The sequence below is a fragment of the Diceros bicornis genome, chromosome 34 (assembly GCF_020826845.1).
Source record: "Diceros bicornis minor isolate mBicDic1 chromosome 34, mDicBic1.mat.cur, whole genome shotgun sequence".
Taxonomy (NCBI): Eukaryota; Metazoa; Chordata; class Mammalia; order Perissodactyla; family Rhinocerotidae; genus Diceros; species Diceros bicornis.
In genome coordinates, this window is record NC_080773.1 from 32,029,965 (window position 1) to 32,098,604 (window position 68,640).

Genomic DNA, 68,640 nt, shown 5'->3' on the forward strand with positions numbered 1-68,640 from the left:
TATGAAGTAGAAGATATAGTTATTCTAGTCATGTTTAATTTGACAGAAAATTATGTAATGATCTAAAATTTAGATGTTTTCTAAAGAATCAAATTAAGATCCATCAAAACAATAACTGTCTCCCAAGTCTTGGCTATTGTGAATAACGCTGCAATGAACACAGGGGTGCATGTACCTTTACAAATTGGTGTTTTCAAGTTCTTTGGATAAATACCCAGCAGTGGAATAGCTGGATCGTATGGTAGTTCTATCCTTGATTTTTTGAGGAATCCCCATACTGTTTTCCATAATGGCTGCATCAGTTTGCATTCCCACAAGCAGTGTATGAGAGTTCCCTTCTCTCCACATCCTCTCCAACACATGTTGTTTCCTGTCTTGTACACCTGAAATTTTTACAATGTTATAAACCAATGTTACTGCAATAAACAAAAAATAAAAAAAAAAAACAATAACTGTCTACATACTATAAATGAATTGTATATTATGTGAGTCATATATCAACAAAAATTATCAATAAAAAAGAAATGTCTATTTTTATAATATTTTACTTGTTTACTTTAATAATTAACAAGTTATTAAATTACAAGTGATTTAACTGGAATTAAAATTTGGAAAATGTGAGAATCTTGGTAAAGTAAAAATTAGTTAACAGAAATAGATGCTAAAAATGTCAAAAACATTTCTGGAAGGATACACAATAATCAATAACAGTGTAACACTGTTTGATAGAGGAGGGGGAGAAAAGAGGCAGAGTGAGAAAAGAACACAAATTTAATGTTTATGCACATATATATGTTTAAAATTTTCTTACAATAAAATGGTTTATGATGACAAATTTTAAAAAATTAGCAAATTTATAGTAGATATTGATCAACAGATTCAAATAAGAGAAAGATGGAAATGGCCCTGGAAATCATAGAGGAATCATAAAAATAAACATAAAGTATCCTGAAATAAGTCAGTTGAGCAGAAAGGAAAACAACATTTTGGTACATCATGGAGACAGGAAAATATCTGTGAATCTGGACCAGCTGTGGTTATGGGTCCCACGTGCTCTTTAAGAACTGCAGTCATTCATGGAAAAATAAAGACTTTTCTCCTTTATTTTATCAAAGTGATTTCTGTGGAAGCACAAGTCAGGACTGAATGAGGCACATCTTATTTCCTGGAACAGTGACAGGAAAACCCCCACCCCATAGCTCCTCTCTCTGGGAGCTCAGCAGTCAGAATAAACCCAACTTTCACTCCTTGAGGACTGAGTGGGGCGACAGCTTTAGAAATCCCAATGGATTTGCGGCAGGTGCAGAGGTTCTGGGAACATGAAGGCACTTCTAAATCTGGTTACACATCAGAGTTCCATTGAGACCTCAACACATGTATAGTCCCTGATTATGCCTGCTCCCTAAGCCTTGAAATCTCTCAGGACTTTTTTTATTTAAAGGAAATTTCTATGTCTCTAAATGAAAGTATGGCTCTCTTCTTCACACTGATCCCAGAAATTTTCTATAAACATGAAATTACAGATGCAAGAAAGTGCATCCTGCTCCCCAGGACCCATAAGAAAGGAGATGTAGGTGTCAGGTTTTGCACTGATCACCTAAAGTTTTCAGAGACATCCTGCCATAGCCAAACCAAAACACAACATACTGCTACAGATTTATAAAAAAGACTATGTAGTAGTTTCCACCAGACAACAGGTGTAAGCAGGAGCCGATAGCTAAACATGCTCTCACCTTTCTCATGAGCTGGAGAGTGAAGACCGTCAGGGTGGGTGCATTTACTAAGGGAGAGGATTTCTAGACAGGGAGAGGGGCTCTGACAGAGGAGGTGGACAAGAGGTGACAGGAAGCACTGGGACACAACTGTTGGAGTGACTCTAGGTCTCAGGAACCCCCATAAAATATCCCTGCTTCATTATTTTTTCTCTGTTCAGTTTTGACCGGGGTGGGGGGAATTGTATATTCCACCTTATTTTTTATGAAGTTTCTGGAGAAACATTCTATTTCTCTAAGAATATGGCTCTTCATCTAGAAAGCGATCCACTTCCCAAATGCTATTTCTTGCTGGAGCAATAGCTTCCACGTTCACAGTCTGAACAGGTGTGGAAAGAAGGCATCTTATCTCTGAGATAAAGGTCTGGGACACCACGAGGTCATCTCCTTGCTGGGAAGTGATTATCATTCATCTGGAAGTGCAGTGACAGTGTCTGCCTGGGGATTCACGACGATCTCAGAAAAACATTTGTGAAATGTTCAAATTACTGAAAGCTATTAGTAGTGATTAATCAACTGATAAAGAGAAAGAGAGAGAGAGGCCAAGCAGGCCCTGAAGGTACAAGTAAGTTACATGAAGAAGTGGCCCAAATGCACATGGTCCCACTCCTGCTCCCCTACCCCTCTCTCCCAGCCTGCACCTATGGCCTCATGAGGAGTTGCTTATGATCAGTTTACAGAGGAAGAGAAGACTTGAGGCTGGTTTAACAAGAGTCCTGCACAATATGCAGGCACCATGTGAAAGTGGACAGCTGCAGCACTATAGTCCTCTCGGGGACACCCTTGAGGGTGAGTGGTGAAGGAAAATCCTCCCAGTGGGCAGAACTTGGAGCAGTGCACAAGGTTGTTCACTTTGCTTGGAAGGAGACAGATGTGAGATTATATACCAATTCATGGGTTGTGGCCAATGGTTTGGCTGGATGATCAGGGACTTGGAAGGAACATGATTGGAAAGTTGGTGACAAGGTGGTCTGGGGAAGAAGCATGTGGCTAAACCTCTCTGAACAGGCAAAAAAAAATGACCACATTTGTGTCCCATGTGGGTGCTCACCAAAAGGTGACCTTGGCAGAGGAGGATTTTGATAATCAGGTGGATAAGATGACCCACTCTGCAGATACCAGTCAGCCTCTTCCCCAGCCACCCTTGTCCACCAGTGGCCATGGTGGCAGGGATGGAGGTCATGCATGGGCACAGCAAAGTGCACTTCCACTCATCAAGGCTGACCTGGCTATAGTTGTTGCTGAGTGTTCAATCTGTAGCAGCAGAGGCCAACACTGAATCGCTTCTCGGACTTTTGGCTAAGATCCAGTGCCGACACAAACACTGAGTCCTTATATGACACCATTCCCGGGGTGGTCAGCCAGCTACCTGGTGGCAGGTTGATTACGTTGGACTACTTCCATCACAGAAGAGTCCTTACTGCAATTGACACTTACTCTGGATACAAATTTGCCTTCTCTGCACACAATACTTCTGCCAAAACTACCATCTGTGGACTTACAGAATGCCTTATCTGCCACGACGGCATCTCACACAGCACTGCTTCTGACCAAGGAACTCACTTCACAGCAAATAAAATGTGGCAATGGGCCAATGCTCATGGAATTTACTGGTCTTACCACGTTCCCCACCATCCTAAAGCAACTGGCTCAACAAAATGGTGAAAAGTCCTTTTGAAGACTCAGTTACAGTGCCAGCAGGGCTGGGGAAGGTTCTCCAGGATGGTATATATGCTCTGAATCAGCATCTAATATATGGTGCTGTTTCTCCCATAGCCAGTATTCAAGGATCCAGGAATCAAGGGCTAGAAAGGGTAGTGGCACCACTCGCTGTTACCCCTAGTGATTTACTAGCAAAATTTTTGCTTCCTGTCCCCATGACCTTATGCTCTGCTGACCTAGAGGTCTTAGTACAAAAGGAGGAATGCTTCCACCAGGAGACAAAATAATGATTCTATTGAACTGGAAGTTAACACTACCAAATGGACACTTTGGGTTCCTCATGCCTCTGAATAAACAGTCAAAGAAGGGAGTTACTGTGCTGGTGGGGGTGACAGATCCTGACTACCAAGGGGACTACTACACAGTAGAGGTAAGGAAGAGTATGTCTTGAATGAAGGATACCCCTTGCAGTGTCTCTTTGTATTACCATGTCCTATGATTAAAGTCAATGGAAAATTACAACAACCCAACCCAGGCAGGGCTAATAATGGCCCAGACCCTTCAAGAATGAGGATTTGAATCACCACACCAGGTAAACAACCACAACCAGCTGAGGTGCTTGCTGAAGGCAAAGAGAATACAGAACAGGTAGTGGAAGAACGTAGTTATAAATATCAGCTATGACCATGTGATCAGTTGCAGAAATGGGGACTGTAATTGCCATGAGTATTTCCTCTTTAGTTTGCTATGAATATGTTTATATATACGTAAACATATATGTTTATGTTTATCCCCTTATCATATAACATAAGATGTATTGACTTTATATCATAGTATTTAAGTTACAGGATATTGAGGAGAAAAGTAAACATCACCCAAGGACTTTGCATCCTCTTCTGGGGAAAGGATTAGTACATTTTCTGTTGTACACAGGATAATTGTGTCATGTTAGATGAAACTGTGACCTTGTTATTGTCTTTATTTGGAGATTAAGAATGGTTTAAGGCGGCGCATATGGGTGCCAAGTTGGCAAGAGGTGGACTAGTAAAGGTTAATTTTATGTATCAACTTGGCTGGGCCATGGTCAGATATGTGGTCAAATATTATTCCATATGTTTCTGTGAGGGTGTTTTTGATGATATTAACATTTAAATCAGGGGACTTTGAGTAAAGCAGATTGCCCTCCATAATATGGGTGGGCCTCATCCAACCAGTTGAAGGCCTGGATAGAACAAAGACTCATCTCCCCTGAGCAGGAGGAAATTCTGTCAGCAAATGCTTTTGGACTTGAACTGTAGCATTGACATTCCTGAGTCTCCAGCCTGCCAGCCCACCCTTCAGATTTTGGATGTGGCAGCCTCCATAATTGTGTGAGTCAATTCCATAAAATAAATCTGTGTATACACATATATATATACACACAGACACACACATCCTACTAGTTCTGTTTCTGTAACAAACCCTGACTAATACAATGGGTACAGGGTTTCCTTTTGGGGTGATGAAAATATCTTGGAACTAGATAGAGGTGATGGTTGCACAAGATTGTGAATATACCAAATGCCACTGAATCGTACACTTTTAAATGGTTAATGGTTAACTTTTTGTTATGTGAACTTTACTGCAATAGGAAAAAAGGTAAAGATGTAATGTTTGTAAAGCAGGCAGCACAGCCCTGACATTTTATGAGTACATTCCTATTGAACTCATAATATACACTCATAGTGTATCCAGAAAAGACAACATTATGACCCAGCCAGGTCAGGGTGCTTCCATTTTTGCTTCCTCTTTGCCTCAGTGTAGAGTAGAAAAGAAACTGTGTTTGACAGAATCTCTATGACAGCATTCTATCCTCACCTATATGTGGAGCTTCCCTGCCTCCTGCACAATTCTGGTTCCTTCCCTGGGTGTCCCCAAAAACCCAGACTTCTTTGTAGACCCCTTCCCTATTTCACCCATCAGGACTCAACCCCAGGAGGGTGGGTTCTGTGGTTGCTGTCCACAGTGCTGATTGGGATTTCGCCATTTGATCTAGTTTCAGCACCACGGTCAGAGTCTACGAGGGTGACACCACTTTCAGCAATTTCTGATATCTCAATTTGGCGAGTTTGCATCAGCTGAGGTCCATCTTTAGTCCCCCTAAATAGTCTCTACACAGGAGTCTAATAAAAGATATTCAGTCAGAGCATCAGGGTAAACTGGAAAAATACAAGAAGATGGCAGTCATTGACATTAGTTCACACTCTCCTCGCAATCCACGCATCCCAAATACGGATAAAATTCAGAAGTTCAGGATGTTGGCCCCACTTCCAGCATTGAAAACCACTGGAACAGCCTAGGATGTCATATAATGTTAGTTCTCCTCTACCTGCTTCAGAATGTCTCTTGCCAGACCAGGTTCAGGATGCTAGCTATTGGGTATGGCCAAAAGATACCAGACTTGGGGTCACATCAAACTGGTTTCAAAACCTAGATCTGCATCTTGCTAGCTCTGTGTCTTTGGGAACATCATTTCATTTCTCTGAGGCTCACTTTGCTTTTCTGTGAAATGGCAATAATAATAGTGTCTGTTTCATAGGAATGTTTGGAGGATTGATGGTCGCAGATGATTATATTCTGCCTCTCATAGGGGGCAAGCTAAGAGGGCAGGATCTGGAGGCAGGCAGCCTGGGATTTGATCATAGCTCTGCCTCTTATTAACTATGCAACTTAGTGAAAGGCATCCACATTCCTCTCTTTTGTCATCTATAGAATGAGGATAATGCTAGGACCTACTGCATAGGGTTTGGGTAAGAAACTGAATATTTTCATCATGTGATGTGTGGAGTGAGGTGCCTGACCTACAGCTAGCATTCATTCAAAAACGTGAGCTGTTATTACCATCATCATCATGATCCTAATCATTATGTGCCTAGACACAGCCTGATAAGCTGCCTGTGTTCAGGACTGATAGCTGTTTTTACGAATTATTGTTAGGATTGCGGTGAGAGTCCTTGGACAGCTGACACAGGTGAAGAAACCGAAGCTAAGAGTTGAAAAGTGACTTGCCTGGGGGGCAAGAGCTGGCTGGACTGGGACTCAGGACCAAGCCTGCCTGACACTGATGCAACGGCTCTTGCCACAACCCCACCTGCCTACATTTAGCATCAAGGCAGGAAGGACCCTGGGAATCCCCTCCGCCCCCAGAAGGAAGAAAAAGGCTCGAGGTACTTTGGCCAGGATTTAACAGCAACTTTCTCTTGGTCCTTCCCTACTTCCTCAGCTTTGACAACAGCACCAAGATGCTCCTTTCCTTCACAGAACCTGCAATTGGCTCCCAGGAAGTTTTCCTGGTGGGCTTAGAGGGCAGAGGAGGAGGGAACTGCAGATGGCCTGAGCTGCAGAGGAATGGGGCACTGGGAGACGGCTCAGCTGGAAGAGGAAGGAGCTCCAGAGACAGAGCTCATCTGTCCTTGGAGGCAGGCAGAGTGGCTTCAGTCCACTCCAGGGCACGACGCGACAGCTTCTCCTGAGGCTCCCTCTGTTGGCGTGGTCCTTACTCCTCTTCTGCGTCCCTCTACATCTCTCTGTGTGTGTGTCTCTCTCTCCCTCCCGCTCTCTTTCTCTCTTTCTGTGTCACACTCTGTGTCTCTCTATTTCTGTCTCTCTTCCTGTCTCTCTGTGCGTTTCTCTCTCCCTCTCCTCTCTGTCTCTCTGTCCCTCTGTCTTGTTCCATCTCTCTCTCTGTCTCTCCTCCTCTCTCTGTCTCTGTCTCTACCTCTATCTCTGTGTATGTGTACCTCTCTGTCTCTCTCTCTCTCCTCCCTGTATTGCTGTGTCTTTGCCTCTGTCTTCCTCCCTGGGTTTCTTCTCTCTGTTTCTCCTTCTCTGTTTAGGTCTCTATCCCTCTGTCTGGTGCTCCGCCTCTGTGTCTGTCCTGACCTCTGTCTCTGTCTCTGAGTTTCTGCCCCTCTCATTGTTAGGGCTCTTGGTCTCTAGGTCTCCCTGTCCTCAGAGCCTCTCATCATCCTCTCTGTTTTTTTGTTTGGGTGTTTGTATTCCTGTACCCCCTCCCATTTCTCTATTACTCTTCCTCTCTCTCGGTGCTGTGTGTCTCTCTTCATTTCTGTCCCTCTCTCTTTCTGTGTTTGTGTTGTGTGGGTGTGTCATTGTGTGCCTCAGCCTTTCTGGGGCCTTTGCTCATCTCTCTGAGTGTAGATCTCTATCTCTCTTTCTCGCTGTGTGTGTCTCTGTCTTTCTTTACGTCACTCTTTCCCTGTCCCTACCCTCTTGGGGTCTCTCCCTTCTCCCTCTGAATCTAGATAAAGCTCTTCCAAAGTCCTTTTGGTTGTTGGAAATTCTTCCTGATGACAAAACCCTAACCTGGGTCACCCCACCTGTCGGCCTCTCCTCTGCTCGCACCCCTGAGCTGCAGGAGAGCCCACAGCCCCCTGCATTTGTCACTGCAGGCTATGGCCTCTGACTCTCTGTGGCCATTGGTGGAGGCCCTGCCATGTTGACTCAGTTTCCTTATCTGCTCAGTGGGCATAAGACAGCACCTGCCTCATAGGCAGATGTGAGGACTAAAAGAGAAGTGCTTAGAAGAGGGGTTCGCACACTGCAGGTGCTCAATAGATGTTGTCCTGTAGTTCTCGTGGGGCTCAGATCCAGGCCAGCTTTCCCTTCCTTCCCAGTGTAGCTGAATGAAAGCCTCCCTCCCTACCCCAGCCTCCTCCTCACTGAGACCCAGGTCAGTGGGGGTGACCAGGCCAGTGGGGGAGACGAGGCCAGTGGAGGAGAACCTCACAAGTGCCCACCCCACCTGTACACTAGCTCAGGCTTCAGTCACCCCTCCACCCTTCCTCCTGCTCCTTCAAGAGGCAGCTTCCCCTGCCCTGGGCTAAACTCTCCCTGAGTGCTTTAGACCTGGGCTGCCCAAGACTGGACCACTGGCCACTCATGGCTATTTCCATTTCAATCAATTAAAATTAAGTAAAATTAAAATTTCATTTCCTCAGCCCTAGACAAACTTAAAGCACTCGACAGCCACATGTGGCTAGCATGTTGAACAGTGCAGATAACGGGACATTCCTATCATTCCAGAAAGTTCTGTTGAACAGATCCCTTTCTTCCTTGCTCCTGGGGGTCCTCTCCATCACAGACCATACCCTCTCCTATATCTTTCATCTCTCTGTCTCTCAGGGTCAGCCAAAGTTCAAATCCTGCCTGCATAACCTAATAGCTACATTAGCTAAGTTACCTAAAAATTAAAATAAATAAAATAAAATAAACTTCTTTATGACTCAGTTTCCCCATCTGTAAAATGAAGATAATAATATCAAACCCCCCACAGAGTTATTACAAGGATTAAATGAAGTTGCATACAGAAAGAGCTTAACACAGCTCCTAGAAGATTCTAAGCACTCAATAAATGTTAGCTATTATTATTGTTGTTGTTGCTGTATACTTTCTTCAAAATGCTGAAATAAGCCCAAGTCTCCTTTTAAAATTTGTATGTAGTAACAATGAATGATTCCCAAAACAAACTGTTAAGTGGGAAAAAATGAGGTAGCCCAAAATCACCGAGTAGGAGTTCATCAGTGTATTTAAAATGTGTTTTCTTCGAGTGCCATCTAGATGAGCAGTTCTCATGGAGGGGCAATACCCCCTACAGGAGACATTCGGAAACGTTGGTTGTCCAAACTGCAGGGGGTGGGGTGCTACTGACCTCTAGTGGGTGGAGCCCAGGGATACTGTTCAACATCCTACAGTAAACAGGACGGTCTCCACGACGAAGAATGATCTGTCCCAAGTGTCAACAGCACCAAGGTGGAAAAACACTGGTCTATGTGTTTTTAAGAGCCCAGCCCGGTTGGGAGGTGCATACCCCAAACTAATTTCAGGGGATGCACAAGATGGAGATTGGATTGGAGGAGGTCATCGAAACTTGATTAGTTAAGGTTCTTTTCTCTCTCTCTCTTTACCAGGAGGATGTATTCCTCTATCCTCTATGTAACAAAAATTACTTTTCCAAAAAAGAAACAAAATAGTAGCAAATGTATCCAAACCAACCAAAGAAACAAACCTCTTTCTCTGACCCCCACTTCTCCCTCTGGATATGTTCTCTCTCTCTCCTTCCCTTCACAGCCCACTCCCCAGTTCTCTGCTGATCTCTTTGCACTCCCTCACCTCCTCACTCTCCCTCCTCCCTCATCACAATCTGGCTTCCACCCACCCACCCCCTGCGGCAGCTCTCACTCAGGCCACAGTGGCCTCTGGGTGGTTACTAAATCCAGTGAATCTTTTTATCATACTTGACCTGCTTTTGAGACTGCAGGGAGGGGCCTATGCGTCCTCCCAGGGCTGCTGGAACCTCTCTCTCTCCTCTTCCCTTTCTCTGAGGCCAGGACCTTGTCCGAGGTTCTTTCCCTCTTGTTGTTTCTAGAATGTTGCCATTCTCGGATGCTTTGTCCCAGGCCTCTGTTCTCCCTGCACTTCAATCCAGAACCGGCTACATACTTTGTGGGGCATATTGCAAATGAAAATGGGGGGGGTCACTTGTTCAAAATTATTAATAATTTCAAGATGGTCACAGCAGATCATTAAACCACGCATGGGGCCCTTCTGAACACGGAGCCCCCAGTGACTGCAGAGGTCACTCCCCACGAAGCTGGCCCTCCTTCCATCTCTCCCGGGCATAGTGTCCATCTCCCGCATGCCTGCTCCTCCTCCCGGGTTCTCTACCTTGGTGGTGGCCCCACTGTCCCCCAGGACCTGCCCTCAGAGGGTGTTTGGGGTAGACAGAATGCATCTCTAAAGATGTCCAGGCATGAATCTCTGAAACCCGTGAATATGTTGTATCACACAGCAAAGGACTTTGCAGATGTAAATAAAGTTATGGACCTTAAGGCAGGGCGATTATCCTGGCCTGATGGTTGATTCTACGTGTTGACTAGACCAGGCTATAGCAGCCGGTTATTCAACCAAACACAAATCCAAGTGTTGCTGTGGAGGCATTTTGTGGATGTGGTTAACACTTACAATCAGTTGACTCTAAATAAAGGAGATTACCCTGCAGAATGTGGCTGGGCCGCATCCAATCAGCTGAAAGGCCTGAAGAGCAAAATGGGGGTTTAACTGAGGAAGAAGAAATTCTGCCTCAAGACTGCAGCAGACTGAGAGTTTCCAGTATGCCCCAGGGACTTGGGGCTTACCAGCCCCTGGCATGCAAAATCCAATGCCTTGATATACATATGTGTGTGTGTATATATATATATATGGATATTAATACATATCCATATATTTGGTAATGGATATGTATTAATATACATTAATTATATATTAAATATATATAAATATATTAATGGATATGTATATATATGGATATGTATTACTTGATAATCAGTAAAAGTAAATATTTTATATATGTAATATCTTACACATAAAGATATATATCTTAACTATATAGATATCTTAATTATATATATGTGGATATTGTGTGTGTGTATAAGTATGTATGTATATACAGTACGCATATATATATATATCTCCTACTGGTTCTGTTTCCCTGGAGAACGTTGAGTCACCTGTACCGTCCAGGTGGGTCCAATCTAATTCTATGAGCGCTAAAAGCAGAGAACCTTCTCCAGCTGGAGGCAGGAGAGAGATGGAGCAGACCCACAAATCAGGGAGCCTTGAAGACTAAGAGGGACTCAACCCACCCGTGCCAGCAGACAGCCACATGGAAAGCACAAGAATGATGCAGGCAGCCTCTCGGAACACACCAGCCCCCAGCTGACAGCCAGCAAGAGCCAGGGACCTCAGTCCTAGGGCCACGAGGAACCGAATTCAGCCAACACCCTGAATGAGCTTGGAAGAGGATTGTTCCAAGTAAGGGGCGTGGCCCTGCTGACACCTTGATTTCAGCCTTGAGGGATCCTAAGGACCCACAGGGACTCTGACCTACAGAAACTGTAAAATAGTAAATGCGGGTGGCTGTAAAGCACGTGGATCGTGGTGATTCCTTACGGCAGCAACGGAAAACTAATACCATCGTCCTTGGCTCCTCTGTCTCCTGCAACCCCTTCTCTTTCAGTTCCCAAGTCCAAGTGAGCCTGCCTCCCTTTTGGTCTGTACCTTCTTCTCCATCCTTGTGGCTCCCTCCCCGGGGTCCCTGCACTTAGCCTCACCTCCAGGTCAGGGCTGGGACTACCGGGAGGGAAAAAAATGAAGGGAACACCAAAGATTCAGTCACTAAGATCAACAACATTGTAATTCAACAAATGAATAAAGGCAACAAAAAATAAATAACACACCCATGATGAACAAAATATCAGAATTTTAAATGAAGACAGAATCAGTGTGACTGATTTTTTTATTTTGCCTCAGGCTCCAGTAAAGCTCACAACAACCCTGGATCCTGTCTTTATTGGAAGTTTTGGAGGTTTTGTCCATTATAGATTTTCTGCATTTTTAAAATATTGCATTAAAATATTATTTATCTTAAACAAAATATAGTGTGTCCATATAATGCAATATTATTCATCCATAAAAGAATGAGGCACTGATACACGCTATAATGTGGATGAACCTGGAAGACATTATGCCACGTGAGAGAAGGAGACACAAAAGACCACATATCACATGATTCCACGTATATGACATGTCTAGGACAGGCAAATCCATAGACCCAGAAAGTAGATTAATGGTTGCCAGGGGCTGGGGGATGGGGGAGAATGGGGAGTGGCTGGTAAAGGGTATGGGATTTCCTTTTGAGGGGATAAAAATGTTTTGGAACCAGACAGACGTGATGGTTGCACAACATTGTGAATATACGAAGTGCCACTTTGAACTGGTTAATTTTACTTATGTGAATTTAACATCAACAAAAATATTTAATAAAAATGTGCCATTTAAATATTGGTTACTGAGTTTGGGGTGATCACAGGCCCCCACCTTAAATTCTGCTCTGGATGTGAGTCCCAGCCTTGCTCAGGTCCATCCCCCACAGGGAGCCCATCCCCCACGTGGATCCCAGGAGGAACTCTCTACCACCTGGATCTGGCCCTGTTATTCCTGCTCCTTACCCCGCCCCAGTGTGGTGCCCCACAGCCTCCAGGACAAAGTCTAAGCTTCTAATGGCTTTTGAGCTGATCTTTCCCAGCAAACGGAACTCTATCCGACGCCTTAGTGCCCTCTGCTCCACCTGGCCTCCCCTGCCCTGAATAGTCGTCACCCTCTCCTCAGCCCTATAAACTCCCACTCCTCCTTTGAGACTCCTTAAAAGATTTTCAGCTGCATTTCCTTGTTATCTGCTGAACTCTCTCCTCTCCAGCCCCACAACCCCAGCCCCAGCCCACCACTGAGCCAGCCTCCTCCTGGGCCTCTACCTCTCCACCCACCCACCTCCACTGAGCTGGCCTCCTCCCTGGGACTCTGCTCTCCTCCATGTCAGGGCCTCCCTCACACTGGCCCCTGAGGGATCTTCCTAATACCCAAATCTGACCCTCTAGTCACCAATAGGCACAGGCGCTCAGAGTGATGTAATGGCCTTTCTAAGGATGAGCAGCTTCAGGCGGGGACATTCGTCCAGGGATCTCTCCAAAGCAGGGTCGAGCAGCCCCTCCAGGCCACCTCCATCCTTCTGCTGGTCTTCTGCCTGGCGTTGTCCGTTTCCCTGTTTCTCTCCCTCTCTCTCCACACACATACTCCCCAACAGCTGCAATCTGGAAGAAATTACTCTTCTGAACAGCCAGACTTCCCCAGTTTCAGGAAATTCCAAGCTGGGCAGGGGGAGGGGCCGGGCTGGGGGCGCGCCCTGTCCATCCCCCACCCTCTGCGCGTCCTCGGTGCACATCCAGTCTCGGCCTCCTCCGCCCCCACACTCAGCCCAGAGGGGCCTCCCCTTTCCGCCGCCGCTCTCTAGTCCTTTAAATCCTAGAGGCAAACTTTTGGGGGATAAGGAAGGCTGGGAGGGGCCTGCGCCTTAACCCTCTCTGCCCCGGGCTGACGGACTGAGCCGGGCTGGGCGGTGACTCTGCGCCGGTTTGGGTTCCTACCATGGCCCCTGAAAGGGGCTGACGCTTCAGTTCCCGGTGCAGGTAAAGAAGGGACCCCCAAGCCAGGGGTGGGACCTGGACTCCCGCGTCTGAGGGAGGAGGGGCTGGAGGCCTAGACCACCCCCGGAGTCTGAGCGAGGAGGGGCTGGGGGCCTGGACTCCTGGGTCTGAGGGAGGAGGGGCTGGGGGCTGGGGGCCTGGAGCCCTGGGTCTGAGGGAGGAGGAGCTGGGGGCCTGGAGCCCTGGGTCTGAGGGAGGAGGGGCTGGGGGCCTGGACTCCTGGGTCTGAGGGAGGAGGGGCTGGGGGCTGGGGGCCTGGAGCCCTGGGTCTGAGGGAGGGGGTGCTGGGGGCCTAGACTTCTGGGGCTGTGGGAGGAGGGGCTGAGGGTCTGGACTCCTGGTCTGAGGGAGGAGGGGCTGGGAGCCTGGACCCCTGGGTCTGAGGAGTAAGAAAGCTGGGAGCCTGGACTCCGGGAACCTAGGAGAGGAGAGGAGAGGAGGAGGAGGCCTGAGGAGGTGGCACTGTGGACCCGGACGCCTGGGTCCTGGATCCCCCCTGCAAGTTCCGCATGACGCTTCCTTTGCCAGGTGAGATCCCGCCCGGAGGAAGAAGGAAGAAGGCGCGGGCCTGGGACTAGGAGGCGGAGGCGGGCTCCGAACCAAGGAGAGGGGGGTCCCAGCCTGAGCCGGAGCTTGAGAGCGCGCCTGCCCCGCTCAGCGAGGACCGCGAGGTAAGGGGCAGTGGCGGGCCGGGGTTGCCGGCCAGGTCCGGAGGGAAGCAGGACAGACGGCCAGCGGGACGGCGGCCGCTGAAGTCCGGGCCGCAGCCACGTGGCCTCAGGAAGCGCGCGCCGGAGCTCCTAGGGGCCGGGGGTCTCCCACTCGCGGGTCCCCCGGCCCTGCCTCGGCTCCACCCGCCTCGCAGCCTCTCCCAAAGGGCTGAGAACCAGTCGGGCCGGATCTGGAGAGGGTTGTTATTTCCGTCCTGGCGGGGTTGGGCCCGGGACAGGACAGAGGTGAACCAGCTGCGCCCCCCAGCCCTGCAGCTGGAGAGGCGGCCCTGCGGGGACTGGAGAGAGGGGGCGGCTGGAGGCGGGAGAAGGGCGCCCCTCCGGAGGCGCGGGGTCGGGGCGTCTGGGGACCCACCTCGCGCCCGCACTCTCTGCCTGTTTCACGTTTGTCGCAAACAACAGCCCCTCTGTGCGCAGCCTTGGCCGTGTGACGGGCTTTTTCCGAGCATGACCTCATTGCCTCGAGCACACAACTCTGCTAGAGAGAGTTTAGAGCCTTCTATTGAAGAGGCCACCGAGGCTCCGAGAAGAGCAGTGACTTGCCCCGAAGGTCTCAGAGCTAGCAGGGGAAAAGTGGCATTCAAAAACGAGTTCTTCATTCCGGGGGGCGCCCGGTGGTGTAGTGGTTAAGTTCGCCCGCTCTGCTTGGCTTCGCAGGTTCGGATCCTGGGCGCGGACCTACGCACAGCTCATCAGCCACGCTGTGGCAGTCGTCCCGCATATAAAGTAGAGGAAGATGGGCATGGATGTTAGCCCAGGGCCAATCTTCCTCAGCAAAAAGAGGAGGATTGGCAACAGATGTTAGCTCAGGGCTAACCTTCCTCACCAAAAAAACACAAACAAATAAAAACCAAAAAACTATTTCTGTCATTCTTGTCCAGAATGGAAAAAAAAAAAAAAGAGAGAGAGAGAAGAAGAACAAATGTTCAAGGGTATCCCTGGCCTTCATATCAGATCAAAACATTATTTTTTCCATGGGGATGCACACTGGCCCACCCTATCCTATGAGGGGGCTATGAGCAATTGAATATCATCCTTAGAGTCTGGAGTTTATCTGCCTGGGGTCCAAATCTGGCTCCAACATTTGCTACTCTGTGACCCGGGGCAAGTTACTTCACCTCTCTGTGCCTCAGCCACCGAATCTGTAAAATGGATGTTATAATAATGGTCTCTCCCTCATTGGGTGGTTCTGAGGATTAAATGAGTTCGTTCATCTCTGAAGCACGTAGGCGCTGTCTGGCCCGGAATAAGTGCTTGGGAAGTGAAGCATCGTGAGTCTACTTGACGAGGACTCCTAGCCAACAGGCATTCTGATGCCCGTTTGTCAGTGGAGTAAACCGAGGTTTCAGGTTGAGGAAGTTAGTTCAGGGTCCCACAGAAAGGAAAAGGCAGCCCAGGTGTGTTTGATGTCAGAAAGCCAAATCTAAAGATCGCCTGGCAGGGCGATAGGGGGACGGGATGAGGGGGAAGCTGGGGGGTGGGCAGGCAAAGGAGTCGGTGGCTGGGAGCCGCCCAGGGAGGGGTCACTTCACAGGGCAGCAGGCAGTGGAAGCGGTGACTCTGGCTCTGGAGTCCCACAGAGCTGGCTTTGTGACCTTGGGCAGGTCATGTAACCCCTCTGTCTGTTTCCTTGTCTGGGACGGGGGTGAATGATCCAAGGGACTCCACTGAGCATGTGCTGTGTGTGGGGTACTCTGCCAAGACCTGCATGGGCAACATCTCGCCAGTTCTTGCAAAGAGACCATCAAGTATTGTATGAGTATCATTCCGTTTTCCAGGACACGAGGTCAGAAAGGCTAAGTAACTTGCCCAAAGCTGTACAGCAATGAGCACAGCCAGACCCAAACCTGGGCAGTTGGCTGTCTGAGTTCTGCTCTTTTCACCCATAACTCACTGCAGAGTAATAATGGGCACTGTTAGTAAGAGGGGATTTTTTTAATTTTAAACTGCGGATTGAGATTCATTAATGAGTGGAGGTCAGCGTTTAAAAAGAAAAATAAAATAGATTGGCATTGAAAATATCCAAGTGCCTAGCATGTTACAAGAGTAAATCTTGTTTCACGAAATTTAATGTTTCCCTTATGTGGGGGGCAGGAGGAGAAGGAGTGGAGATAGTGTGCCAGATTGCAATAAAAATATGTTTATTCATCTAGGTTGAGGTCAGAAGTTTGAGAAGCACTGCAGAGGTGGTTAATCAAGACTGGTTTTCCCAGAGAAACAAATGTGAAGAGTGTGTGTGTGTGTGTGTGTGTGTGTGTGTGTATGTATATGTGTGTGTGTGTTTGGGTAGGGTAGAGGGCAGCGCCCGGAACACATCCATCTACAATTATTTTAAATTCTTTTGGCTTTGATTTCTCTCCACATGACTGATATTTCCCAGGGTGCTAGTTACTAAGAGAACAATGCTGGCTGCTGTGCCTTCCTCATAGGAGTTTATCAAATCTAAATTCTGTTCCACAGTTATTGTTTGGGGACACGTCTCCCTCCCCCCGCCCCCAACACTAGCACTACCAGTTGGCTGGCCCTATGACAAACGTGGTTTACTTTGGTTGAGTTTTCCTATATGCCATGAAAGGAAAGGAGTGTTATTTTATCCATTTTACAGATACGAGACAGACATACAGAGATCACATAATTTATCCCAATTCAGACAGCTGGCAAAGGGTGGGGCTTCAATTCGAATAGAAAGATCTTTCATTATAGTGACAGTGACTGTAGTTATTACAAAACGCCAAGGTCACCACAGTCCCTCCCAGAAGTTCCATAAAAACACCCAAGTTCCAGGATATGGGCAAAGGTTGGCCGGCGTTTCTATTGACCATCGAATCCCCAGGGCAGCCATGTGACAATAGTGTACCTGGCTTACGGTTCACAAGCTGCCAGCTTCCAATTTATGCCATTCTCGCTGTTTTTTAACATAGGGAAATTTTATTATTATTATTATCATCTTACAAAGAGTGAGACATTATCTCTTAAAATCAGATAATTCAAATTATAAAATGCCGTGCAAGTATACAGATTCCCAGGCCCACCCTAAACCTCCCGAATTAGAATCTCCTGGCAGGATGACTTTTGTGTGCCCTAGGCAAAGCTTTCAGGGGGGTGTGTGTACATAGATTTATATATTTATATTTTACAGCTGTGTTGATATAAAGACAAATATAATCCACACATTCTAAAATAAAACATTTTCTTTCTTTTTTTTTTTTTTTGGTGAGGAAGATCAGCCCTGAGCTAACATCCGATGCTAATCCTCCTCTTTTTGCTGAGGCAGACTGGCCCAGGGCTAACATCCGTGCCCATCTTCCTCTACTTTATATGGGACACTGCCAAAGCATGGCTTTACAAGCGGTGCATCAGTGTGGGCCCCGGATCCGAACCTGGGAACCCCAGGCCACCTAGGCAGAGCGCCTGCAGTTAACCGTTGCACCACCGGGCCAGCCCCCTAAAATAAAACATTTTCACTTCTTCGTGTGTAGTGGGCCCCAGGCACTGTGCCTGGGGCACCTAATGGACAAAGTCAGCCCTGTCTTCAGGGACCAGGCCTGGGAATCTCCATCTTTGAGGAGCTGGAGTTTTCTGTCAAGTTTGGGAAGCACTCAGAAGGGCTGGTGAAGCGTGTTGTTCCTTGCCTGGCCTATAGGAAGCTCAAATGATAGTTGTTAGTGGAATCAGCATAGCGTGGTGGTCAAGGGCAGACCTAAATTTGAGCCTGAGATTTGAATCAAGCAGCTGTGACCTAAGGCCTCTGGGAGCCTCAGTTTCCCCTCTTGTAAAATGGGAGTAACACCCCCCACCATCATCCTGTCCTTATGGAGAGCTGGGGACAAGGCAGGCGTCGGGCGCCCCCTCAGGGGTGGAGGCAGCGCTGACCCGCCCCTACCCCGCAGATGCCGGTGCTGAAGCAGCTGGGCCCGGTGCAACCCAAGAAGCGGCCAGAGCGCGGCGCCCTGTCCATCTCCGCGCCGCTCGGCGACTTCCGGCACACGCTGCATGTGGGGCGCGGCGGCGATGCCTTCGGGGACACGTCGTTCCTGAGCCGCCACGGCGGAGGGCCGCCCCCCGAGCCCCGGGCGCCGCCCGCGGGGGCCCCGCGCTGCGCGCCGCCGCCCGCCGTGCCGCAGCCCCCGCCGCCCGCCCTGCGCGCGCCCGCGCCCGCCGACCCGCTGCTGTCCTTCCACCTGGATTTGGGCCCCTCCATGCTGGACGCGGTGCTGGGCGTCATGGACGCGGAGCGCCCGGGGGCCGCGGCCGCCAAGCCCGACGCAGACCCCGGCTCTGGGGTGCGGCACCCCAGGGCCCGCTGCAGCCCCAGCGCGGACCTCGAGCTGGACGACGTCATCGGCCTTTAGGCACCCTTCTTTATACATAAACGGCCAAGGTCTGTGCCCCAGTTCTGTCTGTTCACTTTGCACATGGGAAGGGGGCATGGGGAGGGGGCTGATGCGGTCCTGGCGCCTTTAAGAGCCAGATCTGTCACCTGGACTCCTGGTCCCTGCGGTAACTGCACTAGCCAGGTGGAGGGCGGATAATGAGCCTGGAGTGGAGGGATGCGGCCCCTTTAAGAGAGCGCGGGGGTGTGGCTAGGAGGTGCCCTTCCCGGGGGCGGGGTGTCCACGTGGCCGCTCCCACAGCCTCATTCATTCATCAATGTTGACCCGAGCTCCTGGGTCCAGTGGACTCCGCTCCGGCGGAGCGGGCGCGCTGGAAGGTGGCCGGGAAGAGGCGTGGTCTCCGTGGAGGAGGGCCCCTTGTCTCCCAAAGATGTGAGCGCGGCAGCAGCGTCTCAAGTCTGAGCTACGAAGTTCAGTCCGAACATGCAGGCGCCCGGGCGCCCGCGGAGGGTGCGACCAAACTAGAGCCCAGAGGGGCGTGGCGGCGCATGCAAATCATTGGGCAAGGGGCGGAGCCAGGCCCGCTAAGGCCCGGAAGCTGGACTGCGTATGCAAACTCCTAAGCAGGGGGTGGAGCCAGGCTCCTTATGGGCCCAGAGGAGGCGGGACTGCACGTGCAAATCGTTAGGACTGGGGATGGGACGACAATGTAAATCGCTTGGCCGCGGAGGGGGCGGTTTCAGGTTCTCCGAGGGCGGAGTGGGGCCCCACTCGGAGCGTCGCCGAGCATGTAAATCAGTTGCCGTGGGGCGGGGTCAGGTTCTCTAAAGCGCGGGAGTGGCGGGGCCACACCGGTGAAGCCCATGGACTGGGGGAGGGGCCAGGCTCTCGTGCCAGAGCTGCGGGTCCGCACCGGTAGAGCACTTGGACTGGGGGCGGGGCCACGCATGTAGATCACTTGGCCGGGGGCGGGGCCCGGCTCGCTAATGTACCAGAGCGGCGGGGCCGCACCGGTAAATCACCTGGACTGGTGGCGGGCCCACGCATGTAAATCGCTTGCCCGCAGAGGGGGCAGGGTCAGACTCTCCGAGGACACCGCGGAGGGCGGTCCCACTGGGGACCGGACCGGAGTCCTCCCGAGCGCGGGCGCGGTCCCGGGCCGGGGCGTGGCCGGAGCGCCCGCCGGTGAAGTCATAGCGGTGCCCGCGCCCGTCCCGGCAGAGCTGTCCCGGGGCGCGTCAGCCGCATCCCGGCTCCCATGGCGGCAGCCGGAGAGCCGGAGTCGCCCCTGGAGGCCCCCGCCGCGGAGCCCGCGCCGCCGCCGGCCTGCCGCTTCTTCCTGGAGGGCCGTTGCCGCTTTGGCGCCCGCTGCCGCCAGCCCCACCCCGGGGCGCCGGCGCGGCCCAGCGGGCAGGCGGAGGCCGAGGCCGGCGCCAAGAAGCCGCCGCTGCGCACAGCCGCGGCCGTCATCCAGCGCATCCTCTGGGACCCGCGCCTCGACCCGGCCGACTTCTCGGTGGGCTACGTCGACCGCTTTCTGGGCGTGCGCGAGGAGCCCTTCAGCGCCTTCTGCTGGGACGAGCCGCTGGCGGCGCTCGGGCCGGGCGTGCTGGCCGTGCCGCAGCACCGGGTGCGCTACTTCCGCTTCCGCGGCCGCGTCGTGTGGGACCGCGCCTCGCGCACCGACCACGTCTTCGGCTCGGGCTCGGCGGCGGGCCGTGGGCCCACCATCCTGGATGTGCTCGACAGCGGGGACGCGCCAGACAGCGGGCACGCACCCGACGGCCGGGACGCGCGGGAGACCGGGGACGTGCAGGGGACTGGAGAAGCGCACACCGGTGAGGACAAGGCTGAGGACGCACACTGGACTGGGGACGCGCAGGACGGCCTAACTGCGGGCCCCGTTGGCGCCCCAGGGGGAGAGCACAGAGAGCGGGACTGGATGGGACTCGAGGCCACCTTTGCTCGGGATAGCGGCGGCTCAGAGGCCCAGTGCCTGGCGGTTGCCTGGCCATCTGGGAAGGCCCGGGAGCGGGAGCTGGGCGGGGCTGGAGGCCAGGCTTCCCCGTGGACAAGGCAAAAAAGGCGTCTGAAACCAGCCACTGCCGTCCCCAGGACCTCGGAGCCTCAAGTCATGGCAGCCCCAGGGCGGACCCCAGACGGCTTCCCTGAGAAGGCAGCACAGTGGGGTATCGGGGCCTGGCCCCTACACAGTGGAGACGACACCGTGACCAGACCTGAAACCCCTCGCCAGCCCCGGCCCACGCATTTTGTGGCCCTGATGGTGACGGAGCCTGGGCTGCAGGCAGGAATGGCCAAGGCCCAGGAAGAGCTGGTCCAAGCCGCGCCATCATGTGCTGCTTTCATGGTACCGGTGCAGGCCCTACATCTGACACTGGCCCTGCTGCGGCTGGCGGGCCCCGGGGAAGCAGAGGCCGCGGTCTGTGCTCTAAGACGCGTGCTCTCGGCCCCAGGGCTTCAGGCACCCCCTCGGATAAGCTTTACACGCCTGGTGCTCCTGGGCCACCATGTGCTCTGTGCCCCACCCTCCCCTTCCCTAGAAAGTATGGCCCAAGGGCTGGGCCACAGGCTGGAGGCAGAAGGGCTCAGAGTGCTACAGCCCCCTGGAGGGCTGCACCCCCACCTCACCCTGGCCAAGGTGCCCCAGGGTTCCCACATCTGCCTTCCTGGGCCTGGGTTCAGCCCCGGGCAGGAGATGGGGAGCCAGCCCCTGGGGAAAGTCTGGCTGTGCCGCATGGGGAGGGCAGGGGGCACCTACCAGCCCCTGGCTGAGATCCCCCTGGGGTGACAGTCCCTGACCTCTGGGACAGGCAAATTGGATCTCAACCCCAAAAGAAATCAGGGCCAGAACCCGAACAACCAGAGGAGAAGATCCAGTCCAAGCAGGAGGGATGACGCGCCTTCTCTCTCTCTCTCTTTAATTTTGGTTTCTCAAGCTTCCAAGTGGTGCTCAGTGCTCCAAGGAAAAAACGAAGGAAGGAAAGGGGGGGGAGAGGAAGGGGAGGGGAGGCAGAGGAGGCACATCTGGAAGAAAAGCAGCGTGACAGTCCAGCTGTTTGCAAACTCATTGCACATCCTCCAGTTACATGGCAGAAGAGGGAGGGAGGACCGAAAAGAAAAGGGGAGGAAGAAGAAAAAGTAACTTAAATAAACACACACAAAAAGAAAAGAGAAGGAAACATGACGTGAGCTGGTGATCCATGAAGGCGGGAGGGGTAACTGGTTTACCTGTGCTGAACCAAGGGAGGGGTGGGAGCAGAAGGGAGGAAAGGGAAAAAAAAACTAGAAGAAACACTGGGGTGGAGGAAGGAGGGGACACGGAGACAACTTAATACAACTGCAGACGAGGCGGCCCGGCCGGCAGGTCCCGCGATGGCCTCCGGAGTCCTCAGTGGGAGTGGCGGCGGATCTGGTCGAGGCGTGGCGTCGGCATTTCGGGGGCGGGGGCCAAGGGCAGGGCACAGTCTACGCGGCTCCCCTTGCCCCAAACACTGAGGCCCCGAAGGGCTGAACAAGAGTCTGTGGTGAGGCGGACGGCGGCGGGCAGGTGTGCTGGTGCCCCTGCCGTGGCGGGCGCGGGCGGAGCAGCCTGTCTTCTTCCCCTGGCCCCCCGACATGGGACGGGCCAGGATGCCAGGTCGTACCGGAGTACAAGCTCGAGAGAGAGAGAGAAAAAACACTGAGACAGCATTAGTGGAGGTGCCAGGTGGACACAGACCAGCCTACAGACCATGCCCCCAACCCTCTGCCGTCCCACCCAACTCCCCCAATCCCATTTCTCTGAGGCAAAAAATAAAAATGTAGAAAAAATCTCTGTACAGACTCCCCGGTGGGAAAACGGGGGCAGGGATGCTGGCTCTTCCTGGAGCCCACTCCCCGCGAATTAATTTACAACCCAAGTCCATGGCTCAAAAGCAAAATCGGCACAGGCGGCGCTGGGGGGCCGCGGCCCCGCCCCCTGCCCCCCGCCCCGTCGGCTGGTGCTCAGAAGGCTGACAGCTGCGCCAGGCTGAGGCGGCAGTCGATGCTGGTGTTGTCCGGGCCCGTGTAGGCCAGGCCCAGGGGCTCTAGGAAGGCCCGGCAGGCGGCCTCGCCCTCGAAGGCCAGCTCGGCCTGCAGGTAGGAGACTGGCAGCGCAGGGCGGAAGCTACGGAGACAAGAGGAGAACGTGATGAGGCGGGCGGCGGGCAGGGGAGGGCCCCACGTGCAGGGAGTGGGTGCCCCCCCCTCCGGCACCCAAAGGGTTTCCTCAGCACGTTACCTGCTGACCTCTCACCCCACCCCCCAGCCTCCCCACCTCAGGGGCTTGGGGGGGCCCGGGGTGGGGGCTGGTGGCCCCAACCCCGGTTGTGCCCCCCCGCACCCTCACTTACCTGTGCAGGGGACCGGGAAAGAGAGGGGATGGGAGGGAAGGGCCCAGCTGGCTCCTCCACTGCTCGAGGGCCTAAGCAGTCCCTCAGAAGAGGGCCCGCTGTGGCCAAGGGGCAGGGTCCAGGTAGAGGGAGTGACCCAAAGGCATGGGCACTGGAGGGGAATGGGACAGCAGGGGCGACTACTTCTCTGGGGCACCCACCTCTCACTGCTTCCCCTACCCTGGGTCAAAGTGCCTCAGGAACACCCCAGGCACAGCGTCAGCCAGCACGGATTACGTACTTAAGACAATAATTTCTGGTTGCTATTAAGAGACTTCTGAGCCCTTGACATGTGCCAGGAAAGGGCTGTTCTAAATGCTGTCACATTATCTCACTGAATTCCCCCTGTAAGCTGTCACTCCACCCTTTATAGACAAACACTGAGGAAACTGCAGCTAGCTCCAAACACATGGCCACTTGGCCAGCGTCACCTAGGGAGAGAGTGGCAGAAAGCACTGGAACCAGTCCTGCCTCAAGCCCTAGCTTTGTCTTGGCCCTAGAGCTCCATGGGGACCCAGGAGAGCCTGTTGCCCTCACATCTGAGCTGGCCTCCCGGTTGCCCTGTAGGTACTTGGCTCTGGAAGGAGGGACATGTCTGCCAAGGAGAGGCAGTGCCACCCTCAGGGGTGGGAAGGCCTGGGAGCATGAGGCCAACGACCGGCCAGGGCCCCTCCCACAGGCACATTCATGGCTGGGTCCCCGACCAAGGGCACGCATGTAAACAAACCAGGAATAAGAACTCGCCCAGCTACAGCCCCAGAATGGCAGGGAAGCTTGGAAGCTGCCCTGACGAGGCCTGTCTGGCCACAGAGGGTGGACTTAGCGGCAGCCGGGGCTGCTTTCAGGCGCACCACTGCCTCATCGCTCCCAGGTCAGGAACCAGGCCCTGTGCGTCCTGCTTCCTCCATGCTTCTGCCCCACATCCTCTTCTATTTCCATGGCCCCTGCCCTGGCTCGGCCTCTTTCTTAAGTCTTCTTGACCCAAACTGGATCCTAGAGTGCATCTCCTAACCTTCAGGTTGACTGTCCTTCCCCAGCTCCAAACCATCCCCATGGCTCCCAACCTCGGACCTACCAACCTCTGACCAGGGGTTCTCAACCCCGGAAGGACTAACACTAGGGGCTGGATGATGCTCTGGTGTGGGGCATTCTGTGTACAACAGGATGTTTAGGAGCATCCCTGGTCTCAACCTACTCAACAAGTAGCATCCCCTGGTTGTGACAATAAAAGTGATCTCCTGATATTGCCCTACATTCCCCAGGGGCTTCTCACTCCCCTGAGGACCCAAGCATCAGCCCCCCCCAAGACACACACACACAGTGGGCACATGGGACATCTGGTGGACAGAGGACATGCTCTTTTTAAGTACCCCCCCCCCCCCGTCTGGCTGGCCCCTGTGTCACGCCTGTTTCCCTAAACATTTTCTGCACTCTCGAAGGAGCTCAAGTGGAACAGGGCCCTGTCCTGTTAGACTAGAAGCTGCCAAGAGCAGGGCCATCCTACTAGTTTGTCTCTACAGAGCAGGAGCTCAGTGACAGGAGAGCCGCAAACGAAAGGCAGGGACCTCAAGGCAGGAAGCCAAGAGCCCAGAGCAAGGAGAAAACAAACTAGAGACCAGGGTGACTTGAGCAGGAGGAAGAGAGCAGAGGGACAGAGAGTGACCCCCAGAGCAGTGAGGTAGAGAACGGCCCAGAACAGGGTGGGCTGTGTGAAGGGAAGGAAGGGGGAGTGGAGGAGGGCGGAGAGTGGAAAGATGAGACGGGGAGAGAGGACCAGGACGCGAGGGAGGGCGCCCAGAGGAGATGGGGGGATGGGAGCTGGAGGCCTGATGGCCAGGAGCACGTGGGCGGTGAGGGGAGGGCGGCGGTGGCAGGGCCGGCAGCGCAGAGAGCCGGGGGAGAGCTCAGCTTCACATACGTTTTGATCATCGCCTTGAGGGCAGCCTTGCGCTCCCGGTCTGCGAATTTGTCCACGAGGTAGCCAGACATGCAGGGCGCGTGGCAGTAGAGCCGGAAGAAGCGGTGGTAGTTGCCCAGAGCCCAGGCTGCCCTGAGCGCCAAGGCGTGGGCCACACAGGGGTCTGTCTTCAGTTCCCTCGTCAGGTATGCCAGTTCCGTGGTGATATCTGGGGTCCAAGACAAAACGGGGTCAGCAGGGCCCAACCGTGGGGCCTGGGCCGCCTCTCCCGTGGCGCGGGCCTCACCTCCGGAGTTCTTGGTGAAGATGTAGTACAGGATCCGGTAGGCCGTGAACTCACCCACGTTGCCGGGCAGGTTCTCAGCGTACAGCGACTTGAGCTGCGTCTGGCACTGGTTAAACTCCTCGTGGTCACCCTGGAGGGCAGGGCATGGGGGAGGGAGGAGCAGGGTGAGCTGGGAGAGGGGCCTGGGAGGAGCCTGGGAGGGCCTCGTCAGCCCACTCACCTTCTCCAAGGCGATGCGGGCATGCGTCTCGTACACCTCCACTGTGAACTCGGTGCGCACGCCTTGCACCTGGGGCAGCAGGCAGAGAGAAGTTAGGCCAGGCAGGGCGGGACCCGCCAAGGCCAGGCCTCCCAGCACCCGCCTCACCGTCAGATCTTGCCGGATGGACTTCATCTGCTCGCAGGCGAAGGCGTAGTCCTGTTTCTCCTTCCAGTGGGACTTGACCATGCACAATGACTTCTTCAAAACCTGGGAAAGGAGCTGAATTAGTGCTCGGTGTGACAGGCAGGGAGAACAAGGACACACAAAGACCTGCTACAGTTCCGCTAACTTGCTGTTTTAAAACGAGGGCTACAACACCAAACACACTTGGTCACTCGCTACTAATGTTAGAAAGAACCCAAACACCCAGCCAGATGAAATGCTAGAGTGAAATGCTCCCAGGCCTCGGTTTCAGCATCAGCACACGGCATGCGTGTCCCTGGGATGCCATGTTCACCTTGTTTCTACCGTGGGCCTCCATGGAGCAGGTGGGACACAGTCACCCCACTGTCTCACAGGGCACTGCCTGGGAAGGGGGCTTCTCGCTCCCCATCTCCTAAGTAGAGATAGAGACAGAGGCTCCGAGGCCAAGCAAGTGTCCCAACAAGGCCACACGCCCTGGACTCAGGGCTCCGAAGCACAGGCTGTCTTCAGAGTGCCCACCAGCCCCACTGTCCCCAGGGGCTGCAGGGCCCTGCCTGCCACACCACCCCCTCCTGGGTAGTCTCTGCCATCCTCCCTGTGTTGGCACCTGGGGCTCGGGCACTTACGGCCACGGGGCGCACGGTGGATGGGTCGGGGGCACAGGTGAGGCGCAAGTAGTGCTTGGTGATGTCGGGGCAGGTGCCCACGATCTGCAGCTCCTGCCAGTCAGGGTCAGCCCCGCTGCTCTCTAGACTGCCCATCTGCAGCACCAGGGGCTCGAGGCGCAGGCGACGGGAGTGTCCATGCTGGAAGCGGGCCGCCCGCTTCTGCTTCTTCAGCTCTCGCTCAGGGTCCTCACACTCCAGCGCCGCCATCTTCTTGCGGCTGCGCTTGGTGGGAGCTAGATCGTGCCTGGGAAGGGACGGGGGGACGGGGAGGGAGGCAAGCAGTCAGCTCTGTGCCTCTCCAAGGCCCCCCCTCCCAGTCACCTGCCCCAAGTCTCACCTCTTCCCACGCTGCGCCCTGCCTCGGCCCCGATCCATGTGGGCCCCCCGACCTCCGCGACCCTTGGGGGGCGGGTTCCTGCGACCCACAGGATGACACTCATTCCCTGAGTAGGAACTGTCGGAGTCCGAGTGGGAGTCACTGCGCAGAAGCAGTGGGAAGGTGAGGCCTGAAGCGGCGCCCCCCGGCCAGGCCCACCCTCCACCCCGGAGCCTGCGCACCTGCGGCGGAAGTGGCGGGTCGGGGACCGGGAGGAAGAGCGGGAGCGAGAGTCCGTGCTGGAGGAGGAGCTGTTGTCCTTCATGAAGACATTGCGGTTGCCAAATTTGGCGAAGCTGCTGCCCCGGGCTCGGCCAGCACCCCCAGCCCCTGGTGTCCCTCGCTGGGACTGGGCACCCCCGCCCCGTGTCGCTGAGCCTGCCCCCCTGGGAGGGTGAAGGCTGCTAGGGGCCTCCCACCGCTTCTTCTTGGGGCTCTCAGCCACAGGCTCCCGAGTCAGCCTGAGGATATAGCAGGGCAGGGCATCACCAACCTGGCGCCCCCACCGCCCCCAACATCTGCCAGCCCGCCCCAGGGACACACGAGCTCAGGCCGGAAGGGCACTTACCCAGGCGACTCAGCTAATACGGTGCAGAAATGGGAAGCAAACCCAGGGTTTCCTGTGTCTACAGGCTGCTCTTAGCCACTGAGTAACACACAGCTGCCAGCCTCCACGGCCCTCACCCCACCCCAGGGTTCCAACCCTTGGCAAGTCCTGGCCTCCTGCCCCCAGGGCCCAACTCTCCTGCTCACTTCTCTCAAGCCCCCGGGCACGCGAGGACGCAGGTCACCACTCCAGCACCCTGGCACCCCCCTGCGCAGAGTGGCCCTCGCCCCGCAGGCCCCGCCCGCACTCACCCCGGCAGGGGCTCCCGGCTCCAGTCGATGGTGTAGGCCGAGCCGTCCTGGAGCCGCGCCTGCAGCACTTCCTTGAGCAGCTTCTCCGTGCGGTCCTTGTCCTCCTCCGACTCGCAGGCTGTGAAGCAGCGCTCCACGTACTCCTTCATGTCCTGCGGCCAGTCGTCGGGCTTCCCGGACAGGCCCCCCCTGGAGGCAGAGGCAGAGACTCAGCTGGGGAGCAGCCCACACCCCAGCCAAGATGTCGCCACGACCGCTCACTGCGCTGACACACGTGCCACACACGACCCAAGTGCTTTCTTTGCCCTCTCATTCCACGCCCCCAGTACCCCAGGGGAAGAGACCCCTCTCCGTTGTGGAGGAGCAGACTGACGCTCAGGGCGCAGAACCGGCTCGTGAACTGTACACAGATGCTGAGTACAGGGGCTGGGGGCCGGGGCAAGGGCACGGCCATCACCTGTGGTTCTGGGCTTTCTCCGGGTTGGGCTGGGGGCCGAAGCTGCTGTGCTGGCCCTCCGTGGCGGAGGTGAAGCTCTGGCTGGTGACAGCAAAGGGCCGCTTCTGAATGTTGAACTTGAGACCACCAGTGCCCGGGGCTGCTGTGAGGACAGAAGAGCTGGGGTTAGGCCATCCTGGGCCCACCTGGGGCTGCCCTACCCCCAAGAATGGGAGACGCCGAGCTCCAGAGCAGCAGCAGCACCCAAAGCCTTGGGCTGATCACACACCCAGAAATAAGGCCCAGCGGCCCCATGTGCCTCATGTCCCCGAGTTCTGTGAGGTCCCACCCCCACACCCTCTCTTCTCTCCGCAGTCCAACGCCAACTTACGCTTCATGCGGTTCCAGAGCTGTTGGCCCTTCTTGGGCTTAGCAGCCTCAGCGTAGGTGTGCGGCCCGTAGGCCTGGCCCGAGGCGGGCCCTGCCTGGCTGTGCTGGGTGGCTGGGGCTGTCCCAGGCTGCGGGCCACTGTTCAGAGTATGAGCCCCATGCGGGGGGTTGGAGGGCTGAGGGGGCTGGGCTGCTGGCAGCTGCTGAGAGGGGGCCTGGTAGGACATGCTTTCATCCATGCCGGGGACCGGGGGCTGTCGGAGGAAGCGGGCACTGAGGGCGAGAGCACAGTCCTCCGTGCTCACACTCTACTCTCATAGTGCTAACATACTCAGCTCTCAACTCAGGTGACCCTGAGGTGCAGTGTCACCCTCAGCCCTCAGAGTGACCCTGTGGAGTATGGACTTTTATTAACCACTCTTCACAGCTGAGAAGACTCAGGCTCAGACACTGAGATGCTTGCCCACGGCCCCCAGCTGCTAAGTGGCAGCAGCCAACATTTAAACACTGGAGTCCGCCTCCTAGTGAGAGCCACCCCGCCAGCACACCCACGCCAGTGGTCACTGTCTGAGCACGTATCACGTGCCAGTCAAGATACACACGCCGTCAAACACAATCACAGGAGCCTTATAATAAAGCGATTACCCTTCTCGCTTGACAGAGCCCGCTGAAACCCAGAGGTCACACAGAGCTGGGATTCAAACCCAGACCTGCCTCCCCTGCACTAGCTCCACCACGCCTCCAAGCTTCACGTGAAATGCAAGCCCAGACTGTGTGTGTGCGCGCGTGTGTACATACGTGTGCATGCGAGCTAGAGGAAATACAAAGACAGGCTGCCACACTACAAATCGTTCCCCACCGTCACCCCAACACCTCAGCCCCTGGCCTTGCCCAAGCCGTAAACCCATCCCGGTTTCAAAACTATGCTTTGTCCTCATCCTTCTCAGATGAGAAGTTGCTTGGCAGATTAAAAAAAAAAGGTAGGAGGGGCAGCTTAAATACCGCAGGCATCACCACTGCTAGCCCCCTCAAAACACTATAGCCCCTGCTGGAACTCAACACGGAGACAGCTGGGGCGTTACCTGGTTCAGAGTCCCTTGGTGCTGGGGTGCCGATGGCTGCTGGGGTGTGGCTGAGCCGTAGGAGCCGGCTATCCCGTACTGGGAGGGGGAGCCGTAGCTCTGGTACATGCTCTGCCAAAGGCACAGGAAGGAGGGTTAGGGGCAGGCCCAATTCCTGCCGTAAGGTCTAGGCCTGCCCCCTTCTCCTGCCACTCAGGAGCCATACACAACTTGTGACTCTCCACTCATCTCTCACCCCTCTTTCTCCCTCCACCGCATAAATGCATCAAATTATCTTATATTAAAAAAATTAGTAAATAAAATGAAAACTGCTATCAATTCCATACCCCACTTCCACTAGTTTTTAGAAGTTTCTCTCTATTCAACAAATATCTACTGAGTGCCAACTCTTCTATGCACTACAATAGAACAAAATATAAAAGACTAAACCTGTGCTCTAACAAGTTTGCACTCAAAACCTAGGCTCAGTCGTAGACAAACACGTAACACATCCAGCGGCAAGTAAAAGAAGGCCAAATAAAGACAGAGACAACAGGGTGAGCGGGGGACAGCCCTGTACATGACTAAGTTTGCCAGAGGAAAGGGCTCTCTGAAGGTGACATCTGGGCAGCCCTCCAGGAGGCGGGGACACAGGGCGCCGTGGGAACAGGGGAAGAGAGCTGCAGCAGAGCAGAGCAGAGTGTGAGTGGACCTGGTGTGTGCAGAGATGGAGGAGGTCTCTGTGGCAACTGTCAGCGAGCATGCGGGGAAAGGTGGCCAGAACCAGGTAACGTGGGACTTGGCGGGCCACAGGCAGGACCGGGGATTTATCTCGTGGGCAATAAGCTAGTGGAGGGCTTTTCAGCGGTTGTCACTGCTGACTTCAACCCACTAACTACTCTGGACCCATCCTGACTGAGCCCAGCTCCTCACCCACCCATCCCTGCCGGGCTGGGCACCTACCATGGGGTAGTAGTAGCTGTAAGGGTAGGCGTAGTTGTACTGCTGGTACCACTGGTAGTACTGCTGCTGCTGCAGGGCCGAGGCTTCTGCCTGTGACACGTACTGTGGGAAGAGAGGCCCACACGCCATCAGCGTTGGCAGCAGGAACCCACGGGCCCCACAGCCCCCACAAGGGCAGGCTGACTTTCTGGTGGTCAACTGCCGGAGTGGAACTGGGTCCACATCTCTCCACAGAGAGCCACTGCCTCTACCTCGGACTCGGGGCACTGAAGGCACGCCTCGCTCTTCAGGTTAGGTTCCCAGGGGCAAGGACCACATGGTACCTCCGACTCTTCAAGGAAACAGACCTGCTTCCCCTACCCGAAAGCTCCTACAATCTCTTCAGAGCACTGTGTCCAGTGATACAAAGACACCACATGTGTGCCTCCCCCAGCAGCCCCCCGTGCAGCGTGCCCAGGCCCGTGCGGCCCTCTCACTTGTGCGCTGGTCACCGGCCCATTGCTGCTGGCCTTGGCAGAGCTGCCAGCAGCTCCTGCTTTGCTGATGCTGGCCAGGGCCTGGCGGGCCTTCTCCCACTCTGGGTTCTCGTGCATGGGCGTCTCCATGCCGTTCTCTCTGCCCGCCCCCGCCACCATGCTGTACTGGGAGGACCTGCAGAGAGAGGACGTCGAGTCAGTCTCCTCTCCCCACTGCACACAGTGGGCAAGACGGAGGCAGGGAAATACCAGAGCTCAAATCCCGGATCTCCCTCTCTCCATCTATAAGAGCCTAGATTTCCTAATCTATGGTAATGCTGACAATTAGTTTCTGCTTCAGTTTTCTGAGGGATAAATGAGACTACCTACCTAAGGTACTTTTCCAGGTGCCTGATACATAGCTGTTAAAAATCAAACAGGGGGCCAGCCCCGTGGCGTAGCGGTTAAGTGCGCGCGCTCTGCTGCTGGCTGCCCGGGTTTGGATCCCGGGTGCGCACCGAGAGGCACCACTTGTCAAGCCATGCTGTGGCGGCATCCCATATAAAGTGGAGGAAGATGGGCATGGATGTTAGCCCAGGGCCAGTCTTCCTCAGCAAAAAGAGGAAGATTGGCATGGATATTAGCTCAGGGCTGATCTTCCTCAATCAGTCAATAAAAATCAAACAAATGAAAAAATTACCAGTGTCCACAGAAGTAAACATGGAACCTGGCGCCTAAGAGGTGTAAATGTTTTATGAATCAAAGAATTCCGTTTGACGCTACCCCAGCCAGCAGGTAATTATCACAATGCGGTGGAAAAAACAAGCAATTAACAAAAAGATAAATGCTTGAGTATTAAGTGTTGGAGACCGCCTCCAATCATAGTTCATGAATGAATCATCACAATCTTGTGAAACAAGCACTGCACTGTGAAATATGAAAGTTCAGAGAGGTGAAGACCCAACCCTCTTCACACTATGACCACATGCTTCCTTTTATGCTTGAGGCCAGAGGAGGGCGTCATCCCCACCGCTGCCCACAGGGACTGCTGCATCACTTCCCCCACGCTGTTGTGGGAGGGCCATCCCAGAGGACAACACTGGCTCTCACGTCCTCTCGCCCTCCCCTCCAGCTTCTGTCCCACTAGCCCCACTAACCAATCTGTGCTCCGTTGATCACCCACGTTGGCCGCCATCTGGACCTTGGGGTGTAAGGGGTGGACCTCGGGAGCCAGACTGCTTTTTCACTGTCTACGAGAAAAAGAAAAGAGTTAGGGAGACTCAAGAAGGAGCAAGAGACATGTCACAAAAACAGGAAGAGAAGTGGATGGACTCAGAGGAGCTAGGCAGAAAGGGGGAGTCTGAGAAAGAAGGAGCCACTGGGGTAAAAAATCTGAAGAGAATTCTGGGTGTCAATTAAAAGGGCTACAGTAAGAGGGCAAGACCTTGGCCTCCCTGCAGTGCTCTAGGTGGGAAATGAAGGATCTGAAAACAGGGATGTCTGAAGGAATTTCCCAAAGGGAAGGAGAAGGATCTGAAACACATAGGAGGAAGGGGAAGGTGGTTCAAGGGAAACTCTGAGACAGATAAGAGGGAGGTCCAGAGGGTAGGCTGGGGGGACCTCAGTCAAGGGGTAAGGAGTCCAAGAGGAATTCCAGAGAGGAAGCAGAAGAAAGAGGACGCCCTGATGAGCAAAGCCTGAGTGAACTCCTAAGGCTGGCGGACGCTGAAAGGTTTCTGAGGGGAACTCTGTAAAGAGGGAAGGGTTTGAGGGAGCCTTGAGAGAAGAGAATACCAGAGAACAGAAAAAGAAATCAAAGGAAAAGGGGATTTCTATAAGTTACTCCTGGAAACAGGGAGAAGTTGAGGGTGCCCAAGGGGAACCCCGCAGTGAAGAAATGGGTTCTTGAAAAGCTTTTAAGAGACTAATTACAGGAAGGTCCCCTAAGGGCACAGAAGAACCCTACATGGCAGGTTCCTAAAAGGAGGGGTAGGCCCAGGAAGGAGAAGAGGCAGCCCCGCGATTGGGGGTCTGGAAAGTAAGCTTCAGGGATGCCTGAAGAGATCCAGAACATCTTTAGGAGGTTGAGACGGGGGTGGAGAGGACTGCAAGAAAGTGAAGGGGTGTCTTGGAGGCAAAGACTGAGGGGCCTGAACTTGGGGGGATAACTGAGAAGTATGGGTGGGCTCCAAGGCGAGTCTCACTGGAGAACCTGAAAATCGTAGAAGTGAGGGAGCAGGAACAGAAGTCTGGAGCTGGGAACAGCCCTAGAAAAGAAAGGCCTTAAAGAGTAAACAAGAGGACGGGGGAGGGTAGGAAATAGGGGAGGAAGGCCTGCAGTGAGCGTCCTGGCGAGTCTGAAGGGTGGAGGCAGGAACCGGACGCGAGGCCGGGGAGGCGAGGGGCACTTGGCCGCCCCGCAGGCCCGGAGAACGCAGAGCAGGGGCACCGGCTGCAGGAAGAGCCCACCTCGGCCCCCGCGACTGGCTCCGGAGCCACCGCCCCGGGGAAAAAGCCGGCGCAGGAGCCGCCCGTCGCCCGGGACAACGCCGCCCCGCGGCTGGAATCGCGCGGTCAATGGGTGTTGAGGGCGGGGGCGCGCGGGCCCCGGAATTCCGAGGGCGGGGTCGGCAGCCGGGCCCACGGCGCAGGCGCGCGGGTGCGCAGGCGCAGTGGCCGCTCCGGCCCGCCACACCCTGTCGCCGCTCGCGCGCGGCGTCCGCTGCTGCGACAGCCGCCGAGGCCTCCGGGCCCGCGCGGAGTAATGCCGAAAGGAGACGCCGACCACGCCCGCCCGCCGGCCCGCAGCTCCCCACACCCACCTCGGCCGATCGCCCCGGGAATCGTCAGCAGCGGCCCAAAGCGAGAGCAACACGGCCGCGAGAGTGCTCCCGACCCGGCTGGCTCTTGTCTTCCTAGGGCTCCGAAGTCCCGACCGCGGCGTGATGACGTCACACGGAGGCCTCGCCCCGCCTCCCTCCCGCCGCACAGCCAATGGCCGCCGCAACCTTGATCTGAGCCCGTTCCCCCCCCCCCCCGCCTACGCAATGACGCGGTGGGCACTTTAAAGGCAAGCCGGAAACGGGGCGGGGGGATGGTGGCCCCGAGGGGACAGGCGCCGCAGGCTTGTAGGACCCTGCGCCCTTCCGCGCAGCCGTGTGGGGCCTCGGTTCGCGGTAGCCTTGCTTATCTCTAGGTGTAGACTAGGGTGATGAGAGTTGTAAAACTACCCACCGTACAGTGCTGCGGAAGGCCCGGGGAAGACAATGAACTCAGAGAAAGGGGGTGAGAACAGTCTCCCCTTGGAAAGGGGAGCTTCCCTACTAGATAAAACGGGGAAGGCGCACCCGGCGGAGGGAACGGCCTGGTGAAACACTCAGAGGCGGGAAACAAGGGTAGGTCGGGGAGAATGCTCGGAGCAGGTATAGGATGGAAGTGTGTGGCCTCCTGGCGTGAAGAGCTAGGCCAGTAGCAGATCCTGAAAGTCTAAGGAGTTTGGCCTTCCTTTAAACTCCTTGCAAGTCACCTTTTGAGCATGCCATCTGTTTCCATGCAGGACTCGGGCTGATAAAATTATCCAGTCCAGTTCAGGGAGCGGTCACTGGAGTCGCAGTAGGTGATAGAACAGTATTTCAGAGGCCAGTTCCTTCCCACTTTCTGTTACTATAGACTTTTCTCTTGGTGTATGTATCATTTTGTTACTGTTAGCATATGATGAATAACCAAAAAGCAGTAAGATACATTGGAGTATGTGAGGAAGCCGTTTGGTTTAAAACTAATCCAGCCTGACCTTGTTTTTCCAGAAAGGGTTGACCTGGCCTGTCGACTATGCGTTGTCCATCTGTTTTGAACATTTACAATGACCCAAAGCGGAGAATGATGCCCTTGAAGATAGGGATATTGCCTCCCCTCATATCAGTATTTCTTTCAAGATAAGCATTTCTTCCTAGAAATTAAGGGTTAATTACTATCCTGCTTTAGCTCATCTCATTACCGTCGACCTGCTGTGCTAGCAAGTATCCTGTGACTGTAGTAAAAGATATTCCTGGCATAACTGATGTATATTCCTTGTTCCAAAAGAGTCTATAACCACTCTGTATACCCCGCTGCTTCAGAGAGCTTTCTTCCTTGGTGAAGGTACTCTCCCCGGCTATGTGATCCTCAGGACTGGCTCATCATAAACTCACCCCCATTTGATTTATAGATTGATTACCGATTATTTGCATCGACACATAGTTGACCTTTTTCCATTCTTTTACTTTTTATTATTAAACTTTTTGTTTTAGAATAATTTTAAACTTACAAAAAAGCTGCAGAGATAGTTCAAGGTCCCACGTACCCTACACCCAGTTTCCCCTAATGCTGTCATCTCACTTTACTGTGGTATGTTTGTTAGAAGGAAGAAACCAACATTGGCACGTGACTATTAACTAAACTGCAGGCTTTATCTGAATTTCACCACTTTTTCCACTGACGTCTCCTTTATGTGCCAGAGTCCAGTCCAGGGTACCCCACTGCATTTAGCATCCATGTACATTTCAGGGTTATATTTAAGGGGGTTTTCATGTAGACGGCATATAGCTGGATCTTTCTTTTTACTCAAATGTACAATCTCTGCGTTTTAAAAGAGGTGCTTATAACTGTACTTTTGGTGTGACTATTGGTTTGGTTCCCTTTAAACTCATCATCTTGCCATCGAGTTTCTATTTGTTCCATCTTTCTTTATTCCCCTTTTCCTCTTTTTCTGCCTTCTTTTGCTTTGAGCATTTTTTTAAAAATAGACTTTATTTTTTAGAGCAGTTTTAGGTGGGGCCTTTGGGAGGTGCTCTGCCTCGGGGCCCCTCCCCTGCACTGTGGTGGGAAACTCTCTTCTGACAGACTGGTGATTTCAGGGATCACCTTGATATTTCCCATCTCTCAGGGACCACTCTCCCTCCTTGCCTGATGTCCCGAGTCTTGAGCACCGTTCTTTCACGAATTTTGCCTGGCTTTTTGGTTGTCTCAGGAAGGAGAGCAGATCCAGTCCCTTTTAGTCTATCTTGGTCAGAAGTGGGAGTCCTCATAGGTATCATTTAAAAATAAATGATAGATTTTAAATTTATAGATTTACTTTGGTAAAGATTGGGCAAATGTCCTTTTTTCTTGGGTAAAGCTTCCTGATTAAAGATCACTGGAAGGCCAGCTGGCAGGAAATCACGCGGCCTGAACCTCAAGGGTACTTTGCGAAATCCAACACATCGCGCTGGACTCAGAGTCACTAGGGGGCAGTGTTTGAGAGCAAAACAGCCAGACTAGCAGCAGGGCTGGCCCCAGGGTCAGCTCACCGGGTCTTGAGAAGCAAGTGAGTCAACACAGGTGGCCCCCAGAGCCCTTCACAGGAAATTATAGTCCATTTCTCTTTCCTAGCTTCAGGGCCACACACTGAAAGCTCTCTTGAACACTCCTTGCAGTGCACAGGATGGAAATGATTAGCAAGCACAGAGCGGTTCCCCCATGGCAGGCCCTATGCTGGATACCCGCATCTGACACTCAGCCAACCAGCCCTCACCCGAAACCCTCAGGGCCATATATGTGTCTTGGGGCTCCAGGATTTTTCAAAGTTTTGAGAGACAACATGGTTTATGTTCCATGTGGCACACCACATCCACAGCACCCTTCACAGCACTTGGAAGTAACCCCATCAGTTTCTGCAGGGAAACAGATGAACATTCACACCAGGCAGGGAGATAGTCTGGAAGTCACCTCATGCCAGGTCGGGTCAGGTCCTGCTGCCCAGGGAGTTAAGGGAGGACGTTTGGTCTAACACAGCTCTTTGGATTTCAGAACTGCAGAGGAGGGACGGGGGAGCTGTCTTTCATGACCCATCTGATGGCTGAGGCAGCTGAGGTCCAACAGGTCAGGTGACTGCCCACGGCCAACTGGTGGTAAAGAGCAGGCAGGGCTTAACCACGGCCTCCTCTGTGTTTGTCTGCTCTGCTGCTATTGTCACACCCACCTCAAATCCCTCCTCTCTCAGGCTTTCCCTGAAATCCCAGGCCCAGCCAGGAGCTGTCGTGTTCTGGAGAGCCCTGCTGTAGGGTGACTTATCAGACATGTCGTCTTTCTGTGGACTTTAGTTTCCAGAGTTTAGCTGATGGTTGCAGCAAACAGTCCTTGACATATGTCCTCAGATGCCTCTGCTTTCTTTCCATAAATTGATTCCCAAAAGTAGGACTGCCGGCTCAAGGGTCTATACAGTTTGATTTTATCACACAGGAGCAGATTATTTCTTTCGTGTTGCAGTTCACAGCCTCGGGAGCAGGGCGTTTGGGTGCCTGGTTCCTCCACATCCTTGCCAGCATGGAATGTTAGTGCTCCTTTAATTTCGTGATAACTAGGTGGTGGAAAAAAAAGTTTGTGGTTGTTTCAAATTGCACTTCCTAATTATTATGGTTTGAATGGTTTTTCGTTTTCACTGGTGATGGGATTTTCACTTCATTGAATGTCTATCTTAGTTGCTTATTTTTAAGTTGGGTTGTATTTTTCTTAGTTTGTGGAAGCTTTGTAGATTATATTTATATATTAAGAATTATATATTTCTTTGCCATATATGTTAAAAAAACCCACAATTTTCCCCAGACTATCAATTTGCCTCTTGACAGCATTTTTTTCGTTCCACAATTTGTCAAATGTTACCTTTTCCTTTTCGGCTTTAGGATATCTTGCTTAAAATCCTCCCCCTCCAAGCAAGATATACAATATACAGAATTCTCCTACTTTCTCTTGAAATGCTTCCATCCCTTTACTTGTATACACTTAGATTTTTCACCCATCTCGTATGTATTTCCAGACAGAGAGCCAGTTAAGTCAGCAGTGCTTCGAAACCAAACGGTCCTTCTCACCCTGACCTGCAGTCTGTCTTCTGTCATCTATACAAACACTGAGATCTATTACCAGGCTATCTATTCTGTTCCAGGGATGTCCACCTCGTCCTGTGTCAGGACACATGTACTGCTTTTAAAACCAGAGAAAAAAAGTTATTTTTTTTTTTAAAAAGAACAATCCCTTTGGAACCGCCGCAAAGCCTGGACAGGAGCAGAAACACCGGCAGCCAGGAGGCTGAGGGGAAGGGATCTCCCCGGACCTAACTAGGAGGCCAGAACCAGGAGGGGACAAATAAGAAGGACCCAGATCCTTGTAAAATAAAGTCTTCCCTTTTATTTCAAACCAACCCATTCCCAAGTTAGTGCCACAAGTTGAGATCAAGGGCCCTAAGCCCACTGGGGCACCGCAGGGGCGGGGGCACTCGTGTCCCTTCAAGGATGGGCCTGGCGGCCAGGGGTGAGGGGGTGTGAGGCTGGCTGGCTGCCCCTCCCTGGCCAGTCCGGGGCCCTGGCTGCCCCCTCAGCTTACTCCCAAGGGTTAGGACACAAAGAGGGGGGCAGGACAGGGGAGCAGTCCTATTTGGGGTGTCCGTGGCCAGCGGCGTTGTTAGTGGTGGGAGCCCAGTTGGGCTGGGTTAGTGGGGTCTTCTCCAGCAGCCAGGGAAGGAACTGCAGAGAGAGGCAGAGACAGGGCACCAGATGCAGGTGGGAGGGCCACCACCGTGCCCAGAGTGAGGGAGAGGAGGGCAGAGGCCGGCTTTGGGAGCTGGGGTGTCGCTCTGGCAGCTCACCGGAGGTGGGGGGTAGGCTGCAGTCTGGCATGGAGGAGGGGCTCAGATAGACGACTGCCACTGCACAAAGCGCTTGGATTCCTGCTGGGGAGATTTGGGTGAGAGGGGACATGACCAACGAATCTGGCTTTGTAATGTGGGCCCTCAGCCCGCCTCCCTCAGACCAGAAATCCAGGCTCCTAGCCCCTCTTCCCTCAGACCCAGGGGTCCAGGCCCCCGGCCCCTCCTCCCTCAGACCCAGGGGTCCAGGCCCCCCGGCCCCTCCTCCCTCAGACCCGGGAGTCCAGGCCCCCGGCCCCTCCTCCCTCAGACCCGGGAGTCCAGGCCCCTGGCCCCTCCTCCCTCAGACCCAGGAGTCCAGTACCTGAGGGTTGAAAGGGTCGTCATCGTCTGTGTCATCGTAGTCGTCACTGGGGTGTGATGGGGGGAGTGGCAGAGAAACAGGATGGGGGATCCATCAGGAGGCTGCCCCCCCAACAGTGGCCTGAGAGTCCTCCTCCTGCCCCCTCCTCCAGGACCCTGCCCTCTCTCCCCTCCTGACCTGGGTGGGAAGAGGGCCCAGGCGCGGGGCAGGCTGCAGAGGGCGGTGCCGAGGGCCCCGGCAGACAGGAGAGAGAAGAGCAGCAGGAAGAGCAGGCCCTCCAGGGCGTCTTCACACAAGCCCCGCAGGGCTGCACCATAATCCTGGGGTGGGGGGAGAGAGCATCAGGGGGCAGTGCCCCTCCCCACTCCACATACACACACACACACACACACACACTGTGTGCATGACTCAGACTCTCCACCTGGCTGTGCAATGCTGCACAAGTCACTCAGCGTCTCTGCCTCAGTTTCCTCCCCTGTCGTAAGTGTTCATCACAGGGCTTGGTACACAGGAAGCACTCCGTGCACGGTAAGTGCTGAGGTCACTGTGATTATCACACCTGCAGGTATGAACCCAAATCTCGGCCTCTTCTCATCACTGAGAACCCCCCTACCAGCCCCCTGCCACGGCACCAGGTCAGCCTTGGCTAGCACAGGGCTCAGCCTGGACACCCGAACGTCGTAAGCCAGCTCATTCTCCACTGTGGGGCCGTCCTGGGCACTGTAGGATGCTAGGCAGCATCGCTGGGCTCCACCCGCCAGATGCCAGGAGCACCCCCACTGGAGTTGTGACAACCAAACATGTCTCCACACATTGCCAAATGTCGCCTGGGGGCAAAAACTCTGGCTTAGAACAACACTTAGGGTAATGCTTAGAAGAACTGCTGGCTTAGAATTACACTTTGCACGTAATGCAGACTCAATAAATGCTGGCTCTCATTACGGCCGTCCCTGGAAATCAGCAGAACCACCATGTACTGAGTGCCCAGCCATAATTCATTCAGGGAGGATTGGCCGGGGGCCTGCTGTGCCAGGCAGTGCTCCACGTTGTCCGGGGATGCTTCAGTAACGTGGCCCCCGAAGGTCATTTCAGACGACCGTCAGCCGATGAGAGGAGGGTCAGAAGGCGGTCCTGCGGCCCTGACAGGAGAGATGGCACCCACAGGAGGGAATCCGGGAGGTCCGGGAGCTGTCTGAGAGCTGCTGTGGCCTGAGCCAGGAGGGGGTGCGAGGGGCTGAGGCCAGAACCAGCCAGGGCCGGCCACATGGGCGCTTGTAGGTCAGGGGAAGAGCCAGGACTTTAATCCACGTGCAGGGGAGTCACTGGAGGGTTTTAAGCCGAGGAAGAACTTGATCGGATTGTGTTTAAAAGGCTCACCTGCTGTTGGCTGTTGCAGGGAGGACAGATGGGGGTGGGCAAGCAGGGAGACAGGGAAATGGCTCTGCGGCCATCCGCGTGAGGTGAGGACGGTGACCAGGGTAGCAGAGGTGGCGGTGTCGGCTGTGCTCAGAGTCCAGGTGGGTTTTAGAGGAAGGGCCAACAGAACTTGCTGGTGGAATGGTTGTGGAGGTAAGGACAGAGAGCAAAAAGGAAATGCCTAGGTTTCTGGCTTAAGCCCCCAAGTAGGGGGCGGGAGTGCCTGGTCCTGAGCCAGGGAAGTCCAGAAAGGCGCCTGTCAGGGCAGTGGGCTGTTCCCTTTTTACTGTATCAGGGACGTATACAATGTCCCAACTTCCCCTCACACTGCTGCCTTTTGCAGTGGTGGAAAGTTGAAGCCCAGAGGGGGCAAGCCACTTGCCCAGAGTCACACAGCCTGGAAGGGGCAGACCTGGGATGGGAGCCAAGTCTGGCAGGCTTGAGCCCACCCTCATCCCTGATGTCCCCCATCCTGATTTTAACATGTGGGGACCCTGAGGCCCAAACAGGGGAAACAGGCCCAGGATCACATGGTTCATCAGTGGAGGGTAGAGGCTGAGCCACCCTCCTCCCTCCCTTCCTTCCCTCCCTTTGCAATGAACCTTGGGAACTATAATCCAGCCCAGCATCTGCATGGACCATGGAGAAATTCATGGGCCCCCATTTACCCTTGAATAAAAGAGCAGGGTTACCTTTGAGCATGCCCCAGCCTTTCTCAGCTCAGGTATTCAGCCATTCTGAGTACTGATTCAGTGCCTCTCCGTCCCTCCCCTCCTTGTTAAATTGCCAGCTTCAGAAGCTTTGGGGACAGCGGGAGACAGGGAAGGGATCTGAATACGGCAAGGACCCCCTCAGATCCCTGCTGTGGGACAGATGGATCCCTCTGGGTAGGGCTGACAGATCAAACACAGGACACCCTGTTAGATCTGAATTTCAGATGCCCAACAACAACAAAAACTTAGTACAAGTGTCTCCTCGCTATGGCATGGGATACTTGGAGTAAAGAGGTATTTGTTGTTTGTGAGTCTGGCAGCCCTATTCGAGAGCCCATGGGGGGACGGACCAGAATGGGGAGGGGGCATGTGTCCTCCTCCAGGGGAGAAAACAAGGCATAGGCTGCAGCACACCCTTGGAGGGCAGGGGACAAAGACATCCAGGAGGCAGAAGGGATGACACTGGGTGACTGCCTGGCTGTGGGGCTCTGAAGGGAGAGGTGTGACGATCCTGCACGAGGTCCCTGTCTCTGTGGTGTGGAGGGGCCAGATGTGCAACCCTGGGCGACCCAGCCCTCTGCACCTCATCTTCCAAGTCTGTTTGACGGAGTGATAACGGCCCTTCCCTCTTGATAGTGTCAGGAATGAGAGCTCGGTGAGTTCCCACCTGTAAGCCTGGTGCGCAGTGAAGCCCTGTGCACGTGGGCTCTCACAAGGGAATGACCGAGATTTTCTTCTCAACCCTCACACCTTCTTCTTCCTCATTTCCCAGGGGAGGAAACCAAGCCTCAGAGCTGTCCGCCTGCCGGTGGCCCCACCGCCCGTGGCAGAGCCAGGACCCACGAGTCCGTAGGACCCCAGGCTCTCTTCCTCTTCAGTGCCCTGCCCACCCTGCTTTAGCGTGGTGACAGCACACACACTACTGGAGACCTTTACAGGTATTCATCCCGGTCTTGTCGGTTTCCCAAGTGAGGAAACTGAGGCACAGAGAAGTCAGTGACTTGCCTGAGGTCAGGAGCTAGGAATGGAACCCAGACAGTCTTGCTCCAGAATTCACTAGGCTGCACAGCCTCTGGGAGAGAGGGAGGAGGGAAGGGGGGAGGGAGGAGGGCAGAGCGAGGGAGAGGAGGAGGAGGGAGGGAGGGGAGGTGGAGGGAGAGAGAGGAGGAGGAGGAGAGGGAGGAGGGCACAGGGAGGGAGGAGGAAGAGAGGGCAGGGAAGCGTGGGAGGACTGGAGGGGGAGGGAGGAGTGAGGGGTCGGGGGAGAGGGAGGAGGGAAAGAAGGAAGGAATATAGATGACAGATGGATAGATAGGTAACAGGTAGAGAATAGATATTTGATATAAATAATGGACAGATAAATGGATAGAAAGATCTCTCAGAGGCAATGGGAGGAAGACTGAAGGGTCTGAGGAGAGGAAGGAGGCAGCTCTGTGGGTCCAGGCAGCAGCTCCCTGTGGGAAAAGAATTTGGGGAGGGCAACAGGGGTCACCTTATGCAGGCCGCGACAGTGCAGCAGTGCCACTAACTGGTGGAAGTTTCCCTCTGTCACATTCATCGTCTCCTCCAAGGACAGCAGAGGCTTCTGCAGTGGGAGGGGGGTTGTTATCCCACCTAGTCCTCAGGGCAGTCTGACGCCTGGGCTCCGCCCATCTCTGCAGGCCCCGCCCACAGCCCACGGGCCACGCCCACGCCCTCTGACCCGCCCCTTCCCGCAGGCCCCGCCCGCAGTCACCGACCCTGCCCTTTCTGCAGGCCACGCCCACATCCACCGACCCGCCCCTCTCCGCAGGCCACGCCCACGCCTCCGTGTCCAGGTCCCGTCCCGCCCCCACTCCTTCCCCTGGAGTCGGGTATAGGGGGCGCGCCTGGCTACGAACCTGCGCAGAAGGAAACTGGGGGACAGCTTCTCGCTCCAGGCCCTGCAACTGGGAGTGGATGTTGGCCAGAGCTCGCTGGGACAGAGTCAGCCTCTGCGGGAAGAGAGAGGGAGGAGGACCCAGTGGTCGACGCCCCCAGCTCACTCCTCTCTCAGGAGCAAGACTGGGGCCCCTGGCGTCTGCATCCTCCCCCAGAACCCTTAAGTAAAGGCCCCAGCTCCGCGCCCCCCCCCCCCCCCCCCCCGGTTCCCTTGCCCGAAGCCCTAACCTGTTGAAAGGGGTTGGAGACGGCCTGGTTGCAGAGGAAATAATAGTTCAGGATGTCTGAAGCGGGAGGGGAAGAGTGAGGAGGCCATGAGCCTGGGCCCCGGGGGCCTCCCTGGGGGAAGGCGGGAGGGGGCAGGGCCCTGTCTTTCCACCCTCAGGGCCAGGGGCCCCTCCCCAACTTAGGAGCCTCCAGTGGTCCCAGTGGCGTGGCATTTGGAGACAGGCCACAGCCAGGGAATGTGCTGGTCTCCACCCTCCTTGGGAAGCCCTGCTTCTGCTGTCCTCCCATTCACTAAACTGTGCTACCCCCATTTTCTCCAAGTGCCAAAACCTCCCGTCCCTCAGGCCCAGCGCCTCCTCTCCTGAACCCCCTCTCCTGATTCCAGCTTCTTTATTCCTCTCTCTTCTCCAGCCCACAGGGGAGGTGCTGAGAGCTTCCAGGATGACTGGGCCAGTCCTGGTTGATGGCTGGGCACCCTCACCCCACCCCAGGCAGGACTGGGCACAGAGGCCTGAGGATCCAGGGCCTGCACTGGGTCGATGGGATCACCTGAGCCGAGCCCAGTCTCCTCCTGGGTCAGGTTCAGGACATAGGTGTCCGGACTGGAGCAGAAGTCACTGAGGCCCTGAGAGGAAGCAGGAAAAGGTGCTCGGACCAGAAACTGCCCAGTTCCACACTCCCACAGAACTCAGTGCCTGGCTTTCCGACAGTCCCTGAGGGGCCACGGCTCCAGACCCCCAGCCCCCTCCTCCCTCAGATCCCAGAGTCCGGGACCCCCGGCCCCTCCTCCCTCTGACCCAGGAGTCCAGGCCTCCAGCTTCCCGACCCTCAGGATCTAGAAAACCAGCCCCAAACCTAAGAACCTGTGATCCTGGCACCAAGTCCTTCCTCTCAGGACCTAAGGCATTGGACCCCACCCCACCCCAGGATCCAGAAGTCAAGGCCTTCAGCCCCCCTGAGTCCCAGAGCCCAGGGGCCCGGCCCTCAGCACTCACCACGGCTGTAGCTGCCTCCAGGCCCATGGAGCCCCAGCTCAGGACAAGAACCAGGAGACTCATCACTGTCATCCTATAGTGGGGGAGGGGGATTAGACTTGGGGTTTTGGGGCTCTTAATCTCCCATCTCGCCTCTTCCCCTCCCCCCCAAACCCCATCACAGCTCCACCCCCAACCTCTGGAGCCTGGAGGATCAGAATTAGGGGCAGAGAAGTTGCGAGGGGTGGGGTGTGGACCTGTAGTTATTGACGTCAAAGTGGACATCTGGTCCCTGCCCAGGGGGTGGGGGAGGCCGTGAGAGGGCCCCGCCCCCACCTTGCTCTGGGCCCCTGGGAGGGCTGCTGCCCACCTCTGAGCCCCATTTCCCAGCTCTGACTTCCATAGGAGCCCAGTAATTCCCAAGCATGCTCCCAGGTTCCCCCATAGCTTGGTCAGCTGCCGCTCTGCCCAGACTCCTCCTCCCAGGAGTGGAGATAGCTCCAGGGCTGAAATAGCCTCCAGTTTTCTTCCCAGGGATGGGGTTTGGGGCATCACCATTGGAGGATTTGTCAGAAAGCAAGAAGGGTGCCCAGGGGGCCAAACCAAAGGCCTGGCCAGCCGTGTTTTACCATCTCCAAGCTTCAGGGGGCCTGAATGGGATGGCAGGGAGTGTGGAGAAGGTGGTGGGCACCAGTGTGGCCCCCCAGGGGCAGGGAGGAAGCAAGGACTTCTCCAAATGGCATGCGCTGGCCTGACTCAAACCCCAGCTCCAGCACTTCCTGGCTGTGCGGCCCTGGGCAAGTGGCCCAACCTCTCTGAGCAGCAGTCTCTCCCCTTCTTTTTTTTTTTTTTTTTTGCGAGGACGATTAGCCCTGAGCTAACATCCGATGCCAACCCTCCCCTTTTTGCTGAAGAAGATTGGCCCTGGGCTAACATGCGTGCCCATCTTCCTCTACTTTTTAGGGGATGTCGCCACAGCATGCCTTGACAAGAGGTGCGACGGTCTGCGCCCGGTATCCAAACCTGCGAACCCCGGGCCACGGAAGAAGCAGAGTGCGTGCACTTAACCCCCGCGCCACCGGGCCGGGCCCTCCCCTTCTTTTAAAAGGGAGAGTGAAAGTGCCTCCTCATAGGGTGGGTGTGAGGGTTCCAGAAGAGCCTCAGGCACTTGGAACAAATAAAAGCGTGGTCCTACAATTCCGCCACGCCACGTAATGGCCATGCAGCCTCCGACGTGGTGGCCCTCTGCCTCAGGCCCCTCGTCTGCAAGACGGGCGCCCGATGGGCCCCTCCTTCGTGGGGTTGTTGCGGCAACTGAAGGAGTCTGCATTCAGGGATGCCAGCGATCACCCCCATCTGCAGTGCCAGCTTTATCACTGTTGCTTTTCTGGGATTTTGGCACACTTCTCTCCCGCTGCAAGGCAGCCTGTTTGCAAGTCTGCCCCCGCCACTCTTGCCTGCTCTGATTTCTCTGTGCCCAGCCCAGCCTGGGAACCCCACCGAGGTTCAGAGGTTCGCGGGACGAGGGAATGAACCAGTGTGAGCCTGGGAAGGACTGTGGTCCCTCTCGTACGAGAGGTGTGGGATGGAACGAGGTCCTGCGGGACAGCGGGCCTCTCAGACTTACACGATCACCAGCCACTTGCTCTGCTTTGCCAGGCCCAGGAGGGTGAAGAGGCAGACCAGGAGCTCCAGGAGCAGCAGGAGGATGTAGGCCAGCCACCTGGAGGGGCGGGGGTAGGGGACAGGGGTGCGGCTGAAACAGCACATCCAGCCTTCGTGCGCCCAGGCTCCCAGACCAGGACTCAGCAGAAGGCAGTGGCTCCCCCACTTCATACCCGACTTTGCGTGGCCCTGTGACCTTGCTGTGGCCTGGTGTCTCCGGGCTACTGCCCAGCTCATCTGTGAAATGGGTGCACTGGGAGGCAGGCCACTGTAGCCCTTTAGAGCACAGGTCCCAGGTGCACGGAGCAGCTGAGACCGTGCCCTGACTGGACCACCCAAGAGCCCGGTGACTGTGCACCTGTGATTTGGCCTTTCAGAGCCCCAGCCCCCCACCCACCCTGGAGAGTGGAGCCAGTCATTCCCAGGCATGTACCGAGCATCATGTTGCACAACCTAAGGGCATGGTGTCTACAGGCAGACACTGCCTGGGTCCCAGTGCCAGCCCCTCCACTTCCTAGCTGCATGTAGTGTCTCAGTAACTTTGCCTCCCGTGCCTCGGTTTCCTCATCTGTAACATGGGGAGAACAACAGCACCTACCCCCAAAGGTTGTTGTAAGGCTAATAAGTGAGAATGCATAAAGCCCTTAAGAGTGCTAAGCACCTGGATGCACTTAAATATTAGCTTGAATGTGATTAAGGGAACTTGAACTGTCATCTAATCATTCAGCATTAGTGAGTAATTCACTCTGACTGGAGAGGAGAATGCACCAGAGGCCGCAGCACAGTGCCCGGCCCGTAGTAACTGCTCAGCAAACAGCATCGTTCCATGGTCCCCACATAGCTGTGCGGAGGCTGGGGGGCCAGCAGGGCAAGGGAAACACCACTCCCTTCAAGGCAGCCTCTGCTTGGACCCCATGGGGGCTCACTCCGCCCTCCTTTCCTGCACCGCTGGAGGGTCAGGCCCTCCCAGGGAAGAAGCTGGGCCAAGTGGCTCCAGGTGACCCCCAGGCCTTTGCTCCCCGTGTTCCCACTGCCAGCTCTGCTGCCCAGCTTCATTCCCAATTCCATCAGGGACAAGTGGCCCCTTCTGCCCTAAGCTGCCGCCGTGAACTCCTGCTGTAAGCTGCCTCGACCTCCTCCAGCAAAGCTCGGCCTCCAGGGCCCCGATTTCCTTCTAGGAAACTGGCCGTGTTCGTTGAGGGACTCCCAATGCCAGGTGCTCTCATAGTGGTGCATCCAGAGATATTTCCTGTTGATGGGGGGGCCGCCTCACCCGGGTGTCATCTGCACAGCCACCCCAGCCGCGCTGGAAGGGGACTCAGACCCAGTGCACGCAGCCCCTGGGCCTGGCCACAGCACAGAACCCGGACTCACTGGGATCCAGGCTGTCTGATGCCCCACGGGGGCATCCTCGTCTTGGACTGCTTCAGCCCGGGTCTGCCTCCCCCTGGAGCGCAGAATCCAGGACCCACTCTTCCCCATCTCTGCCCCCATGCCTGGGCGGGGCCCTCAGAGGGTGTCAATGAAAGAGAGAAATAATTCCTAGTAGATGAAGCAAGAGGACTTCATCATGTTGGCTGCTGGGAAGGGCGGCTGCCCCAGACGTCTGCATAACTTGTTCCCTCCCCTCCTTCAAATGTTACCTTCTTAGTGTGGCCTTCCTGGACTCCCCCATTCAAACTGCCAGGCTGTGTCTCCAGCCCACCCCCTTTCCTGCTTAACTTTCTCCAAAGCTCTTGCCACCCATCGCCTTACAGACATGTTTTACTGCTGCATTTGCTTCTTACTGGTCCCCGTACTGCAAGACGGGCAGGAATCACTGTCTGTTTAGTTCATCGCTCTCTCTTATAAAAACCCTCATTTTAAAAACACCTGTATAAGGTGTGCTAGTTGCTATTGTAAGCACTTAACCAATGCTGATCCTCAACAATGCCATGAGGGGAGCACTACCCATTATTCCCATTATTCCCATTTTACAGATGGGGAAACTGAGGCACAGAGCTGGCAAGTAACTTGTTTAAGGTCACGTGGTTAGGGAGTGACCGTCTAGCATTAGAGCTCATGTTCCCAACCACTTGGGTGTGCGGTCTCTCTCACCAGAATGTGATAAATAAATATTCATTCGTTGAATGAATACATGTGTCAGATGGATGACTGAGGGAGTGAACTAGTTAAGGGGCTAGTCCAGGAGTGAGTGCAAGAGTGAATTGATGAATGGGTGAGTCAAGGAATGAATGAATGAATGAGTGGATAAATTGAGGAGTGGGTGAGTGGATGAAGATTGGACCTGAGGGGTCATGGGGTCACAGGGTCACTTGGTCCATCTCTCCACAGCAGGGTTTCCCAACTTGGGGATGGATGATCCTTTGCTGTGGGACCGTCCTGTGCATTATAGGATGTTCAGCAGCATCCCTGGCCCCCACCAGATGCCAGGAGCACCCCCTCTCCCAGTTGTGACAACCAGATATCCGCAGATGCTGCCCGATGTCCTCTGGGGCACAGTCACTCAGGACGAGAACCCCTGCCCCACAGGGTGGGAAGGGCGGTCACTCACCTGTACTCCTCCACAAAGGACACATCTTCGGCCACTTGCAGGGGGCTTAGGGGCACTCCCCGCCAGAAGGCCAGCCCCTGTAGCTGCTGGGCCACAGCCTCCGCCTGCCGCCGAGCCCCCCGGGTGGCAGCCACCAGCTCAGTGCGCTGCGTAAGCACCTCCTCCAGAGTGGTCAACTCTGTCCTCACAGCCTCGCCCAGCCTCTCCACCATTTCCAACACCTGGGCACAGGGATGGGTCTGGGGTCAGGAGAGGGTGTTCTCGAGGGGGCCCAGGGTTGGGGGACAGGGTTGTGGGGGTGAAGTAGGATTGAGCAGTGACCAGTGTCTGAGACCTGGGGGCTAGGGCATTAGAGGATTGAGGAAGGGAAGGAGGGGGCTCTGCAGTCCGTTTGTGGAGTTCTGTGGCCTCCATCAGGAGCTCTGGGTGGTCAGTGGCTTGAGCCCCAGAACCTGGATTAGGTCGGGGTCCTAGATCCAGCATTGGTATCTGCCTCCCTGAGTCTGGGGTCTCAAGTCCGGGTTCCGTGGGACATGAAATCTGAGGTCTGAGGTCAGGCTGGGTCTCAGCCCTGAGTCTGGAATCCTGGGGCTGGGGTTGGAAGGAGGCCTCTTGTCTGGGCCCTGGATCTCAGCACTGAGGTCCTAAGCTTGCATTTGGAACAAGGATCAGGTCTGTGGCCCTGGATCTGACCTGAGGGCAGGGGCTGTGGTGCCTGGTGTTTGGTCTCTGTCTGATTTGGGCTATGAGTTGGAGTCCAGAGCTGGGACTGGATGTGAGTTTGGGGTCTGGGTTTGAACTCCGAATTCCAGATCTGGGCTAAGGTTCTGAGGGTGCTACTTGGGAGGTTCTGATCTGCAGTCAGTGTTGGGGGTTGCGTGTATAGTCCGAGATCTGCAAGTCTGACCCTAAAATTCTGAGTCTAGGGTCCTAAGTTTCAGGTGTGGGGTCTTGGCTCTGGATCCCATTTCCCTGGGAGGGCGCCCTTTGTTCCCATGTGAGGAACCAGCCTGCGTGTTGGTCTGGGGTCTAGCCAGAGCCCGGCCCCTCACCAGGTGGTCAATGGCGCTGAGCGTGTGGTTGGCATGCAGCAGCGCGGAGCTGAGCTGGGACACCCCATCACTGGTCTCGCTGTTGCCATAGAAACCGATGCCAATGCCGGCGCTGTGAGGAGGAGCGACGGGAAATCACAACCGGTCCCGGGACCCTGGATGCCGCCGCCCCCACCTCCTCACACACCCAATCCCCTCTCTGCCCCCACCCCATTGGTCCAGCCCGTCGTGGGAAAGGAACGTCTCCAGCCTGGCCCCCACCAGTTGCCAAGGTAACAGGAAGGCCTCACTCCCCCGGCCAGGGACGTCATTGTGATGCTAATGGTGGGTGGAGTGGCGGAGGGGAGGGGGGCCCCCAGATTTAACTCGCACCTCACCAGAGCTGAACCCCTGTCGCAACCCCTGTCATCTCAGCCCCAAGATGAGAAGTCCTCCCGCGCCAATGCCTGACGCGGCCCCACACCCATCCCCTCCATACTTCCCCCAAGCGTCCGAAGTCCTCACCACCTGCCCCTTCAGGGTCCAGCCGTCCCTCCTCCACCTCCTGGGGTTCCTAGGAGTGCAGGCCCCCAGCCACCATCTCCTAGGGGGACCCCAGAGTCCGGAGCTCCCAGCCTTCCCCACCCCTGGGGACCCAAGCGTCTGGCCAGCTGGGAGGGCAGCAAGGGAAATCGGCCAGGAGCTGGTGCCCCCGCCCCTCCTCGGAGGACACACAGAGCTCCATTGTGGGGCCTGAATACGCCTCCATCCTCCCGCCCCCCGCGTGTCCCCCCGCGGAGGGGCCAGGGCTGGCCTGGAGCGGAGGGAGCCAGACGCCCTCACAGTTCCCAGCCCAGGGCAACGCGGGCCCCCACCCCCAGCCCTGGGATCGGACGCCTGGCTCCAGCGACCCCGCCCATTGTTCACAGTCCTACAAAGCTGCTCTTGTTCCCAGGCCTCGCGGGTGGCTGTGTCTCTCCCCCACGGGGCCTTTGTCCGCCTCCCCTGTCCACCCCCACTCAGGAGAGCCTGAAGAGGAAGCATCTTGGATAGAGGACGCCCAACCCCTCTCCCCCACATACACCCCCAAACACACACACTGCTGCTCCCTGCAGTGAGAGAGAGTGGCAGAGCCCAGCCTGGGGGTTGGCGGGTGCACTGGGCTTCCCGACCACTCCCCCGGGGTCAGGGGCAGGTCTCTGGGTGTCCTAATCTGTGGAATGGGACAGCTGTCCAGGCCCTGGTGGGGGTGGCCCTGCCAGGAGGGGCTATGCTCAGAGCTGGCTCTTGGTAAATGGTGCGTCCTCAGGCCCTCTTCCTCCCTCCCTGGGGTGTCACAGCAGAAGGCACCTGGGCTCCCAGGGCTCTGCGGGTCTGAATTTCTACTCTGCCACTTGGGTGACTTGGCCTTGAAAACCTGCCTTCTCCCTCTCCTTGAGCCTTCCTCTTTCAAAACTGGGCGTCACAACCCTGAATCCAGCAGGGTTACTGTGGGAAGGAGGTGGACCAGCTCAGGTCCGGGCTCTGAGGAGATGTTCTTGGATGGCAAATATTCATTTACTGTCTGTCTCCCTGACTAGAAATCAGCCCCATGAGGGCAGGGACCTGGTCTGGCTTGGTCGGTATCTCCTGGCACATAGTAGGCACTCAAGAAATAGTTGTTGAATGACTGAATGAAGGAGTTCATGAATGACATCACTAGTTAACACTGACCCAGGGCAACAGTGAGCGAGCCAGGCACTGTGTGTTCTCTCATTTAATCTCACCATGACTGGGAGGTAGGTGTTGCTATAATGTCCATTGCAGAGATGTGGAAACTGAGGCCCCGAGAGATTATCTCCCTCTCCTGGGCTACACCAAATGGCAGAGCCACCAAACCCAGGCAGTCTGACTGCTCAGCTTTTAGCCCCAGCGCCATCCTGCTGGGCTGGCTGCCCTTGGAAAGACACTTCTCTTGAACTTCAGTTTTTCCATCCATCCGATGGGAACAATTCTCCCTGTGCAAACTGAGGTGGGATTCTAGGACAGCACGGGGAAGATGACAGAGAGCTCGGGGAGCCCTGTCCCCACTGCCCACCCACCCTGGGGCCCCATTACCAGCCGACGAGAAGGGCAGCAATGCAGCTCCATGTGACACAGCCTCCCCCAGGCGGGGGGCTCTTGGACCCCGGGGGCTCTGGAGGCCGGCAGCAGCAGAAGCGGATGAGGTAGACAGCAATGAAGATGAGGCTCAGGCCCAAGCCCAGGCCCGCCAAGGCCGCCACCAGCAACAGGGCCTGGGGGAGGGGGTGACAGCAGGCCTCAGAGGGGCTCTGTGCTCCCTCGCTGCGTGGCTGGAGGTTCTGGATTGGGGATCTCAGTGAAGGGGGAAGGCAGCCCTGGCTAGATTGGGGGTCAAGCCCAACCTGTGATATTCAGGTTTGTGGGGAGAGACGGAGTCCCCAGTCCCCCCCCCAAGGCTGGCAGCTGGGGCCCCAGGATTTGGGGCTGGGTCGCTGGAGGGAACTCCCAACCAACTGGGAGGCCCAAGTCTTGGGTTCCAGTGCTGCTCTACCCTGCAATGCTGTGTGACCTTTGGCAGGCCTTCCCCTCTCTGAGCCTCCTCACTGCAACCAGGCAGCTGGAATGGAGCATCTCCAAGGGCCTGCCGAGACCTGGATCCCGGAACTGTGCAGGGTCCAGGGTGGGTGGGGGCGTCTGTTCCGGTGATGTGTGCGAGGTGGGGGGTGGCAGGCTTCCTCTTCCCTCCTCACTCACAGCTCCCTCTGCCCCCTGCTGCTGAGCTCTGCACACCCACCGTGGTGTGAGTCTGTCACCCAGGGACTCATGGGGAGGGAGGCGTGACAGCGTGTGTGTGTGTGTGTGTGTGTGCTCCCTACCAGGCAGAATCTTACAGCGAACACTACCGTCCTGTCCTCTTCAGATGCCCAGGGTGGAGCAGGGGTTTACCTGGACCCACACAGCACGGTAGGGACAACACTGGGAACAAAATCAGACCTCCGAGTTCACCAGCACTGCTTACCCTAAACCGTAGTGTCTCTGCCTTTGTCCTCGCAGTGTGTGTGTGTGTGTGTGTGTGTGTGAGAGAGTGTATGTGGGTCCCTGTGGGAGCACCTGGATCTGCAGGTGTGGAGTGATCTGTGGGCATTTGTGTGTTTCTGGGCATGAGTCCTTGAGTGGTCTCTGGTGGTGTGTGTAAGAGAGGAAGAAAGTGTGAGTGTGTGTGTATGTGTCACGTGTGAGTATGTGAATGTGAATGTGTGTGAGTGAATATATGTGTGTATGTGTGTGAGGATGTGTGTGAGTCCAGAAAATGTGTGTATTTGTGAATGTATATATGTGTCTGAGTGTGTGTACTGTATGAGTGTGTGTGTGTATATGTGAATGTGTGGCATGTGTGAGTTTGCATGTGTATGAGTGTGTATATGTGTGTGAGTTTGTATGTGTGTCTGTATATGTGAGTGTGTGTGCATATGTAAGTGTGAGACTGTGTATATGTGTCTGAATGTGTGAGTGTGGGTATGTATCGGTGTGTATATGTGAGGATGTGTGTATATGTATATGTGAGTGTGTATGTGTGTATATGTGTGTGTGTCTGCGTGTGTGTGTCCCCAACTCGCTGTTGCCCAGTCCCTGATTGTTTTCCCAGTTCGGCCCACAGCGGTGATCTCCCTGGGGGGCAGTGTCCCCTCCTGGAGCATGTCACTCCATGCCTGCGTGTCCCCGTGTTGTCACCCTGACTGTCGATGATGGGATGGTGAACCTCCCCGAGTGCCTCTGGCGGTGACTGGAGCCCAGCCCCCGCATGTGGCTGTGTGGGCATCCGTGTGGGCAGGTCTCCTTGGCCGTGAGCTGGCGGCAGTGACCAGCGTTGGAGGTTGTGATTGTGTAACCGTGAGGCTGTGGGCGAGGGGATGGCGGTCCCCGCTGGGGGGAGAAGGCAGCTCGGAGTATGCAGGGAGGAGATGTTCACACTGGCACAGCCATGACCCAAATAGCTCAGAATAGGGCACACATCCCCCTCTGCTTTTCTGGGACCCCCCTCCACTCCCTCTAAGCTCTCCAGTCCCCAGCCCCCTGTCCCAGGTGCTCCCCAGGACAGATCCAAGGGGTCTAGACCCTATAGGCACGGCCCAGCACCCATCTCGGGGCTCCACCAGGACTCCCAGCCCCCCTCCCCGATCCCGGCTCAGCCGCGCCTTGTTCCTCATTAATCTCAAAGTCAAGGACTTGAATTAAACTGGGTCAGAGGACAGCTCTTTCGCCCCTGTCTGGGCTGACCCAGGCTGGGCCCCCTTCCCCAGGGACCCCGGCTTCTGTAAGGTTCCCACCCTGGCCCCACCCTCCGGACCCATTTCTGTCATCCTCCACTCCCCAAACCGAACCTCCTCTCTGCCCTCCCCCCTCCAGCGCCCTGACCACCCCTTCAGTCCTGGGACAGGCTGGAAGCTCCCTCTTCCAACACCTCCGCCTCAATCTCCCAGCCCCAGCCCTAAAACCCCTCACCCCTCTTCCCCACTTCGGGTCTCAATCCCGTCCCAGAACCGGGGCATCCTCAGCCTTTTTCCTTTCCACCATTATCAGCTCCTCTCTCTCCTGGGTCCCGCCTTAGCTGGGACGTATTTAACTGGACTGCCTGATCCTATGAGGGGTGGGGTCATCTTTTAGGACAGGAAGGGTGGACCTATCCCCCGATGACCCTGAAGGCTAGCTTTCCAGGCAGCTCTCAGAGACCCTGGAATCCAAGGGGCCCCAGTCGACAACCTCTTCTGGGACTCAGGGGTCCAGGCTCCTAGCCTCCCTTCTTTAAGGAACTGGGGGTCTGGTCCCCCAGCGCCCGTCCCAGGGGAACCTCCAGGTATGGGAACCCCAAGCTCCTCCCTCAGATACCCCAAAGTCCGGGCCCGGCCCCCAAACCCGGAGAACACAGGAATCTGTCACTCAGCCCCCTTCTCCTTCCTGACCCAGAACCTCTGGCCCCATCCCCCACCCCCGGGACCCCGCGCCCGCTCCCACCTGCTGGTATTCTTGCTCTTGGGGCGCGAAACCGCTGGGCACCGGGCGGAGCTGGAAGTCGGCGCGGGGCAGCTGGTGGAGCAGATGCACCCAAGCCGAGGGTCGGTAGCCCGGGGGCGCCCCCATGGCCCCCGGGGGAGGGCGCAGCGGGGCCGACGCCGGGGCTGCGGGAGCCTCGGTAGTGTTGCGGGGCGCGGGCGGAGCGGGGTCTGGCGGGGCTCGGGGGAGCGGAGCGGGGGGAGGGAGAGGGTGGGGGGCGGAGATTGGGGGGAGGACGTGGGGAGGCGCGGGCCGGGCGGGGACGGTGCTGCCCCTAGCGGCTGCGGGGGGGACTGCGGCGCCGCGAGTGGGCCCCGGCGCTCCGCCCCCTCGGTGATGACTCCCACCTGCGGCCCGCGCAGGTACCGCGCTGGTGCTCCGTGGGTGGCATGGGGAGAGCTCGGCTGTACGGCGGCAACCTTGTCCATATGAGGCTGTTGGTACTGTTATATCATCCTACAGCATAACGACCTCTTTATCTTTGGGAAGAACCTTCATGTCTGTGTAAAAGTGAAGGTCGCTGGTATTTGCACAGCATTTTACAAATAATGGTCAGTGCGTCAATAAAAAATCCTCACTTCTGTGTGTAAGCATCCTTTCACCTGTAAAGGACGCCACCATTTGGGTAAAAGCCCTGTCCTGCTTAAAAACAAACAAAAAAAACCTGTGTAAGGACACAGCTTCTATACACAAACCTTCCTTTGTATATAGACGATTCCATACCTGTAAGGACCCCTCATATCTGCATAAGGACCCCTCCCATCCCCACCCGAAAAACCTCGCTCGTCTATATAGGGACCCCTTCCATCTTTATAAGGATGCCTCACATGTGTTTAAGAACCTCTCAAACTGATTAAGGATTTCTTCAACGTATATAAGGATACCCCTGCCCCTTGCCATTCACTTTACAGTTTACAAAGTATTTTTCAGCCAGCACCTATGTTGAGTTTCACAGGAGCCCACTGACGCCACACTAATATATGGGGAAGTAGACACCCTCGGAGGGACCCGGCCATTTGGACATCACCACCCAGGCAGTCACTGTTGGAGTTAAAACTAAGGTCCCTAGGAATCTGCCCCAAGGGGTCCCCCCACCCCTGTGGAGCAGGACTGGACTTTGCCACCTGGGGTCCCCACATATGATCTCCCCTGGGAGGAATGAGATGGGTGGCTGGAAGAAGGAAAGGTTAATGCTCCACCTATCTCATCCCAATATTTTGCCCCAGATTGGTGAGAAAGGGCTAGGGGGTAGTTGCCCATCCCATTACTAGGGGGAAAATAATAATAGTGATGTTGGTGATGGTGACGATGATGACGATGATGGTGGTGGTGGTGTTGATGGTCATGATAATGATGATAGTGGCAAAGATGTTGGTGATGGTGATGATGATAGTGGCGATGGTGATGATGATATGATGATGGTGATGGTGAGAATGGTGATGATGGTGAATGTGGTGATGGTGATGATGATAGTGGTGACGGTGATGATGATATGATGATGGTGATGGTTAGAATGGTGCTACTGATGATGGTGAAGGTGGTGAAGGTGAGGATGATGATGGTGATGGTGAGAATGGTGATGATGATGGTGAATGTGGTGAATGAAGGCGATGATGATGGTGGTGATGGTGATGATGACGGTGGTGTTGATGATCATGATAATAATAATGACAATGATGATGGTGAGGATGATGATAGGGATGATGAAGATAAGAGCAAGCATGATGATGGTGATGATAGTGAGGAGGTGATGGTGGTGATGACAGTAATGATGATGATGATATGATGATGGTGATGGTGGGAATGGTGATGGTGGTGATGATGATGATGATAATGACAGTGATGATGATGGTGATGATAGTGAGGATAGTCATGATGGTGATGATGATAATGATGATGATGATCGTAAGGATGGTGAGGATGATGATGGGATGGTGATGATGATGGTGATGTTGGTGATGGTGATGATGACAGTGGGAATGGTGATGGTGGTGATGATGGTGATGATGATAATGACAGTGATAATGATGGTGATGATAGCGATGATAGGGAGGATGATGATGATGGTGATGATAGTGAGGATGGTGATGACAATAATGATGATGAGTGTGAGGCGATGATGATTAATGGTAGTGGTGGTGATGATGATGGAGACAGAGAAGAGTGAGGATAGCTGCCCCCTGACACATGCATACATATATGATTGTCATCACTACCCCAGATCTTCTCCGACCAGCCTCCAGTTCTGGCTGGAGTCATGTCTTCCACCATCTCCAACCAGATGGGCCACATATGCCTGGAGATGAAGAAGACCCTGAGATGAGCAGCCATGGCTTGTGCTAAGTGACCCCAGGCAAGTGACTTCCCATCTTGGTCTCTGTTTCCCTATCTGTAAAATGAGGGGGTAAGAGGTGAGATTAGCCTGTCCTGAAAGCCCTGGGGTGGGTAAACCCCTACATCATGTCAACAGCCAATGTTTGCTGAACCAGTAGAACTTGCTGAGGGGGAAAGAATTCTAAATACCATAATATGTGTGGATGGGCGTGTGTATATGTGAGTGGAGTGAGGTGTTCATTGTGACTCTGCAACTCAAGAGCGCTCAGCGGCTCCCTATTACCTGTGGAATCAAGTCAAACCCTCTCAGTCCTGCTTCTATGGCTTTCACCATCTGGCCTTGTGTCAACCCTTCTCATATAGATAATATTTGAGGGTGTTGGGTTTCCAACTTGTAGGACCACAACCCACAGAGAGAAATACATTTTACATCATTATCCAGTACACACACACACACAAACACGCAGTAAAAAGCTCTGTGAAACAAAACTGAGCTCCATTATGTGCAATGCTCCCAGATTTTTTCTATTCTATGTTTATTCTACTTCATAAATAAAAATCTGGTCACAACTTCCTAATATTTTCCTACCTGGCTAATAGGTCTTGACCTGCAATCTGAAAAACACTAATCTCCAATTCCAGAGAACAATCTGGGCTGGAGTTAGAAAGTGGATAATTACTGAGGCAGGCCCGGTGGCATAGTGGTTAAGTTCAAGCACTCTGCTTCGGCGGCCCCAGGGTTCGCGGGTTCGAATCACCAGCGCGGACCACCGCTCATCAAGCCATGCTGTGGTGGCATCCCGTATACAAAGTAAAGGAAGGTGGGCACAGGTGTTAGCTCAGGGATCACCTTCGTGAAGCAAAAAAAGGAAGATTGCCAACGGATGTTAGCTGAGGGCCAATCTTCCTCACCAAAAAAAAAAAAACACCAAGAAAAGAAAATAGATAACTACTACTAGGTAGAAGTAGATGTATTGCTTCCTGGGGGAGCTCAATGTTTTGTTCCTGCACCCTGCCCCCAACATGCGTGCATGCACGAGCGCACACATTCATACATGCACACACATGCACCGCTCCCTTTCACTCCCCTCAGAAACGGCTTTGCATTGACTGAATCTCCCTCTTTCTCTGTCACTTTCGCTCTGGCTCTCTCTCCTGTGTCCTTCTCTTTAGGTCCCAGAAGGCCTGCCTTCTAGCCTCTTTGGAGAATTTCTTTAGCCTGACTTGATTAAGCCCAAGGCATCCTTCCTAGTGTATAAGAGTTCTGAGATGCTATCTGGTAAAAGTTTATTCTCCTTGACCTTCTCCTGCCATTGTTTTCTGGGTCTGTTTCTCCTAGAGAAGACAAATAGTTATTCCAGGGTGGTCTTAAGCATTTTTAGGGTTCTTGGCTGAATACTGTTCCAACACCATCTCAAGCTCTGTAGGTGTTAATTCAGGGCCTTGGGTGCATGACGACCCCCAGTGGAGGAGGGCTCAGAGCACCTCGTGGCTGCTATCTAATTTCAGCCAATGCTGCCATATGGGAGGAGGGACAGAGTATCGCCAGATGTTCCAAATTTCCAAGAGAAGACAGAAATACAGATATTTTTAAAAGAAAAATCCCCTCAGCTTTTAAATGTTAAAACTAATTCAAATACAAAAAGAATGCTGTGTGGGCCAAATAAAACCTGTCCGTGGGTTGGAGCTGGCTGGTTTGTAAGCTCTGGTCTAGCCAGACGCTGAGCAGCGCCGGCACAGAAGGGGCAAGCGGAGGAAGACGGGCCCACAAAGAAGCAGAGAAAGAGCAGCCAGAGAGAGATAGCAATGCCACCTCCTCCAGGAAGGCCTCATGTCTAGCCTCTCTTGATGGAAGACCAGGGCACATCCTGGCTAAAAGGCTCAGCATGTGCTCCCTGAGATTTGAACTCTGGGAAACTCACCAGTTTCACAAGGTGGCTGTGAGTACCTGTTGTTTGAGTCCTTTTAGATCATGTTCTAGAACATACAAAACTAGTCTATGGTGGCTATAGTAGTCAGAGCAGTGGTTACCTCTGGGAGGGTGGGCACAGGGCTGACTGGGAAGGGGGCTGAGGGAACTTTCTGGAGTGATGGTGTTGTTCTGCATCTTGACAAGGGTTTAGGCTGCCCATTTGTGATAAGCTTAAGATTTGTGCATTTCTCTGCAAATTTTACCTTGAAAGAAAAATAAGAACTCTAGTTAATGACACGCATGCTTAAGTATGGAGGGGAAGTGTAGTGGTGTCTGCAGTTTCCTTTGAAAAATATCAAAAAAGAAAATAAAATGATTGACAGAGGGATAGATATGTAATAAAGCAAAACATTAATGGTAGAATCTAGGTGGTGAGTATCTAGGTATTCACTGTAAAGTCTTTATTTTTTTTCCAGCTTTATTGAGAAATAATTGATATATAACACTGTGTAAGTTTAAGGTGTACAATGTAATGATTTGTTATGTGTATATATTGCAAAATGATCACCACAATAAGGTTAGTTAACACATCCATCACCTCACATGGTTATATTTTGTGTGTGTGGTGAGAACTTTAAAAATCTACTCTCTTAGCAACCTTTAAATATACAATATAGTATTGTTAATTTTAGTCATATACTGTACATTACATCTCCAGGACTTATTTATGTTATACTGGAAATTTGTACCCTTTGATCACCTTCACCCAATCACCTGCCCCACTCCTACCCCTGGCAACCATCCATTCTTCATTTCTATGAGTTCTTTTCTTTTTTTTTTTTTTTAATCATTCTACCTATAAGTGAGATCATATATTATTTGTCTTTCTCTGCCTGATTTATCTCACTAAGCATAATGCCCTCAAGGTTCATCCATATTGTCACAATGGCAAGATCTCCTTGTTTTTCGTGGCTGAATAATACTCCTGTGTGTGTGTGTGTGTGTGTGTGTGTGTGTGTGTATCACATCTTCTTTATCCATTCATCCATCAGTGGGCACTCAGGTTGTTTCCAAGTCTTAGCTATTGTAAATAATGCTGTGTGAACATGGGGGTGCAGATATCTCTTCAAGATAGTGACTTCATTTCCTTTGGATAAATACAGAAGTGGATTTGCTGGATATAGTTCTATTTTTACTTTTTTGAGGAACTTCTGTAGTGTTTTCCATAGTGCTTGCACCAGTTTACATTCCCACCCACAGTACACAGGGGTTCTGTTTTCTCCATATCCTTATCACCACCTGTTGCCTCTTATCTTTCTGATAACAGCCATTCTAACAGGTGCGGGTTTTCCTTTGCATTTCCCTGATGATTAGTGATGTTGAGCACCTTCTCATGTACCTGTTGGCTATGTTCTTTGGAAGGACACTAGGTAAAAACTAAGGAGATCCAAATAAAATGTGCACTTCAGTTGATGCACAATAATGCATCAACATTGGTTCGTAAGTTGTGACAAATGCACTGTAGTAAAGTAAGATGTTCACAGCAGGGGAAAGTGGGTGAGGGGTGTATAGGAACTCTCTGTACTATCCTTGTGACTTTTCTGTAAGTTTAAAACTATTCTAAAATAAAAATTTTATTTAAAAAAAGCAGTTCAATACTTAAAAAAATGATAGAGTAAAAAAAAGTCTGGGCTCATTGGTGCGAACAGGAAGCAGATTCATTCTTCCCCACCCTGCCTTCACACTCCATCTGTCTGATTCCCTTTTCCTTCCCCTTGGCTACATCAGGAATAGATCTTCCAGATTTTCTTGCCATTTTGGGGTTCTCCAACTGTCCCTATTTCAGGGGGTCAATAGTCCAGCCTAACTTAAGCTCCTGGAGGGGGTTTGAGCTAAGACCAGTGGAGGGAGTGCACAGGTTGGTTTGTCCACTCTCTCTGCCCTCTTCGTCTGGTCTCTGGGAGAGAAGGGAAAGGAGATACAGACTCATCTTAATGGTGCTGCTTCATTCCGGCCATATTTTCCCATGCTGTGCCAAGGGTTCAGCGGATATCTCTCTGTCTCAGGGGAATCCTTGGGAACCCCACCCCGAACTTTCCCTCAGTCCACTAAGAATTCCTGCTTCCCTCTCTACTGTCAAGTTATTGCTGGTGTGGATACTCTCCAGCCAAAAACCACCAGGAACTCAACTGTAGTTGAACAAGTTGGGTTTATTGCTCATTGCAGTGACAGAGAATGCACATCATGGGGTAACAGGTAACACATACCAAGTAAGAGGGTGATAATCAGGGCTGCATGTGTCCCCCCCACATTCATATGTTGAAGTCCTCAGCCCTAGAACCTCAGATGCGACTATATTTGGAGAAAGAGTCTTTAAAGAAGCAATTAAGTTAACATGAGATCATTAGGATGGGCCCTAATCCAATATGACTGGTACCCTTATAAGAAGAGATTAGGACACAGAAGGAAGACCACATGAGGACACAGGGAGGAGACTGCTCAAATTCTGACGCAATTACAATGGCTGCTTTTTCCCCAACAACAACAAGCAATTCTCTGACACCAGCTGGGTATCCCACAATTCAACTCAGTTCTGACACTATCTATCCAGAGATAGCATCAGATCCCACAGGTTAAGGGCTCAGTCCCACAGGACTGTGCTATGCCTCTCCCCAAATTCAGAAGACACGAATCACAAGTTGTCACCTGTGCTTCTGACCACGTGGCTATAGAACAGAGGTTCCCACACCCCCTCCTTTGGTTAGCTTAATCTGCTAGAGCAGCTCACAGAACTCAGAGAAACATTTTACTCACTAGATCACAGTTTATTATAGAAGGATATAACTCAGTAAGAGTCAGATGAAGAGATGCATGGGGGAGGGTATGTGGGAAGGGACACAGAGCTTCCATGACATCTCGAGGAACACCACTTTCCCAGCACCTCCGTGTGTTCACGAACCCAGAAGCTCTCCAAACCCCGTCTTTTTGGGTTTTTATGGAGACTTCGCCACATAGTCATGATTGATTAAATCATTGGCCATTGGTGATTGATTCAACTTCCAGCCCCTCTCCCCTCCCCAGAGGTCAGGGGGTTGGAACTTTCAGTTCCAACCTCTAATCACTAGGCTGACTCTCCTGGCAACCAACCCAACTCCCATCCTTAGGTGGGTCTAAGTCACCTTATTAACATAACAAAAGAACCATTCATTGCTCTCATCACTTAGGAAATTCCAAGGGTTTTAGGAGCGCTGTGCCAGAAACGAGATGAAGACCAAATACATATTTCTTTTTATAAATCACAATATCACAATGACCATCTACAAGCCAAGGAGAGATGCTTCAGAAGACACCACCCCTGTGAATACCTTGATCTTGGACTTCCAGCATCTAGAACTGTGAAAAAATAAAATTCTGTTGTTCAAGTCCCCCAGTCTGTGGTCCTTCGTTACGGCGGCTTGAGCAGACTAATACAGAGGGTGTTAGAAACTTTCTAGGATTCGAATTTTCTTGGGTCATTTTGAGCACGGTCAAAGGAAGAGAGAGCTTGCTCTGGATTTGGGTGTTGTCAGGAAGCAGGGGCAATTCTGTGATCGGGTATCTCCGGAAATCTTATCCACAGGGGGGCAGACGAGAGGGGGGATAAAGTTGTTCTTGGTGAAGAAGCAGCTGTCATCACTTAGCGAGGGCGGGGTGTTCTGTGGGTGCACAGCGTTGACTGCAGTGGACAGTCTGTGAGAGTGTTTGAGTCCCACGGGAAACTGTCACCAACTAGCTGCCCCAAGGAACTCAAAGGTGGGTTCAGAAGCATTTTACTGTTTAACAGATGCAATCACCAACCACCCTGAGCCGGACCAAGCCTCATCACAAGAGCCATGCCTGTCCCCTTTGCCTCATTTTTAATGCTAAGCTCTCCGCTCTGGGAGGAGCTCAGGCCTCATTACCATAACCTGCAGTCTCTGTGGAAGCGTGTTTTCTAACTGAGCCTGCGCAAGCGAATGCCTGCCTCTCCCTTTTGAATATTCATTCCCCATCCGAAATAAAAGGCCCCTGCTTTCCTGTGTTCGGGTACTCCACGACTTTGGAAATGATTCCCCGTGGCATCCTATTTGCTGCAAAGAAGTTCTACTTCGTGTGACAACTACTTCTGGTCGAGAGTCTGATTTTAACTCACCAGGAGGTGAACCGACTTTTGGTTCAGTAACACATCCATTCCACGTGTCCGGGGCTCCTTTTTTTTTTTGCTGAGGAAGATTGGCCCTCAGCTAACATCTGTGCCCATCTTCCTCTATTTTTTTTGTATTTGGGATGCCTGCCATAGCGTGGCTTCAGAAGCGGTGCGTCGGTCCGCATCCGGGATCTGAACCTGTGAACCTGGGCCGAAACAGAGCGCACTAACTTAACACTACGCCACCAGGCGGGTCCCCTGGGGCTCCTTTTCTCCTTTCTCAGTGGGAAGCAATCTGCGTTTATCTCCTCCTCTCCCTCAAAGGTCATCACTGTTTCTGGACTTTGGAATATCTGCAGAGATGATGGGCGTCACTTCCAGGCTTGGCCTGCCTCTCCTGCCATCTGCAGCAGGATGAACGGCCGTGGTGTGCCCACTGGTCCAGGAATGCCTGCAGGGGACCCCGACATGAGGGAGGAATAACTTGGATCAGGCCAAACCTCTGAGGTGGGAGTTTACCTATTGCAGTGCTACCTGAGGTCGCCCCTCTGCACTGCGCTTGTCTTCATACTCTCTCCCTGTCCTGCTGGGACCCTCCCGGCTCCTGCTCCCCAGCATACACCCCCGGGCCCTCTCCCCCTCAGGCAGTCCTCTGGGAGGTTCTCACGGCCAGGCAGCTTCCGCAGTGTCAGATGCTCTGTGCTCGGTGGGCCGGCAAGGGCGGCTCCAGCAGTCTGCTCAGCTTTACGTCCCCCGACCCCGTACTCCCCAAACTTCAGGACTCACGTCCTCTTCTCTCTCCCTGCTCCAGCCTGGTCCCATGGAGGCACCAAGATGTTTTAAAATATAGGTTTTGTTATTATCCAGGTATGGCGAGGCCACCAGATCAGGAGGAGACTGCCACTGAAAACGTGGTTAGTTACATCACAGATTCTGGGGGGGCACTCTCTCTTCCTGGCTTGCAGCTGACCACATTCTCGCTGTGTCTTCATATGGCACAGAGAGACAGAGACAGACAGACACAGACAGAGACAGGCAGAGAGAAAGAAAGCGACAGAGAGAGAGAGAGAGAGAGAGAGAGAACGTGAGCGATTGTGAGCTCTGATCTCCCTTCTCCTTCTTGTAAGGACACTAATCCCATCGTGGGGGCCCCACTGTCTTGACCTCATCTAAACCTAATCACCTCCTGAAAGCCCCACCCCCTAATATCATCACGTTGGGGGTTAGGGCTTCAATATATGAATTTGAGGGGGGACACAAACATTCAGTCCATAACCACCTACAAGAAGGGAATGCACTCTCTCCTCTGCAAAGTACATTTGCAAGAATCTCACCCTTTTATGAGCCTCTCATCTCGAGATGAGTGATGGGGTAAATGCGCCACTTTTCGCTGCTTCATGGCAAGTTCCGCAGGGTTGTGTCTGAACCTCTCTTTAGAACAGGGGGACATTTATCATCCATTGGCTTCATCATTGGGACCTCTACCAAAGTGCAGGGATAATGGGAAAATTTCCTCTATTTTATTTTTTTATTTTATTTTGTGAGGAAGATCAGCCCTGAGCTAACATCCATGACCATCTTCTTCCACTTTGTGTGGGCCGCTGCCACAGCATGGCCTGACAAGCTGTGCGTCAGTGAGCGCCTGGGATCAGAACCCAGGCCACCAGCAGTGGAGCGCGTGCACTTAACCTCTACGCCATGGGGCTGGCCCCCCTCTACTTTAAAAACAGCTTTATTGAGGTATACATATTTAATGTACATTATTTGGTGACTTTTGACATGTGCAAACACCCATAATACCACCACTGCATTCAAGGTCACAGACATTCCCAACACTCCTCAAGGTGCCTACTTCCCTCTTTTAACATCTTTTATTTATTTATTTATTTTGTGAGGAAGATCAGCCCTGAACCAACATCCATGCCAATCCTTCCTCTTTTTTTTTGCTGAAGAAGACTGGCCTTGAGCTAACATCCGGGCCCGTCTTCCTCTACTTTATATGGGACGCCGCCACAGCGCGGCCTGACAAGTGGTGCGTCGGTGCACGCCTGGGATCCGAACCCAGGCCGCCAGCAGCGGAGCGCACGCACTTAACCGCTGCGCCATAGGGCCAGCCCATTAACATCTTTTATACTCTTCTTTGGGAAGGTTTTTGCACTCTTGCAAAAAACAACTACCCATCCCTCTGTGACTACATATAGGTTGGTTTTTTGCTTTTTTTTTTTATTTGAAAATTTTTATTTGTGGTAGAATACACATAACATAAAATTTACCATCTTAACCATTTTTAAGTGTACAGTTCAATAGTGTTAAGAACATTCACACTGTTGTGCAACCAATCCCCAGAACTTTTTCAGCTTGCGAAACTGAAACTCTGTACCCATTAAACAACTTCCCATTCCCTCCTTCCCCAGTCCCTGGCACCCACCCTTGTACTTTCTGCCTCTACGAATTTGACTACTAGGTGCCTCATACGAGTGGAATCATAGCATATTTGTACTTTTTCGACCAGCTTATTTCACTTACCATAATGTTCTCAAGGTTCATCCATGCTGTAGCATGTGTCAGAATTTCCTTCCTATTTAAGACTGAGTAATAGTCCATTGTATGGATGGATCATGTTTTGCTTATCAGTTTATCTGTTGATGGACATTTAGGTTACTTCCACCTCTTGGTTATTGTGAATAATGCTGCTATAAACACAGGCATTCAAAGTATTTTTAAAATTTTTTTCATTGAATATATTTGACATGTAACATTGAGTAAATTTAAGGTATACACCATGTTAATTTGATACATTTATATGTTGTAATATGATTGCTACTGTAGCGATGTTTAGCGCCTCTATCACCTTACATAATTATGCTTTCTTTTTGGTGGTTGGAATAATTAAGTTCTAGTCTCCTAGCACGTTTGATGATTATAGTACAATACTGTTGTCTATCTTCACTATACTGTGCATTACATCTCTAAGGCTTGTTTAATACTCATTGCAAGTATGTACCCTGAAACAATAAGTTCTGTTTGAGACTCTGCTTTCAACATTTTTGGGTACAGACCCAGAAGTGGAATTGCCAATGCTTGGTTTTTGTTAACATATTCTACTTTTCCATTTTGGAATAAATTTTGATTTACAGAAGAGTTGCAAAGATGGTAGAGAGTCCCCCAACACCCTCCGTTCAACCTTTCCTGAGGTTAACATCTTACATAACCGGGGCACATTGGTTAAGACTGAGAGGCAAACGTTCACACATTAGAATTAAATAAACTATAAACAGTGTTAGAATTTCCCCAGTTTTTCCACTAATGTCTTCTCTCCAATCTGGGACCCCACGTGACATTTAGTTTCCTCGAGTCTGTGACAGTTCTTTGGTCTTTCCTTGTTTTTCACGACCCTGACCAGTTAGCACAGAACTGCTCAGGGGTTTTGTCCAGCCTCCCTCAGTTTGGCTTCCTCTGATGTTTTCTCTTGATTGGACTGAGATTGCGCATTTGGGGGGAAGGACCAGAGAGGTGATCTGCCCTTCTCATCACTCAGGTGGTTTTCCTTTGATGGTTTTTTAGTTTCTGGTGGTGTGATGGGGACCCCAATATACAGCACTACCTATATGGTTGCAAATTGAGAACAGAGATATGATAGCAAAGGATGAGGAGCTATGAGGGGGTATAACAAGGGACCCACTTTATTTGGTATGATGAGGAGGTATTTTGGAGGAAGTGATACAAGATGGTACCTGAAGGGTGAGAGAAAGCTGGAGGGAAAGAGTTTCAGGCAGAAGTAACAGGATGTGCAAAGGCCCTTGGGCAGGGACAAGCTTTGGATTGGAGAGAAAAACAGTATGTGGGGGGTGGCTGGAGTGAGCAATGGAGGGAAAGTGCTAGAGGATGAGGCTGGGGAGGTGGGCGGGGCGAACTTGTGCAGGGTCTGAAGGTACTAGAGGAGGAATTTAGAGCTTATTTTCAGGCATGAGAAGCCTCTACGGGCTTTTAAGCAACTCTGGGCATGGCCGTGAGGCTGTGAATGGAGTTTGGCAGGAAATGGTACGTGGGCCCAGATGCTGCAGATAACGTTTAGCTGTAACAGGTGTGACAAAAATTAAAACATTTTATTTACAGCATGACAGGCATGTAACAATTGGCCACCAGCCAAGAAAAAGACAGCATAACCTGCAGACTCCTGGAATCCCCTCTGAGCAATGCCGGACAGCGTGCCTCCCCTGGGCTGGCAGGGAAAGGAGGGTCAGATATTTTCAAATTTACTTTTCCCCTCTCTTTCGTTTGCTCTCACTTTCACACTCACTGTCTTTTGTGGGGGTGAGGTGGGGTGTACAACACAATCCATGCTTCAGAGGAAACCTTGCTCGGAAGCCTAAACAGAGGGAAGAAGTACCAACAGAGCTGATATGGTGGAGGGAGAGATGCGAACCCTGAGTCCATCATATGATCCGCCCCGTCCCCCAGCAGGGTAATTTTTAAAAAAAGAGGCTCCAGAGCCAGACAGACAGCCTGGGTTCAGATCTCAGGTCTGCCACGTGCCGGCTTTGTGACCCTGTGACTTGGAATATCCATCACCAGATATGGAGATAACCATCTTGTCCTCATAAGGAGCTATGAATGAATAAATTCACATCTGTCCAAGGGGTTACATGGTGTGTGGCGCCCAATGAATGCTCAACACGTGGTAGCTGTTCTTCTTCTTCTTATTTTATTATTGAGGTGAAATCCTCATAACATAAAGTAACCATTTTAAAGTGCTTGATTCAGGGGCGTTTAGTGTATTCACGATGCTGTGTGGGCATCACCTCTATCTAGTTCCGAAACATTTTCATCACCCCCAAAGGAAGCCCCATACTGATTAGCCATCGCTCCCCATTCCTCCCTCCCCTCTACCCCTGGGCAACCACTAACCTACTTTCTGTGTCTGTGGATTTGCCCATCCTGGACATTTCATATAAACAGAATCATACACTCTGTGGCCTTCCGTGTCTGGCTGCTTTCACTGAGCATCATGTTTCGAGGTTTATCCACGTTGTAGAATGTTTCGGGGCTTCCTTCCCTTTTATGACTGAGTAATAATCCATTGGATGAATATGCCACATTTTGTGTGTAATTTTATTTTTACTACAACAACAACCATTACTTCTATTATTGCTGCTATTATTATTACAACTACTGGGGATGTTTGCAGAAGAGAACAGGGAAACAGCCTGGAGAAGGAAAGTGGGACAGTTTGGTGGGACACAGATGTGAGTTCAAATCTTGATTCTCTCGCTGTACAGGTCTGCGACCCTGTGGAAAACACACCCCAGATCTGGCCTTGTTTTTTTTTAGCAGTAAAATGAAGCTAACAATGCTTGTTTCCTAATGTTGTTTTTTATTTTCGTTTTTAAATTGTGGTAAAACGTACATAACATAAAATTTACCCTTTTAACCATTTTTAAGTGTGTGGTTCAGTGGCATTAAATACATTCACGCGGTTGTGTAACCATCACCACCATCCATCCACAGAACTCTTTCAACTTCTAAAACTGAAACTCTGTCCCCACTAAACACTAACTCCCCATTCCACACCACATCAGCCCCTGACACCTGCCATTTTTCTGGGACGATGGCCATATTCTATATCTTGATGGGGGTTGAGTATCTAATTGTTAAAACACAGCTACTAGTATATTCAAGATTTGTGCATTTCATTTCATTGCATGTAGGGTGAAGCATACTGATGTCAGCAACTTTTTTTTTTTTTTTTTTGGGTGAGGAAGATTAGCCCTGAGCTAACATCCTTTGCCAATCCTCTCTTTTTTTTGCT

General features: G+C 53.3%; 4 protein-coding genes across 11 annotated transcripts; 2 read left to right on the forward strand and 2 right to left on the reverse strand.

Moving 5' to 3' along the window:
• Positions 1-13,273: 13,273 nt before the first annotated feature.
• Positions 13,274-18,615, forward strand: CDC42EP5 (CDC42 effector protein 5). 2 transcript variants are annotated; one of them, XM_058530240.1, is made up of 3 exons: positions 13,274-13,513; positions 14,060-14,202; positions 18,153-18,615. In XM_058530240.1, the coding sequence occupies exon 3, from the start codon at positions 18,153-18,155 to the stop codon at positions 18,612-18,614; it is 462 nt and encodes a 153-aa protein (XP_058386223.1). In that variant the 5' UTR covers positions 13,274-13,513; positions 14,060-14,202; the 3' UTR covers position 18,615. The 2 variants fall into 2 exon arrangements, with proteins under 2 accessions (XP_058386223.1, XP_058386224.1); XM_058530241.1 differs by lacking the exons at positions 13,274-13,513; positions 14,060-14,202 and adding an exon at positions 13,877-14,059.
• A 479-nt stretch (positions 18,616-19,094) lies between these two features.
• On the forward strand, positions 19,095-21,452 carry LENG9 (leukocyte receptor cluster member 9). Its single transcript, XM_058530239.1, has one exon. It carries the CDS (start codon positions 19,855-19,857, stop codon positions 21,403-21,405), a length of 1,551 nt encoding a protein of 516 aa, XP_058386222.1. The 5' UTR covers positions 19,095-19,854; the 3' UTR covers positions 21,406-21,452.
• A 66-nt stretch (positions 21,453-21,518) lies between these two features.
• Positions 21,519-33,771, reverse strand: LENG8 (leukocyte receptor cluster member 8). 4 transcript variants are annotated; one of them, XM_058530237.1, is made up of 16 exons: positions 33,669-33,771; positions 32,004-32,096; positions 30,868-31,042; positions 30,392-30,493; positions 29,450-29,560; positions 28,369-28,621; positions 27,999-28,140; positions 27,542-27,730; positions 26,866-27,144; positions 26,645-26,785; positions 26,266-26,551; positions 25,601-25,702; positions 25,454-25,522; positions 25,234-25,363; positions 24,948-25,155; positions 21,519-22,764 (listed from the first exon to the last, which is right to left on the reverse strand). In XM_058530237.1, the coding sequence occupies exons 2-16, from the start codon at positions 32,039-32,041 to the stop codon at positions 22,602-22,604; spliced, it is 2,388 nt and encodes a 795-aa protein (XP_058386220.1). In that variant the 5' UTR covers positions 32,042-32,096; positions 33,669-33,771; the 3' UTR covers positions 21,519-22,601. The 4 variants fall into 4 exon arrangements, with proteins under 4 accessions (XP_058386220.1, XP_058386218.1, XP_058386217.1 ...); XM_058530235.1 differs by having other exon boundaries at positions 22,673-25,155; positions 27,999-28,137; XM_058530234.1 differs by having other exon boundaries at positions 22,673-25,155.
• A 4,249-nt stretch (positions 33,772-38,020) lies between these two features.
• TTYH1 (tweety family member 1) lies at positions 38,021-54,552 on the reverse strand. Of its 4 annotated transcripts, XM_058530245.1 has the most exons (14): positions 54,382-54,552; positions 51,463-51,641; positions 49,387-49,498; positions 48,335-48,555; positions 45,743-45,838; positions 44,137-44,209; positions 43,691-43,766; positions 43,142-43,197; positions 42,874-42,966; positions 42,486-42,578; positions 39,042-39,184; positions 38,865-38,910; positions 38,501-38,584; positions 38,021-38,378 (listed from the first exon to the last, which is right to left on the reverse strand). In XM_058530245.1, exons 1-13 carry the CDS (start codon positions 54,505-54,507, stop codon positions 38,543-38,545), a joined length of 1,356 nt encoding a protein of 451 aa, XP_058386228.1. In that variant the 5' UTR covers positions 54,508-54,552; the 3' UTR covers positions 38,021-38,378; positions 38,501-38,542. The 4 variants fall into 4 exon arrangements, with proteins under 4 accessions (XP_058386228.1, XP_058386226.1, XP_058386229.1 ...); XM_058530243.1 differs by lacking the exon at positions 38,865-38,910 and having other exon boundaries at positions 38,501-38,581; XM_058530246.1 differs by having other exon boundaries at positions 38,021-38,581.
• Between the last annotated feature and the right edge of the window lie 14,088 nt (positions 54,553-68,640).

Bases quoted from the DNA above. Each gene is read 5' to 3' on its own strand.
- TTYH1 (XM_058530243.1), bottom strand. From the start codon at position 54,507: ATGGGGGCGCCCCCGGGCTACCGACCCTCGGCTTGGGTGCATCTGCTC. The intron at 48,556-49,386 runs GTGAGGGGCCGG...CCCTGTGCCCAG, and splicing joins TCAGCGCCATTGACCACCTG to GTGTTGGAAATGGTGGAGAG. The intron at 42,579-42,873 runs GTTCGTAGCCAG...CTCCCACTGCAG, and splicing joins CCCAGTTTCCTTCTGCGCAG to AAGCCTCTGCTGTCCTTGGA.
- CDC42EP5 (XM_058530240.1), top strand. From the start codon at position 18,153: ATGCCGGTGCTGAAGCAGCTGGGCCCGGTGCAACCCAAGAAGCGGCCA.
- LENG9 (XM_058530239.1), top strand. From the start codon at position 19,855: ATGGCGGCAGCCGGAGAGCCGGAGTCGCCCCTGGAGGCCCCCGCCGCG.
- LENG8 (XM_058530234.1), bottom strand. From the start codon at position 32,041: ATGGCGGCCAACGTGGGTGATCAACGGAGCACAGATTG. The intron at 25,703-26,265 runs GTAAGTGCCCGA...CTCCTTTCCCAG, and splicing joins CCACCGTGCGCCCCGTGGCC to GTTTTGAAGAAGTCATTGTG. The intron at 25,523-25,600 runs GTGAGGCGGGTG...CTGCTGCCCCAG, and splicing joins CCATCCGGCAAGATCTGACG to GTGCAAGGCGTGCGCACCGA.